Genomic DNA, 72,089 nt, shown 5'->3' with positions numbered 1-72,089 from the left:
CAGGTCGGGGAACCAGACCTTGAGTCTCAGTCTTGCTTTCATCTTGGCCATCCCTTGGTGCCCATTGTGTGCGAGCTGCAGAAGTTTGTCAACCAGTGTTCTCGGGATGACAATCTGGTGACCCCTTAGCAGGAGGCCATCCTTGGCTACCGAGAGCTCATGGCGCGCCTTCCAGAGGGCCTGCAGGTCTTTCTGAGCCCCTTCGTTCCTTCGGGAGTTGTCCTGAAGGACCTCTCGCCATTCTCCATTTTCCATGGCAAGCTTGATCCTTGTGAATGTCTCGTCAATGTTGGAGTCTTCGGAGATGTCCTGGCGGGATAAGGCAACGGGCAGCGCCGCCTCGACCGCGAGATGTATCGCTTCAATACCCTCTGCCACTTCCACTGTGTCTTTTGGCCTCCGCGCACCTGGATGGCGGGACAGGTAGTCTGCCGGGTTGTCAGGGCCTGGTCGATACAGCATTTTGACACTGTACTCCATTAACGACAGCATCCATCTCTCTATTCTCGGCGGTGGTTTGGATGATGTTCCGGACAAGATCGGGATGAGAGGCTTGTGGTCGGTTACCACCACGACCGGTTTTCCCAAAATATATATCCGGAAGTGCTTGCACCCCCATAGGATGGCCAGAGCTTCCCGCTCGATCTGAGAGTACCGTCTCTACGTCTCTGTTAGCGCTTTGCTGGCATATGCGATGGGCCTCATGGTTCCTTGATTGTCAGCCTGCATGAGGACAGCCCCCACTCCTACGGGACTGGCATCAACTACAATTTCGGACTCCCGATCCGGATTGAAGTATGCCATCGTTTCTTGTTCTGATAGGGCATTTTTGATGTTGTCGAAAGCCCTCTGTTCTTTCTCCCCCCAGTTCCAGGCGATGTCATTTCTGGCTAGCGCTCTCAGGGGTTCCACAGGGAGGCTAGATCGCGGATGAAGCGACCACAATATGTCACCATACCCAGGAAGCTTCTGATTTCAGATGGTGAGGTTGGCGGGGTAGCTTCCCGAATATCCTTCACTTTTTCGGGATAAGGTGATATGCCCCCCGCGTGGAAGACAAACTCAAAAAATTCCAGCCTGTCTCTCAGGAACTCACACTTCTCTTTGTGCAGTGTCAACCCTAGGTCGCGCAGCCTCGCCAGTGTGTTTTCCTTGCGCTTTAGGTGTTAAGCCTCGGAATGGGCAAAGACTAGAATGTCATCCGACATGTTTATCACTCCCTTGAGTCCGGACAGGGCTCCCCTGATGGTATTCTGGAAGACCTCTGCCGCGGAAGAGATACCAAAACTGAGTCTTTTATATTGGTATAACCCCTCGTGAGTCGTAAACGTTGTGATGTATCTTGACTCGGGGTGGAGCTCCAACTGATGGTACTCGGACCTCAAATCCAATTTTGAGAACACTTTCGCCCCTTGAAGCTCCCCAATGATGTCGTCCAGGGTGGGTGCTATGTGGCGCTCTCTTTTGATCGCTAGGTTGGGAAGCCTCATGTCCACGCAGATGCGTACCGCACCCAGTTGTTTGGGCTTTGGGGCTACCACGATCGGGGAGACTCACGGGGTGGGGCCCTCTACCTTTTCAATGATGTCCTTGTCTATTAGGGATTGCAGCTCGTGTTCCACCTGTGCCCTCAGATGGAAAGGGACGCAGCAGTGTTTGAGAGCCGTTGGTCTCACAGACCCATCGATGTGGAGGCGTATGGGGTCGCGTATGGGGTCAGCCTTTAGTTTCCCTATCCCTCGGAATATATCGTTTCAAAACGACTCACCAGATTTTCCAAGTCAGTGTGATAGACTGCAAATGAGAAGTGTACAATGTCCAATGCCTCAGCCGCAGCACAACTCAGAAGGGAATGCGGGCTCACAATATTGGCACGAGCGAGCGCTGCTCTGCCCCCCCGGGCTATCACCTCCTCTTGACGTCCACCTTGACTTTCCTGGGTTAGTGCGGCCAATTGCAAAAGCCTCACCTTCGTTCCTCCCATGCGTGGCTGCATCCATTTTCGCACCCCTCGCGTAAGCCAGCTCATAGGCCCTTCCTGTGTCCAGAATCTGCTGTAGGGTCAAACCAGGTTCCCTCAATACCTGCCTCCTCAGTTTACCAGAGCTGCAGCCCTGCAACAACTGGTTCCGAACCATCTCCTCTTCATTACCCCATCTACAGGAACTTGCTAGAACTCTGAGTCGTGCACAAAATTGATCCAATGACTCTTCCTCTCGTTGTCTTTCCGCACTCATGACGAACCTATCAAAGTCTACATTTGCCATTGGCAGAAAATGATCTCGGTGCGCCAGCTTCACTACAGCATATGTCGCAACCGGAATGTTCAGAGAGTCATATATCTTGTGCACCTAGGCCCCTGCCGAGTACACCATGATTGCAATTCTTTCTTCGTCTTCCGTGATCCCCGAGGCCTTGAAGAACATCTCCAAACTCTTCACCCACAGGAGCCATTTGGGCCCCAACTTGGAAGGTGGTCCCGTGGTATCAAATACGGGCATGGGGACTAGTGTGCTGTTCACCCTGCGAGGAATGGGGGCAGGAGCGCCATCCTCTTCTTCTTCCTCCCCCATTTCCCTGCGTGGTACTCACAGAAATACGTTGAACTGCTTTGAGACAGGGCCCCGGGTCACCCTTGGCGCAATATCTTCTCCAGTGCTACTCTTTTCTTCTTTTCTTCTTTTTTTGTTGTTGTTATATTGGCAGAATGCCACAACCTTGTGGCTGCACAGGCTGTGGAGGGTCCAACAATTCACTCTTTCCGGTGCAAATCGCAGGTGGCGCACGAGCACCCTCACGGGCCGCAACCACTGCGTTCTGCGCTCGATCCAAGAGGGCAGCCGGCCACATGTGTGAGCCTGTGCCGACACGGAGCAGCGTTCTCCTCTCTGGACGCTACCAGAGCGGAGGACTGCTCCCGCGTCGTCCTCGTCACCAGTGTGATGGTGTGGGGCGATGGCAGGCCCCACCTGCAGGCACACAAGCACGCACATGGCACTCGCACCAAGAGACACGCCGGAGACGTGTTGCTGCTCTGGCCTCCGGCGCGAACTGCCGGCCGGACCGTCTTTATTCATGCGCGCATGCGCGAGCCTCGTTATGGGCAGCGCATGCGCAGAACCGCGTATTACTTCGCAACATCATCCTTGGCCTCAAGCACAGGGATCATATCTCTCCAGCCCTGAAATCTCTCCACTGGCTCCCAGTTGCTGCAATTATCAAGTTCAAGACCCTTTGCATTGTCCACAAGGCTTTCTGGGCCCGGGGCCGCACTACATCCAACGCTCTCTTCCAAAATATCTTCCTTCTCAAGCCCTTCGCTCAGCTACCTACAACTCTCTAAGGGTTAGACGCTTCTCCAGGAAGAGAGTGGGGGGTAGATATCTCTCCTCTACAGGTGCCTCCCTCTGTAATAGCCTCCCTTCCCCTCTCAAGCTTTAGCAGACCACCTGAAGTTCTCGAAGCAGCTCAAAACTTTCCTCTTCTCCTCTGCTTTCTCTCTCTCCCTCCCCTGCTGACCTACCTGTCTGCTGTACCGACTGGTTGCTTGGCTACCTTCAGAGTCTCACTGAGTCGAGACTCTTTCTTGATCAGTCACCCTTGCACTGCCTCTGGTCCTACCATGCACTTAGGGGCTGTAACTGTAACCCTACAGTCCCTTGTTCTACTTGCACTACCCAGAGCGGTGCTGCCCTGACAGCACTTACTCAGAGCATTGCTGCCCTGTTTTTTTCCTCCCCTCTCCCTTGCACTTCCCCCGCTCCTTTCCCCTTGCGCTTCTCGTTATCGCACTTGCACGATCTGAATGACACAAGGCCTAGTAAGATTGTTTGTCTTGTCCTCCCTCTATCTTCCATCCCTTGTCTTGTCGCGCCTAGAAGCACTTGTGTGCAGGTGCGTTATAAATGACTTATATCATATCATTTGATCACAGATGCCCAGAAAAATATACAATGCTGCAGTAAGAAACGGCTGACTGGCAGCACCCAAATGGCAGTCTAGCCAGGTAATTCACTTAGCAGGACTGCTTTATCATAAATTCCCCATTAAAAAAAGTCATACCAAACTGAGGAATGACTAGACTGGCTGCACCAAAATGCCTCTCTAGCCACTAATACCACATATCATGCCTGTTTAGTCTGGACATGGACAGCCATTATAATTTGTTGTATAATCATGCCCCCCCACACATCCCCTCTCATTCCCACCCCAACCTCCAAAATCAGCTCCTTGGCCCAGAATTTCCTCCACGTCCCTCTTCCTTGCCCCAGAGCTTACGGTTGAGGCTCCTTGCCTTATAGGTAAGTACTGGGATGAGGAAGAGTGGGACTAGAAGTAATGAAGATTACAGGTAGCTAAATCAAGCATTACGTCCATGTACCTCTACCTCATCCCAGTACTTGTGTATGAGGCAGAGTGCCTTATAGACAAGTACTGTCTCATACACACTGGGACAAGGAAGAATGGGGCTAGGAGTAATGAAGATTACCAATAAGTAATCCAGGCATTAAACACAAGTATTGGTGCAACACCATTGAGTTGACTGGGATTCAGCACTCCCCCCCCCTGAAATGTTGGGCTATGTTGACCAGACCTGGCTGACCTTCAGAGCAGTTGCCAGACAGAAAAGGACACAGATGTTAAACGGCACCTGGGTTTCTCTGTTAACAAGAACCCACCAATTACTAACATAAAGCAATTCACTGTTAGTACCTGCATTCAAATGCCAAATTTTTTGGGCAATTGAAATCGTGATGTGGGTTTAATACTTGCATGCCAGGGGAGTGATTGGAAGGGTAGAGAGGGAACAGGAGACCACTCATTCTCACAGCAGTCGATAAGTGGGTGCTTTAAACCTTATAGGAGAGAGTTAACTGCTTGTAACATTGAAGCTGCACTAGAATAGTCTCATAAAAATGCATAAAGAAATTAGATGACCCAAACAAATAAGTTTGCCCCTCCCCCACCACCCATGAAGTTGGCAGCCCTCCCAACATTTGAAGGGTTAGCCCCCGAAATGTAGGTTTTGTTGCGCCCCTGAACGCAAGCACACACACCATTCACCATATACACACACGCACACCCAGCCATCCATACATTTAAGTGTTCATTCTTTCACCATACAGGCACACCCAGGCAGCCACGCATAAAATTACTTGTGCACCCTTTCACCATACAAGTACACACACCCAGGCACCCACCCATACATTTAAGTGTGCACCCTTTCACCATACACTCACACAGGCAGCCACCTATACATTTAAGTGTGCACCCTTTCACCATACAGGCACACCCAGGCAGCCACCCGTATATTAAAGTGTGCAACCTTTCACCATACACTCGCACAGGCAGCCACCTATACATTTAAGTGTGAACCCTTTCAACATACACTCACACACGCACACATCATGGGGTTGAGGGGGGCCCTAACACTTAAAAAAGAAATTGACCCTCATTACAACTATGCCGGACTGTAAACAACGGTGCTGGTAAGCTCACCTCCACTGTTGTTTCGGGGCCGGCATATTACAGCTCTGCGGGTGGTTGCCATCCTGCCCGGCAGGTCAGACCTGCCGGGCAGAACGGCATCCACCCGCATAGTTTTTACGGAAGCACTGGCACCGTTATTAACAGTGCCAGTGCTTCTATGGTCCCCATTCCCATAGAGTCCGATAGGACTTTATGGAAATGGGGACTTACCGTTTGCCGGCGCCTGACTTCCCAGACTGCCGGGGTTGTAATCTCCCGGTGTTACCGGGAAGTCGGGCGCCGGTAAATCATTACGGGTCTGGCGGCAACCTGCTAGTAGCAATGGCACGGTTGCCGCCAAACCCGTAATGAGGCCCATCGTTTCTTTTTGAAGTCACTCTGACTTCATAAAGAAATTATTTCTGTTACAGAAACTATTTCTTTATAAATGCAGAGGGAATTCAAAGAGAAAAAAAAAGATGCTTTTTTTTTTGCAAAAAAAATATTTTTTTATCTACAAGTGGGGGTCCCTCCCAGGACATGTGCTGGCGGGGGCCCCCGCATCGCAGGTGCTGCGGGGGCCCCTGTTACGCCAGTGATTCTATATTGTCTATACATCTTTTCTCTTGTCATCTCTTCTGAGGTGTGTCACTTTCTTCATGTGACTTCACCAATCTCTTCTTTCGTCCGTCTTCACGTGCCCTTCAGTGATCTTTTCCAAAAGGCTGTCAGTTCTTAGTGGATAAATAAAGAAAGGTTTTCTCAATGGTTACTCTGCTTCAAAGGCTGTTCGTGTAATAGGCATCATTACAGGTGTCTTGCTTTTCACTATTTCCGGTGCCCGACATATAGGCAATTTAGGGACGGGACGTCCGATAGAGGCTTTTGGCTCCTCCTTTACAACACCATCAGACATATTCATATGATTGAGAGATAGAATGTTTATTAAGTTTATTTTTTGGGAATGGGGAATAACTGAATCGTATTCTCTACTGAACAGGAGAGTGCCTTTTTTCTCCACGTGCTTTACTAATTGATTAAGCCTGTAGTCACCATTTCAAGGTCACTAGCGATTTGACTGAAATTCTTCTCTGAGTATCTGTTCAATGTCTGTATGAAACTCTTGTCAGTTTCCACCAGGATGTCTAATACCTCTTCTCATGCCAAGCTCAAAATCAGGCCGTTCTGGCTGCAAAAAGTAAACTTTCTTTTTCAAATAGTCTCTACCCAGCTCTCTCCTCGGCATCACTCACAGCCCCTTCCACAATTGGAATGTACTTGGTTCAAACAGTCTCTGTCTGTGTCACTTCCCTGTATCACTTAGAGTTTTCTGTAGAGGACCACCTATGTGACAGCCGTCTTGGTGAGGGTGCACCCTTTTTGTCTGATAACTGGTTGGGTAGCATCACCAAGACAATTAAGGCCCACTTGCTGTGCTCTAGGGTTATTAGAAGCATGTTCCTCAGCATTTCCTAGGAGTGTAGTTGGCCCATAGAGTGGTTAAGTGCTGTCTGTTGTGCTGGCTCACCGCAATGACTTGGGGTGCTGAAAGTATTACCTCCTGGTTCTATTTATATTTCCTCTAGACTGATCTAAAGCTCACTTGTGCTTACCAGTCTAACTCTAGACTTCACCTATTGCCCTTGAGCTGGCTGTCTTCTAACCGTCTTCATGCTTTGCTACATCATTTTTCCTTCTCCCTCTTTTCCCTGACAACAAATAGGGTTATGCCATGTCTTCCCTCCTGCTGGGTCAGGCATGTGGTAAGGTATTGCAGCTGAGTTTACTTAGCTTTACCATTCAGGGATTGTCTGGTTTGCCTGGGCCTCCAGCGCTCAGTTTTATCTACTCTAACTCTGCTGCTACCTCTCTCAACATTGACCCAGCATATAAATGACCGGTCTGCTATTTTGGATGTGACAGAATTGGTCATGTGTGCTTCCACACATGCACTATGCTCCAAGCTAGAGATGTCAGGTGCCGCATCCGCTCAGTGTTCCATTGATTCTTCACCATTTGCGTGGCAAGCATGTTATACAAGACAAATACTGTAGCTCCAGGTTAATTAGGACTAGTAATGCCAATACATTATGTTGAGTCTGATTCTTTAAAGGGACATTGGTGTAAGCATAAGCGATGTGATGGTTCCCTTGGAGTGTTGTCAATGTTGTGGAGACAAGGGGACACTTCACAGACCACCCTCAGAAAAAACATCCCCTATCAGATGGTGGGGTGTGCCTCCTCAGTTGCCCCCCCACATACATAGTGTGTGAACTCACTGTAGTCATATATCTGCAGCCCTATGGCCCTGAGAGTTCTAACTAATCGCCATATACTAGTAGCAGGATCTGGCATTTTCCCTCGTGTGGTATGTCGGAATTGGAAGTTTTTCATCTTTTTTGCAATGCAACAATACAGAGATTCTAATAAAAGAGACGGCAGATATCACAACAGCCTTGATGATTCAGAAAGTACCTAAAATGTACCTAATTATCCTAAACTAGTAAGGCCTGTGGAATGGCCATATCATAGAATATATTCCATGATTTAGAGTGATTAACAATAACAAGTGGTAGGAGATCTTTCCATTACAAGTAATGGGACCTCAACTGGTGACTAGGGCCCATTTGAACTTGTTCCAGTTCTCAGGTAAGGAAACCCTGCTTTAATTAGTTACATCTCATGTGTTACCTGGAGTACCTATGCTCCAGGCAGCAACTAACGTCAAGGCCACAGAGCCTTATGAGCTCATGTATTTGTTTCAACCAATCATATCTTCTAAAATCTCTTTCTGCGCAGCTGCCTCTGCTAGGGCTGCTGTTCCTCTCTGCCCATGGCACATGTATGCCCAGGTGCTTATGAGAAATAAACCACTGCTGGCTGTGATAGTTACCCGCTTTTGTGCTCTCTGCACAACCTTCCCAAGATTTTATTTATTTTATTTCCTTTATTGTCACACAGCCTGCTGTCTCAAGCACCGGATCTCATTCAGACATTTGTTTTCCTGCTCGTTACCACAGTATCAATTTAGTAGTGACTCAATGTTCATTTTGTTCCTGTTAATTCATGCCATTTCACCACTCTCATCTACAAGGTTGATCTCAATGCTATCTATCAACAAGGGAAGCATTCACTCTGTATGAGCGTGGAAAGTGTTCTCAAGGCTATTTGCGATAGCGGTACCGACAGTCAAGAAAATAGAAGTACTAAGGCTTACTAAAATTAATGTAATCCACATGTTGGAATCAGCCAATTGAGTCCGCTTGAAATTTCTATACTAGAGAGAGGGTTCTCTTTCGTACCTATGCATAATCCATCCAAAATGAATACGGAGATTGAACTGCGCAGCCTGTTCCGCAAAATTAGACTGAGAGACTTTTTTGGTAAGAACGACAAAGAACACAGTGACGAAGGCTCCACTACCCCATTCAGGAACAAGTCTAATTTTACGCCTAGTCGGAATATGGTGACAGATGAAATGGTGATCTTTGAAAAAGCTGTCCTTAGGGACTTCAATCTATTATATAAACGAATCACTGAGCATCCACATACACCTAGTTTCAATTTTTCTCACAAGGAATGGGAATGCCTGAGAAAACTAAAAGAAGACTCGTCCATTGTGATTAAGCAAGCAGATAAGGGGGGTGGCATCGTTGTACTAGATGCCACCCAGTATGATTCAGAAGTGATGCGCCAACTTAATAACCCTATGGTGTACCATAAATTGAGTGGGGATCCCACAGAAGGAATTAGCAAAGAAATCAATGCCATCTGCACTACAGCACACGAGGCCAACATTATCAGCGAAAAGGAATTTTTATTCCTTACGCACAAGGGAACTAGAGTCCCCTTATTCTACATACTACCTAAAATACACAAAGACCTTTTAAATCCTACGTGGCGTCCCATAGTCTCACTTTGCAGCTCCATACTAGAACCATTGGGACAATTCCTTGACTATTTCTTGAAACCCCTGGCATCCAATACTGCGACTTATGTAGCAGATACCACAGATGCTATCAAACATCTCGAAAATTTACCTTTTAATCCAGAAAATGAGATGTTAATTACTCTGGATGTAGAGTCTCTGTACTCTAACATACCACAAGATGAATCCCTGATTGTTATTAAACATTTTTTGGACACCCGCACTGAGACTCAATATATACCTAGCGAATTTTTGATCCAACTTTTAGAACTGGCACTTACCAAAAATTATTTCAGATTCAAGAACTCCTATTATGTACAGGTGAAGGGTACTGCAATGGGGGCATCCTTTGCCCCCAACTATGCTATCCTCTACATGTGGCAATTCGAGAAATCGCTCATATTACATGAGTCCAATCCATTTTTTGCAGCCATACGTCTATATAAAAGATACATAGACGATATTATCATGGTTTGGGATACCACCAAAGGGGATCATACCATCTTTCTCCCCTCGATTAATTCTCTTAATCCACATCTTAAATTTACTATGACCTCTAGCAACATTTCCCTTCCGTTTCTGGACTTGACAGTCAATACTGATGGTGAGCACATTTTTGTGGACCTATTCCGTAAAGCTACAGACCGCAATTCTATTTTGCGGTTTGATAGCTTTCATCCGAAATCACTCAGAGATAGTATCCCCTACGGGCAATTTCTGAGAGCAAGACGGAATTGTACCAAAGTTAGTGATTACTCTACTCAGGCTGATATCATCACTACCAGATTAAAAGCTAGAGGATATCCGGATCATCTACTTAGACAGGCTCGTAAGAGAGCTAGATATCAGCATCGAGATATATTGCTCACCAAACAGAATAAACCAGATATCACTAATCAACGCATTGTATGCGTAACCACTTTTAATTCTTATCATAAGGAGATCAAAAAAATGATTTATAAACACTGGCACCTTCTACAACTCAATAATCCAGAATTGGAACGACCTTTGTTTTCCTTCAAAAAAGGAAAAAATCTTAAAAACTGGCTTTCACAGGCAGATCGAGTTAAACCTACCTCTCGACAACCCACACTACCTATACAATGGGGTTTCCAACCCATTACGGGACATTTCCCATGTGGGTTCTGTAATGCTTGTAAATCCACTACAGCATGCTCCAAAATATGCATTAATGGTAAAGTCTGGTCCCTTAAGCAACACACGACATGCAACTCTTCCAATGTGATTTATGTTATAGTCTGCCCTTGTAATAAATCCTACATAGGTAAGACAGCAAGACCCGTCAAAACTAGAATTTCGGAGCATAAATCTAGAATTCGGACGAATACCCATAATGCTCCACTAGTGGCCCATTTTCTAGAATTGAGCCACAACTTTGATGACTTTAAGTGGTGGGCACTGGAACGAGTTTTGGGAACTGATCGTCTCAACACTGCTACTAGATTGGCACAGAGGGAACAATGGTGGATGTATCAGACAGACAGCTATCACACTGGACTCAACCATCAAGAAGAATGGCTCCAGTGTGTATTTTGAGAACTATGTTTTACCTGTTCACCACCAACTTCAAACAACCTCCCCCCCCCCTTTTTTGCATTGTTTTCATCTGTACCCAGAGGACGGTTATTCACCGCTTAATATTGGGCGATGTACTGGTGTTTATATATTCATACATTACACGTATTAGACAGGGATGCTGCAATAGTTTAGAGAGCTTCATTATTCGTGTTTTTATTAGCCTTCTGCAATGCAGCATCATTGTGTAACGCTCACCTGATTCCCGTAGAGGCGCCGGTCTTGACTGGGCGTATACCGTATCTTCAAAGGTGATGTGTACCACACGGCTGGCTCTTTGGGCTGGACCTCTGTGCACTGTATGTCTGACTCGAAGGGTAAGATGTCTGCAGATAGAAAATATGGGATTAATGAACTGGGTTATTAAATGTCTCTCTCTTCTTCCCTTTCTCTTCTCCTGTAGAACCCCGAAGGTTAACGCTCTCACCTTAGGTAAGTGAACGCCGTGCTCTCCATCTGCCTCGGGGCAGGGTGCTGTAACCAGTTTCTTCACTGGATAAGGAGAGCAGGCCTCTTGACTTCAGAGGACTGCTGTCCGTCGTTTACTGCACGAACGGTAAGTTTCGAGTACTTCTAATGTCTTTAAAGTCTTTAGTAATGATGTCTCTAACTGTCTTTTTATTTTGCAGGTACAAGTTCGGAGCGGCTGCAGGGTGCCGGAATACCCACTGGGTTAGATGTGGAAAGGAGTAATGGCACGTGAGTATTAAAGTTCCCCAATGTCTTTAAACGCACCTTGTTTTGTCTTTCAGATGTGGGATGCAGCGCCGAAGGCCTCCGGAGCGTGCAAAGAGTTGGTAAGCTTTTGTCTTTCAGATGCCGGAATGCAGTGTGAAGACCTCCGGAGGGCACGAAGAGTAGGTAAGCCTTTGTCTTGCAGATGTCGGAATGCAGCGCGAGGCGTTGGTGACAGCCGATGGACCAGGTTAGTGAAGAGCTGCACTGAAGACCGTAATGCTAACCTGTTCTTTCTTGTCCTTATAGGTGTTGCTGAAGACTGGATTCAGGATGGTAAGCCTTTTTCCTTAGGCCTAGGATCAGATGCAGAAGACACGATGAGCGTTCTGCTGCAGAGGGTGCAGAATAACGCAAAGCAAGATTCATCCATCGGGTGTGGTTTAAATAGCCTCCTGTAGTGCTTAGGTGTCTCCTTCCACAGCCACGCCTAGGTAAGAAAAGAGTTCCTGCTTTCCAGAAGAGTTCCAGTGTTCTGAACCTAGGGAGTGGCTCCTGCCCCACCCAACAGGAAAAGTAGTTCCAAACAGAAGAGGATCAGAGGCTCAACTGGCAGGCAAGTAAGCAGCATGGTCTGCTGCAGGTAAGTCCACCCAAGTATTATGAGCCCGGCGCTTCCAGCGCTGGGACTGGGCATATTTATGAGCCTGGTGCCACTGGCGCCAGGACTGGGTCCAAAAGGTCCCAATTGGGACTGGTTGGCACTCGGAACCTGGGTTATGGATCTGCTTCCAAGGGAGTTGGGAAAACCCTGACCTTTTGGAAGCAGAGATCATGACAGTACCCCCCCTCAAGGCCCCTCCCAAACCGGGCTTCTCCGGGGGTTTTGTCTTGTCAGGAAATGTTCGGTGAAATCTTTTGATTAGGTGAGGAGCGTGGACATATTCAGCAGGTTCCCAGGATCTCTCTTGGGGGCCGTAGCCTTTCCAGTCAATTAGGTAAAATAGTTTAGATTTGGAGATCTTGGAGTCCAGAATGCTTTTGACTTCAAACTCGAGTTCTCCATCAACTAGGATAGGTTTTGGAGATTTAGTTAGTCGGGTTTGAGGTTGCACGGGTTTTAATAGAGAGACGTGGAAGACCGGATGTATCTTCATGTGCGGGGGCAAGTCCAACTTGACCGCTACTGGGTTTACTATGGTAGTGATGGAATAGGGACCAAGGTATCTTGAGTTGAATGTGCGTGGCCCTTTTAGAGGTAGATATTTGGTGGATAATCAGACTTGATCCCCTACTTGATATTGAGGGGCTTCCTTCCGATGTTGATCTGCTCCTTTCTTGTATTGTTCTTTAGCCCTTTGAAGGTGAGAAACAGCTTCCTTAAAGGCTTGGGTGATTGTAGAATGCAGGTAGTCTACTGCTGGTGTTTCAAGATCTTGGAGAGGATCCAACTCCGAGGTTCGAGGGTGACTGCCGTACAAAAGAAAAAACGGGGTTTTCCCAGTTCCCGAATGGACAGAGTTATTGTAGGCATATTCGGCTATCCAAAGGATGTCTTTCCAAGTTTTTTCAGTTTGTTGCAGCATGCAGCGTAAATACTGTTCCAGAGTTTGATTGGTCCTCTCGGTTTGTCCGTCGGTCTGAGGGTGGTGACTGGTCGATAGTCTCACATCAATTTGAGCCGACCGACAGCAACTTCGCCAAAAATGAGAAATAAATTGACTACCTCGATCCGAAATTAGAACCGAAGGAAAACCGTGCAGTCGGACTATGTTTTCGAGAAACTCTCGGGCCAGAGTTGCTGCTGTTGGCAAGCCTTTGAGCGGAATGAAATGCGCCATCTTGGAGAATAAGTCCACGATTACTAGAATCGTATTGTATCCGGAGCATGGAGGTAGATCGGTGATGAAGTCCATAGAAAGCGTATGCCAAGGGCGAGGTGGGATGTCAATAGGGCGTAAGAGGCCTGCTGGTCTTTCCTTTTGACTCTTGTTTTGGGCGCATACTCCACAGGACATTATAAAGTCTCTGATATCTTTTTTCCAAGACGGCCACCAGAAGTAGCGCTTGATCTTTTCTGAGGTCTTGGCTATACCGGGATGTCCTTCCATTAAAGAATCGTGATAACAAGAGATTACTTTTTTCTGTAAATCTGTGCTGGGTAGGTATAATCGTTCTTGGAAATACAAAAAGTTGTCCTTTACTGCAAAGTCCTTTCCCTGCAGATGCCAATTCTGTATGTCTGCTGGAGCTACAAGTTGCCTGGCTTTATCCTTAACTTCCTCTATGGATTGTGTGGCGATTACACCCAGAATTCTTTGTTCGGGAATGATTGGTACAGGTTTAGGGTTGATCAAGTGTTCTTCCACTCCCATCCGAGAAAGGGCATCAGCTTTACCGTTTTTTGTACCAGGTCGATAGGTAATTATGAAGTCAAACTCGGCAAAGAATAATGCCCAACAGAGTTGTCTAGAGGATTGGGCTTTTGCGGTTTTCAATTATTGCAGGTTTCGGTGATCCGTAATCACAGTCACGGTGTGTCGGGCCCCCAGCAGATAATGCCGCCAAGCCTTAAAGGCAGACTTGATAGCCAGAAGTTCCTTGTCAGTAATCGTGTAATTGATTTCAGGAGGCGAAAATTTGCGGGACCAAAATGCCACGGGATGCAACTGATTGGTTATCAGGTCCTTTTGTGATAGAACTGCCCCCATGGCAAGGCTTGAAGCATCAGTTTCCACGATGTAGGGGAGTTCGGGGCGAGGGTGTTTTAAGATTGGTGCAGAGATCAATTTAGTCTTTAAATCCTGGAAAGCTTGTTCCGCCTCGGTAGACCATTCAAAACGTTTGTTTTTCTTTAACAAGGCAGTGATGGGCTGTACTATTCGAGAGAATTCGGGGATAAACCTGCGGTAAAAGTTAGCGAAGCCTAACATGCTTTGCACACCTTTTACGGAGGATGGTGATGGCCATTTGAGAACTGCATCGACCTTCTTTGAATCCATACGCACTCCGCCAGGTGATAATATGAATCCCAAGAATTCAACTTCAGTCACGTTGAAAACACATTTTTCCAACTTAGCGAAAAGTTTGTGTTGACGCAATCTTTCGAGGACCATTTTCACGTGTTTCCGATGTTCAGATTCCGATGAAGAATAAACGAGGATGTCGTCAATGTAAACAACAACACACACATCTATGAGCTCTCTGAGGACATCGTTCATAAAATATTGAAAGGCGGCCGGGGCATTGCAAAGTCCGAAGGGCATGACCTGATATTCAAATAGCCCATACTTGGTGCGGAAGGCCGTCTTCCATTCATCGCCCTCTTTTACTCGTACCAAGTGGTAAGCTCCTCTAAGATCCAGCTTTGTATATATGCATGCTTTTCTGACTTGGTCCAGGAGTTCAGGGATCAAAGGTAACGGATATCTATTCTTAACGGTGATCTGGTTCAGGGAGCGATAATCTATACAAGTTCTAAGGTCTCCTTCCTTTTTTGGAATGAAGAACAAAGCTGAAGAAGCAGGGGACTTGGAAGGACGAATAAACCCATTTGCCAGGTATTGATCCAGGTATTGTCGAAGGTGAAGGTTCTCAGGCTCGGTGAGGGCATAAATTCTACTACAAGGAGGAGTAGATCCAGGTATCATGTCTATCTGGCAGTCATAAGACCTATGAGGAGGTAGAGAGTTAGCCTGATCCTTCCGGAAAACATCTTGGTATTCTAGGTATTCGGGAGGTAACTGGGGAGTCTCTGAAGAAATTGCTGCCAGTGCAACACCAGGTGGAGGGTGACAAGTAGAGACACATTCTGGAAACTGGACCGTTCTTGCTCGTCAATCGATCAGAGGATTGTGTTTCTCTAACCAAGGTATTCCTAGAATAATCTGAAACTGAGGGGCCTTGATCACATCGAACACGATCTTCTCATGGTGTCCATCTTGACTTACTAGCGTCACTTCTTGAGTGGTATGCGTTACTGGCCCGGAGGCTATCTCCGTACCATCCACCGTAGTAATGACGTCCTTTACAGCCTTGGGACAAAGAGTTAGATTCATCCTCAAAACCATTTCATGATCCACATAATTGCCGATGGCACCGCTGTCGACGTAAGCTTCAATTGCATGTAATCGATCCGGATTATCAGGGCTAATGAGGACCATAGGTATCACGAAATGCGAGGTCACGGAACTGGTTTTCAAGCTCGGCAAGAGGACCTCTATTCTTGTCGGGCGAGGTCGTTTCCCTGCTCAGAGTTTGTAACTTTGGTAACTGCAGCTCCTACTGCCTTCTTGGCAGGTTTCACCGGACAGTCTCGAAGAAAGTGCCCTGAGTTTCCGCAATAGAGGCATAATTGCAACTGTTTTCTCCTTTCCCGCTCCTTTTGTGTTAGAGGACCTTTCAGACCCCCTAGTTCCCCGGAGTCTACTCCTTTGGAAGGAGTTGGAGGTTTGGAAAATACTCGAGCATCAAACTTGGAACGATCGGCCTTCCTGTTCTGCAGTCTATGATCTATTTGAACGACTAAGTCTATATAGTCCGAACAATCTTGTGGGGGATTCACTACTTGGGCTAACACATCTTTGAGCTCTCCACGTAGACCTCTATAAAACAGCGTAATCCTTTTGTCCTCAGGCCATTGAGTTTCCATTATCAGTCTGTTGAAAGATGCAATATAAGCCAAAAGGTCTTGATTACCTTGTCGCAACGAAAGAAGCTCATTGTCCAAGGCCTGCCCCTGTGAATGTCTTGTGAACAGTTTTTCCATACTGAGCTGAAAAGCTTGAAAATCATGGAGGACCGGATCATCTTGATTTACTAAAGGGATCGACCAGTCTGCCGCATTGCCACTAAGGTACGAAAGCACGAAAGCTACTTTAGCTTGATCAGTTGGAAAGGCTGCTGGCCGGCATAAGAAATGCAACCGGCACTGATTGATAAATACTGCAAACCTCTTTGGGTCACCAGAAAATCGTTCGGGCGGAGCCAGAGGTACATTCCCAGGTAGGTTGATCTGCACTGGATTCATAGAGGATGTAGAAGGAAGATTTCCCCCAGATGCGGGTAACGGGGTCTGTCCGGCTTGTGACTGTAGCAATTGTCTAGCGAGATCATCTGTTCGCTCCTTGGAAATAATCAGTTCCCTTCTTAGAGCATTCGTTTCCTGACGGGCTGCATGCACTTCTGCCCTTAGTTCCCCAAGTAACTGGGCTAGTTGGTCGGTATCCGAGGTTTCCATAGCGCCTGGACGGGAGTTTTGTGGTAGGCTTTGCGTTCTGTAACGCTCACCTGATTCCCGTAGAGGCGCCGGTCTTGACTGGGCGTATACCGTATCTTCAAAGGTGATGTGTACCACACGGCTGGCTCTTTGGGCTGGACCTCTGTGCACTGTATGTCTGACTCGAAGGGTAAAATGTCTGCAGATAGAAAATATGGGATTAATGAACTGGGTTATTAAATGTCTCTCTCTTCTTCCCTTTCTCCTCTCCTGTAGAACCCCGAAGGTTAACGCTCTCACCTTAGGTAAGTGAACGCCGTGCTCTCCATCTGCCTCGGGGCCGGGTGCTGTAACCATTTTCTTCACTGGATAAGGAGAGCAGGCCTCTTGACTTCAGAGGACTGCTGTCCGTCGTTTACTGCACGAACGGTAAGTTTCGAGCACTTCTAATGTCTTTAAAGTCTTTAGTAATGATGTCTCTTGTTTTGCAGGGTTCCGGCGATGGTGGATGACGGGCTGAAGTGAGTTGAAGATGGAGACCGTGTGATGAATAGAAGCGCCTGGAAGCACGTAAGTAAGCGCTTGTTGCCTGCTTCACGATGCGCTCTAACTGTCTTTTTATTTTGCAGGTACAAGTTCGGAGCGGCTGCAGGGTGCCGGAATACCCACTGGGTTAGATGTGGAAAGGAGTAATGGCACGTGAGTATTAAAGTTCCCCAATGTCTTTAAACGCACCTTGTTTTGTCTTTCAGATGCGGGATGCAGCGCCGAAGGCCTCCGGAGCGTGCGAAGAGTTGGTAAGCTTTTGTCTTTCAGATGCCGGAATGCAGTGTGAAGACCTCCGGAGCGCACGAAGAGTAGGTAAGCCTTTGTCTTGCAGATGTCGGAATGCAGCGCGAGGCGTTGGTGACAGCCGATGGACCAGGTTAGTGAAGAGCTGTCACTGAAGACCGTAATGCTAACCTGTTCTTTCTTGTCTTTATAGGTGTTGCTGAAGACTGGATTCAGGATGGTAAGCCTTTTTCCTTAGGCCCAGGATCAGATGCAGAAGACACGATGAGCGTTCTGCTGCAGAGGATGCAGAATAACGCAAAGCAAGATTCATCCATCGGGTGTGGTTTAAATAGCCTCCTGTAGTGCTTAGGTGTCTCCTTCCACAGCCACGCCTAGGTAAGAAAAGAGTTCCTGCTTTCCAGAAGAGTTCCAGTGTTCTGAACCTAGGGAGTGGCTCCTGCCCCACCCAACAGGAAAAGTAGTTCCAAACAGAAGAGGATCAGAGGCTCAACTGGCAGGCAAGTAAGCAGCATGGTCTGCTGCAGGTAAGTCCACCCAAGCATTATGAGCCCGGCGCTTCCAGCGCTGGGACTGGGCATATTTATGAGCCTGGTGCCACTGGCGCCAGGACTGGGTCCAAAAGGTCCCAATTGGGACTGGTTGGCACTCGGAACCTGGGTTATGGATCTGCTTCCAAGGGAGTTGGGAAAACCCTGACCTTTTGGAAGCAGAGATCATGACACATTGCTGTGAATTTGATGGCTTCTTTCAAAACATTGGCACGTTATCGAAGGCCCCTGTTTCATACCATTACTTTTGTGTGTGCTGCACCTGTGGAGGTGATATACCTATGAAGTACTGTTGCTTGCCTAATTGTGGTGTCAGCGTTTTTTCTTTTTTCTTCTCTCTTTTGTTCTTTTTGTTCCTCGGCATTGCTTCCGGTGATTTGGGGGCCTCTCTGCAATATTGGCATGATATTAGAGGTCTCTGTTTTCAGGTAGCATAAATATGCGCTTTGACCCTTTAAGTTCACTAGACTTTGGAATCTAGGTCACGTGACAACTCGCGTTAGTCACGTGGCACGATGAGGCATTACTTTAGTCAGCCAAGACTCCTCCTCGAACTCGGAAGCAGCTGATTTGAGCTGCACCTCGATACGGCTTCCATTCTACACACGGAGCCGGCGATAGCTTGAGGAACCCGGCTCTATTACGGCGACAGCCCCATGACCGCCGTGGATTACGTCTTGTATGCCGACGCGGTAAGATTAGTTGTTTTCGTTTCGCTGGTTCATTTGCCAACCTTTTCGGACTTCTCGGATTGTTCTCTAGCGATAATTAGTGGAGGAAGAGGCAAGGGAGTGGACGGTTGTCTTTCCCTTCTCTTTTTCACTTTCACTTTTTCTCTCCTGACTCCCCCACTATATAATGGCCACTGGAGACACAGGAGATTGAGTAGGGGTTTTAGCGTCCAGAAATCTCCCCTAGAGTAGATTTGTATTACTTGATGGGAACGATACTTAGAGGCTCTTTCGGCACTTTATCAATTATGTTTATCAATAATGCCGTCGAGACTGAGGGCCTGACTTTAGGAAGGAATGATATGCTTGAGCGCATGCGATCTTCTTATGGCCCTCTTCTTCTTGCTTTTTCATTCTTCTTTTTTTAACCCTTTCCTATTTTATTTCTTTTCCCCTTTTTTCTATGCAGGATCTGGTCCGCACAAGACTACCAGCCGATGGGATATTCTCTCTCCCCATCTAACCAGAATTACTGTGCACCCTGACACGACTCTAGGGGTGTACCACCAAGAGAAATAAAATGTCTTTCTTTACTTTGATGGTTACTTTTCGAATACATTTAATAGGAATTCTTCCCTTCGCAGGTATGGAAATGATACTTGTTTAGTTATTGCATTGCCGGGATGCCTCTCACTCTGCATTTTAGCTTTATGGCCATCGGGATGATAGTGGATTCACAGATTGACCCTGGTTTCCCTCTCCCCATTCTGCCTTGTTGGATTACAATATTTCGTTAGTATATTCACGGCTTTGACATAGGGACTATATGCCCCCTTGCCATTTTCCCACTAATTCATTTGGGATTCCCCTCGTCTGACTTACGAATGGATTATGGGGCTTAACCTGGACTATTACTAAGGAACCCAGGTTTTTAACTGCGTGGAGGATGCTACATGTGGGGTTGCTAGATCGGTTCAAGGAATGTTTTTAATCGTGTAAAATATTGTTTTATGCATGTTTTTGATTTATATCTGTTTTTTTCTTTCTTCTTCTTTTTCCTCTTTTTTGGTCTTCTATATATCCCCCTTCGATGTATCCCTTCATTTCTGAACATTTTTAAGATGGACTATGTTGAACATCTGGGCGAATTAAGGAAGAACCATTGGAAGAAGATTGGACACATCAAATAATTTCAATGATACCTTTAGTATTACATGGCCCTAGATGGCTCTTGAATATTTAAATGTAGAGAATTTGTATGTTTAGATTTTAGAATTTATTATCTAATCTGCCCTGTCCTGAGGAAGACGATTGTCAAGCTTTCTCTCTCCTGCTATGGTGAGAGACTGACAGCTTAGACACTGTTACTTTATCGTTGAAACTACCTTTGTTCAGATACCAGTACAGCCCACGATACGTTTGGGAGCTGTACTAGGTACCGGTTGTTGACTACTTTGGTCAGATTGGAGACAAGCACAGATTTTGTTGTTGCCTGTTTTCTACAAAGAAATGTTGGGCTTGATTAAGGTATAACCTTTTCCACTCCGCAGGAAATATTGATTATTGTTGACCTGCGTGTCTTGTGTGAATATAGATCGAGTACCAATTGAGGATTTTTTGCTGTCTATGGATGTTATGTATTTTTGAATTAAGTTATGCACAATGCACTTATACTTACATCCTAGGATGTGTAGTAAAATAATATGCACTTCAACTGGATACGTCCAGCATTAATTATGTGTTTTTATGCTGTTTTTACTTGTACGATAATTGAATATGTGTTTATTAAAGATTGTTTGAATACTTCTCCATGTTCCTTGACCTGATCTATCCCCTTATTTAGCTTCCTCACCATGGGCAGTATATTCCACTGATTTATTCTATGGTTCTGTTTGCATGAACCCTCTCTCCCCCTTTGTGGGTTTGTTCTGTTTTGGTTCTCCCCTGGGTTCATGGTGCTGGGGACGCCTATTCTGGATTACAGGAATCAGCCAATTTGGCAATCTTGGTAGCATGCAACAGTCTATCCATTGCGGTGAAAAGCATACATGTCCAATTTGCTGACTTAAAGACATTTTCCTTGCTCTCATGCATTGCTTGTAGCACTTGAAGTGCGCTCTTTGAGTCTTATCATTTTTGCCCCTCAGGCAAGAGGCAGCAAGAGTTAGGACATTATAGTTGACCAACTAAAACTCACGTTGTACTTCAGATATGCTTGGACTACTAACACTGCAGGCCAGAATACATCTCCCAGTAAATATCAGCAATGTAAATCTTACGTCAGTCTGTAATATCTCTTTTGGGTGGACACAGTTATCATTAGCAATGAACATTTGTGTAACATTCAGCACCAAACCTGTGTCCATTCCTTGCCAGCTAATCCAGCCCTTGACAGTTTTTTAGGTCATGGAGTTTCTGTCAGCCACAGTGTCCAGTGATTTCTAATCCTGACATTTCATTTCAGTTCTGGGATGATCACCCCAAATTGACTGGACCCCCCAGCCCGGGACTTGTAGATCCCAGATGTTTTGAGGGATCACCCAGTCCCATTTACAGCTTGCTGAGATGTCTGGTTCATTCAGTATGTTGGGGCCCACGTTGCTTCGACAGGCCCATAAGCACTGAAGCAGAATCTCACCATCTCAAAGTCACGTTGTCAGGGTTCCATGTAATATTGTCCCCACAAAAATATCACCATGCAAAAATATTGCGAGAAATGGCTGTTTTTTGTGGGGACATTATTGCATGGAACATGCGGGGGACACCCCCGCAACCCCCAAACCCTTTTTGTTTCTTTTTTTTTTTTGGCTGCCCCTCTTCCCATATATATGGTCACCCATATAAAATCGCCACGACCTTTTCCTGGCGATATTATGTATGGCGACCATATATATGGGGATAATATTACCTGATACCGTTGTCAGTTGGAGAACTTCCATGTGAAGGCCGTATTGCTGATGGGATTTTGGAATCTTCTCCTAACACCATAGGTCAGGACTGGTGCTTATCATCATCTGCAACCTTTGTCTCTCCATATGTTTTGGGCTGCAACTCCCATGAGCCCTGGCCAGCAAATTCCAAGGTAATGGATTATGGGAGTCTTAGTCCAAAACGTCTGGAGAGCCACATGCTACAGACCCCTATGCTAATACAAGGGAAAAGGTATAGACTGGACAGGTGCTGAGCAGTATGAGTGGGCAATGAGTTGTGTAGACTGCCAGAGACTGGTGGATGGTATTTTTCACAATCTTACCATTTGATTGTCCCGATATATGTCACTGAACCAAACAATGGTCTGTGTAAAGGTAGCTAACAATAGGACTGACTCTGCTTTCTGTCATTGCCTACTTTCTAACTCATTTCTTTTGGAAATGGCAACCTGTTCCTCTATACATAGAAGTACACTATATAAATAGAATTTGGATATTTCTATTTTTGGGTTATTGTGTTTGTGCAGGTAGGTGATACGATGTAAAGATATACTTGTAAAAATGCATAAACCCCAACTATCATCCTTATAAGAAAAAAAATAAGCCTACAAGCTGATTTTCCCACCAGTTAGTCACTGACAAGTGTTACGTTTAAAGCAGTCTTGGACTAATTTAGAACATGTGTTTGCAGCCAGCAGGTGCTAAGTCATCATCGCGTGACTAATTTAAATGTGTTTTTGCAGCATGCAACTGCTATATAATCTTTGCACTTTTTGTTAAAGTAATTCAAATCGATTCTGCCACCTGTAGTTAATAAGAATTAGTGCCATGTTGCATCTGCAATCCAGGGACCTGTGCTACCAGTGCCTGACACGATTTTGCATTGTTGCTTGTGTATGCTCTTAATTTAAAGTACAAAAAGTGATGGATGAAAGTTTGAATCAATCATAACCACTGGGAATTCCTCTGGGCAGTCCTATCACTCCATAGTTGGATATTTCCCATCTGTGAAAGGTACAGTGAGCCAAAGTGTGGCTGTGGGTTCTCGAGTGGGTTCCTTCCCAAAGAGCAGGTCAATGGGCCATGTTCGTTCTCGCAGAGTGGACAATTTTTTGATTATTTAAGGGATTTAGGATTAGTCACCCTAAATTTCCTAGTGTCATCCAGACGTGGTCCCCTTGTTCACTGTGCTCAGAGAAGCACAGCTCCACCTTACTGATGGGGCCCAACAAGGCTGAAACACATGTATGGGTTTGCTGTTGGTACTCTTGTTCAGAAGGGAATTGCCATAGCATTTCGGTGCTGGACTGCCCAGGTGGGCGGGACAAAGAGTGATATGCAAATGGATATTTCCCATCTGTGAAAGGTACAGTGAGCTAAAGTGTGGCTGCAGACTCTCGAGTGGGAACCTTCCCAAAGAACAGGTCAATGGGCCGTGTTCGTTCTCGCAGAGGGGCGCCTATGGACAATTTTTTCACTCCATAGTTGGGTTTGACCTACAGAAAAAAGAGTAGACATTTGCAACTGAGTCTATTCCTGCCCACAAGAGATCTGTAATCCCAATCTGCCAACCCATGTCCCTCTGGCACAGGTATTAGTGCCTTGCTTGCACTCCTAAGGAATCAACCCACACCTCACTGATGACGCTCCACAAGACTAAAACATATCTGCAACCACTTGAGTAGTCCTATCCAGAGAGGATCCTCTTGCTGGATTGTGTGTGCGTGTGTGTGCACTCGCATGTGTATGTTTGTCTCTGTACCAGGTGCAAGCCCCACTCCTAGATCTTGCCCGGAGTCCTAGGATCAAGTGTGTGAGAGATGCATGAGCTGAGTGAACCAGTGTTCCAGAAATGCACTGGATTTCCTGATGCACGGATGTGCCAGAGGCTTTACCATCACGCTCTTGACCGGACACCAAACTTAACTGCAACATTCCTGAAGCGAATAAACATGGTCCCTTTCATACTCAGCTGCTTGGTTCCTGTGACCACAATTCGTTTGATTTGTATTAGGAATAAAACATTTCACTGAGCTAACAAAATGTCAGGGGATATTTGGAAAAACTTAAATCCTTTGAGAAAGAAGTGGAAGGAGGTGGAGGTGTGGAAAGAGCTGAGGCAGTAGCAGAGGAAAGGAAGGTAGGTGGCTCCAAAGTAGATCAAGGAGGAAGGGGGATATCTGGGATTGGAGAAGGAGGCACTCAATGAGTAGAGGAAGGGGCATAGTTTGGAAGAGGAAAATACCAAGATGGAAAGAGTGCTGAAGAGGAGTAGAGAATACAGAAGAGGTTTGAATAGGGAAACAGCAAGACAACTGAGAACTAGCAGTGAATGTTAAAACATGAGAACAAGCAGAGAAAGAGAAGAACGGAAGGGAGGGGTAGGAATCAAGGTATGTGAAAACGGTGGAAGGAGAGAGTGGATAAATCAGTGACCACATCACTGAAAGTAGAGGAGCGGTGGGGGGTCAGGGGAACAGCTCCTTAGCTGGAAGAGAAGAGTAGCAGAGTGCTAGGCAGAGGGCAATCTAAAGCTCACTAATGGTGCAGGGCCAGTAAGTTAGTAAGACAGCCTCTGATTAATTTTTGAGTCGGAGGAGAAACTTGCTTGTGGGGAGCCAAGGAGGATAACCAACAAATAGCATATGCGTTAGTGCTGAGGCCTACGGATAGGTCCAAAGGCCCCACTGAACAGTTTGTTGGCAAGGAAGAAAGTGAGACTGGCTTGGGTTACAGGTTCAGTTCCCTGGGACAGGTAAAGCACTCTGGCACCTCACCAAGCACCTTGTGATACACCTAGGCAGTCTGACCTCTGGGAGACTTTGGAGACCTTCCTACTTCACAACCTTAAACTGCAGCAGCAAGAGTGTTTGCTTATCCTAGAAGATGCTAACTAACCTGGGCAACCAAGAAAAAGAGACTGTTTCAGAGAAGGGTTTCCTTCTTCAGCAAGCCACGAGAAGAACTGCCTTATGAACTTCTGTTTGTCTTCAATCTCAGTCTGGCCAGAGCCAGAGGAGAGATAAAACTCAAGGGCCCTCATTACGACCCTGGCGGAAAGTAACTGACCTGACCGCCATAGCGTAAATAGCGTTTCCGCCATTGCACGATGGAGTAAAGTGCGGCTAATTCTGACCCATCGGGCACGAGCATTACGCCATGGCGGAAGTGCAAAGTCCGCGATGGCGGAAATGTCCCCAAAACGCCCCTCACCGCCGTCGTACGGCGCCCTAGGTGCAATTCCGCCATCCATCATAGCAGTCACCGTAATGAGCGGTAATCGCAAAATACGGTGACCGCAAATATATGGAAACGGAAGTAAAAACATGGGGCCGGAACGGGAAACAGCACGCCGTACACCTATAAAATCAGAATCCCAACACAACCATTAAAAATCCGACCCTGAGACACATCCCAACCCGTTAGCCACCCTAGTTAAAACAATAAAAATGGGAAAAGTTGCTAAAAAAGCGTGCGACCGCAAGCGGCAGGTCCACTTCTCCCATGAGGAACTCACCGTGCTCACAGAGACCCTCCAGGAGAATGCTGCCGTCGTCTTCTCGACGCAAATGACCAGGACGGCACTTGCGAACAAGAAGGCCATATGGGCCCTGGTGGCACAGCGGGTAAGTGCGGTGGGGACCGCACCCCGCAACCCACAGCAATGCAGAAAGCGATGGGACGACTTGCGGATACGCGTACGGAGCATACTATCAGCCAACCGTAACATTGCCACAGCTACCGGGGGAGGATCGGAATCACCCATCAAGTTGACCCCCTGGGAAGAAATCTGTGCCTCCACCATTGGAATGGAGAGTATAGAGGGAGTCAGAGGGATGGAGAAAGGAGTGCAGACATCCGAAGAATCAGGTAGGTGGGCCAAATAAAACAATGCTAAATCCACAATGTCCAAACATGTGAAGTACCATGTGTCCACATAGTGCAACAGAAACACATGTCCAGGAGAACGTCCACATACATTGGCCTGATAGCGCACTTTAAAAGTCACATTAAATACATAAATAATTAAAAATCCTAAAAACACCCTCTACACGTGCAGCATGCAAACCCTAACTGCAGGCTGCAAAACAACTGCATCCTCAATCCACACAAAAATGAAACCACCTCCAAGGCCCTGACCCAAATCACCCTCAGGTACCACCCCAATGCATGTGATACATTGCCATTCCAATTTCCACAGACCCATAAATAACGCTCGCCCTCCTTCACTCCACCACAGGGTCCGATTCAAACGACGAGCTTCAGGACACCCCTACCAGCACACCTGCAAAGAGGGCCAAGACCAACGGCCAAAGACCCTCCACCTCAGCTGCACGGATCAAGACACGGCAGCAGCACAAATCAAGTGGCAGCACACAGGAGGGGACTTCAACAGGCACCCCAGCAGCCAGCATGCCCACAACAGCAGCACCACAGGTCCCCCCAATGGATGCCACAGAAGGCACTGCTTCTGGTGGCAGCAGCACCATAGGTGACACTGCATTAATGCCAGCATGCTCCGACACAGAAAACGGTGCTGTCGATGTAGGACCCATCCATGACCTGTCTCAATCCCCCTGTTTATTTCATCCCGTACAACATGAGGATACCACGCAGGGGCACCCACAAGACGACGACTGGCCATCCCCCACAAGCCCTGTGGCAAGGCAACATGAGGTGATCAGCCCCTCTGTGACACCACCGCAAATGGCCATGGCCCAGTAGAGGCAACAGTCCCTCGACCAGGTGATCGTGCAACAGCAGCAACTGGCCACGCTCCTCAAGGAGCATGCTGATGAATGCGGGGGTTCTAAGGCAGCCATAGAAACATCTACTGAGACACTTAGGGCACAAATGGAGCGAAGTACAGAGACACTAAGGGTACAAATGGAGAGAAGTACAGAGACACTAAGGGTACAAATGGAGAGAAGCACCGAGAGCCTGAGGGGGGAACTGCATGCGACGTCCAAAGACCTATATGGTGAACTTGCCGCTGTGCGCCGTGTGCTCACTGAGCTCTCACAAACCCTTAGGGACATGCATGGACGTGAGCAGGCAGAGACATCATCCGTTGCAAGTTCCGTCCAGGGCAGCCCCCAACGTAGATCTGGGAGGAGCCTGCGCTCCACAGGCAGGGGTGCCCCTGATACCCGGAGAGGGGGCTTGCAATAGCGTCTGCCCACTGACAATGAGCATCTTTGGACACTGGTGTTCGGGGGGGAGGTAGGAGGGTGGAGGGGGGGAGTTGGGCTTTCTTGGGTGGCGGGTCGATGGGGTGTGTAATATAATTTCACATATGCCATAAACATTTCATAATCATCCAATGAGATGTGTGGACATTGATCTTAGTGTACGAGGCCTTTATAGGCGTACAGTCCACATTGTGCATGTTCCAGACACACACAGTGCCACAAGTCCCGTGTCCATGTATCAGCCACCAGGCGTGAGTGCTAGAAGCATGAATCTATGATATCCTGACGAATTTCACGGGCCTCCTGTGCCTCGCGGACTCCTTGAGGTGCTGCCACATCCCCACCCTCATCATGACCATCTTCAGGTGCTTTCAGTTCTGCGTCAGGGGGCATGGGCACATTTCTACGTACGCACATGTTGTGTAGCATGACACATGCCATGAACATCTTTGCAACCTTCTCATGGCGGTACAGGAGTGCCCCGCCAGACCTGCTGAGGCAGCGGAAACGAGCCTTCAGTAGGCCGAATGCCTGTTCTATGACTACACGGGTACGTGAGTGGGCATGGTTGTAGTCCTCCTCATGCTGGTTCTGTGGGTTCCGGAGTGGTGTAAGGAGCCATCTCTTCAGTGGATACCCGGCATCACCTGTATGTGGACAATAAAGGATGTTTGTGGAATGACATTGCTACGTACGCATCCACCCCCCCCTTCCTGCCAGGTCATTGCCGCATCACATACCCCACATTATCATGCATGAAATGAGACTCACCGAGTAGCCAGGATCTGTTCCCTGCGTGTCGCTCCATGTAGCGTGGTATTGTAGAGTTCCTCAAGACCATAGAATCATGGGTTGATCCAGGAAATCGGGCACAACAATGTGTAAAGATCCTGTTGGAGTCACACACCATTTGTACATTAAGAGAATGATATTGTTTCCGGTTGCGGTACTGGACCTCCATGGCATGTGGGACAACCAATTCCACATGGGTGCAGTCGATGGCACCAATGCAACCCGGTATGCCGGCAAGTGCATGGAATCCCACTTTTGTGTTTGTAATCTCCTGCTCCGAGCGTGGTAAAGAGATGTAGTCGTCTGCGTGCTTCAGGAGGGCATCGAGCACTTGCAATAGTGTCCGTGACAACAGTGGCTGTGAAATGCCATGCAACTGTCCGACTGTGTGCTGGTAGGTGCCTGTGGCCAGGAAGTGGAGTACAGACACCACCTTCAGTAGGGGTGGGATGGCGGTTGGGCTATCTATCATGCTGACAAGGTCAGCGTGTGTCATGTTCACAATGGCGGTTATGGTGTCCCGGTCCAAACGGTAGAGGGTGTGGATCTGCTCAGCAGTGAGGTTGAACCCTGCCCTGCCTTGCCCTCCTCCTCCTCCTGCGTCTCCTCTGTGCGGCCGGTTGTTGTAGTAGTTGGTGTTCGTCTTCTTCTTGAAGTTGGAGTACTTGCAGTGCTATCAGGTCCCCCAGGGCCAACATCGCTAGTCCTGCCGGTAGCATTTTGGAGTGGGTGTGGTTGTGGGAGGGGGTTGGGTGTGCAAAGTATGTGTTTTCAGGCTGTATAGCCTCCACCTGTGGTGATTCATTCCACCTGTGCCAGCTGCAATCCCCTTTGGGCGAGCACGTCCCGCACACAACGCTGCAATGTGACGCATGGCATCTTGCTATTACAATCATGTATTTAATCCCGATGGCAGTGAAATATTGGTTTATATGTTCATTCAGCTATGGTCCCATTGTTTCACATACTATCTTTGCAGTCACGAACAAACTTGTGAAGGGTCAGTGGAATGTAGTACTCGATTAACGGTGGACCCTCATGCAGCACTGTACCGAGGTTCACCGACGGGCGGGGCGTCCCATTTGTGAGTGAAGCCAGTTGCCATTTTCACACACTGCCGCACTACATGGATGAATTTGTGATTTCAAGCGGTCACAGATGCCTTTTCGACGTGATGTTGCAAATGAGGAATTCGAAGGACAGCGCTTTCGGTTTTCAGCTAGCGGCGAGGAGACGCCCACAGGTCTAACTGCAAATATAACGTTCTATTGTTTAATGTCCTTGGGACAGGGGCCATGGCGAGAATGCAATGATTGATATGAATAGTATGGGATGCGCAATAGCGTAGTGGACGATATGGTAGGACGTTCCCAAATACATGTTACTTCACAACACTAGAATTCCGGGCTGGAGCACAGTGGATTTTGCAGACTGCATTACGCACAGACTCAATGGAAATTTCAAATGTTATGTGAGTGAATAATCAGGCGTTTTTATACCGGGATGAGGGAATGATGTATGGATGCATGGACAGATGATTTAATTGAGAGTTTGCCATGTACATGGCTTTTTGGAATCTATCCCCTTCCCCTGCGCTATGTGATGCAGAGCTGCCATAGTGGGACCATCGTCTATCTGCCCTTGTTGAACCCTCCCTGTCTCGACGCGCCTTCAAACACTTGTGTCTATGCACGTTACTAATCCCATCTAATGGATTCTGTTTTAACAGACGCATGCACACAAACACTCGTTTGTAATAGTGTTTTCACCTCGATTTATATAGTTATGATTCGCAAGTGATTTTTGGGTGGAAATAATCCTTTTGAGTGGGCTAGCATGCATATGGCTGTAGATTTAGTGTGATCATTGAAGTGAGTAATACAAATGTAGTTCTGATGCCCATACTATTCTTTTTCATTTCATTTGGGTGACAGGTATCTCCTCCCCTTTTGCCGCTGCCATCTGTATGCCACTCCTGCAGATGGCTTTTACTCCCGACACCTGCTGCTTCGAGTTAATCAGTGGAGCACCATTACGATCTTATGGGACGATCGCCAATGGGCCACATGCCCTCACGCAGTACTAGTGGCTAGGAGCAACATATCAACCTTTCAGCTGGACTAGTGCCTACCTGATGGGACGGCCCTGCGGTTCTAGGCGCTTCCATGTTGCCTTTTTGAACGTGAATGTAGCCCCTGTGTACCATGAAGGAACAGGGCGTCACACAAGAAGAAGCTGGTCATTTATTGCGGATGCAGCCCACAGTAATGGAAAATATTTTGGAGTTTATGACCTAATAGCTGTATGGGCTTGGTGAATTTGATGTGCATTTAAATTTTATTCAGATATTAACCGTGTAGCGTTATTCTTTGCAAGTAATGTAGCATATTCCTATTTGTGGAGCGATGTATTGTGAGAAGATCTGCATTGGGTTTCGGCTTCTGAGTATAGTTGCGTGGTACTGTACTGGCCGAGTTTGCCTACGAAGCCCAGTAAGGTCAGGGATAGGGGCTGCCATTATGACTGTTTTAATGATGTCATGCTCAGGGGCGGGGGATTAGCTTTTGTGTAACAGATGCCGGTCAGCCAGGTGGATTGGTGGGATGATGTGATTATCAGGAAATGGCTGGTCACAGGTGCCTGTGTTTGCGTGCGTTTCTTGGAGGGAGACTGAGGTCATGTCCATTGGAATAGCTTCTGTATTCGTGCCATCTGTGCCCTGCAGCTCCCATTGGCCCCTCTTGAGATGAGCCTGGCTGCTCAGTCACTCTGCCAACTTGTGTGGTACATGCTTATGCTGATGGTTGGTTTGTTTACTGGCAAGAGTACAGGGCTGGTGCAGTCTCCCTCAGGATACTGCTTTGAATGTTGCCTTACACTGGTGTCAAGCGATGGGGGCCTGTTGTTGTTTTGTCTCATATTTCAGTTCATATTGCTGTACTTGAACCTTCACATGCCTGTGCTGCATCAGTACGGCAATGGTGACATGCCAAATATGGATGGCCACTCACATGGCACTTGGAGCCCCTACATTCATTTGTTCGTTGGCATGCATGGGTGACTTGTACATTTCACTGGTTGCATTGTGTAACTTCATTGCACCTACGAGGAGTTGTGCAATGTGGGCAGGGAGTGGTGTACAGGCACTCAGTAGGGCCATTTACGGTTGGTTCACGATGCCGTAATTCTCACCATGGCGGAATGGTACTTTCCGCCATGCTTGATGGCGTTAAGTATATGTCCGCTAGGGTCAGAATTCGCGTACCGTTGCGCCATGGTGGTAATTACGGTTTTGCATGGCGCGCGTGCGCGTACTTGGTGCAGTTAGCGTTGGCGTTCACTACGGTGTCGCTAATGGCATCGTACTTTACGGTGACGGGTCATGATCGCACCGAGCGGTATTCGATGGCGGTATTACATTTCCGCCATCGTTTTTCGATTTCCGCCAGGGTCGTAATGAGGGCCAAGGAAAGTATTGCTGGATGGGGGAAGTACCACGTAGTATAGGCGCCTGGCAGGCTCCTTAATGCCAACATTCAACAGTAGCCAGGGGAGAGAACCTGGGAGGGACTTTCTTCTATCAAACCGCTAAGTAAACCAAGTCCTAATGGAATCCCATACTATAGGTTGGTTAGACACACGAATCCCTAAACCTGCTAATTTGTAATTCCTTTTTCTAATCCACTAGAAAAGCCAACTACCATATCTGCCCCATTTGTGGTGAACTCACCAAACCAATTTCTAAGCTTAAAATGTTAGCTGGCTTGTCTGGGTGTGTTTTTCCAAATGTCCTTGTGACATTGCATTTTCCCAGGTTATTGCCCCATAAATCGCCGCAGGGACCACTTTTGATTTATAATTGAGGAGTGTGGAGAGGTCAGCCATTTCCCAAATTTCGAGTGCTGCTTGAACAATGCATTTGCAGTGTGTCATTGACAGCTCAATGTACCTGCTGCATCCAGATGCCTGTCTAGGTAGATGCAAAAGGGAACTTCTTGTAAGCAATTTCTGTATTAGGAACGTATTCCTAAAAGGTTAATGTGTGCCCAATTTCAGGATGTTTGTCTTGGCAGTATTAATAAGGAGTCTCTGTTAAAACAGTTGAGCTTGAACTCAGCCAGTCGTTTCAACAGGGATCTACCTCTCAGTCCATGCTATTATAACTGTGTTGTCTTCATAGAGGAGCACTGGCCAGGGTTGTCTGTTAATAATTGGCAGATCTGTGCTGAGTTCCTATAGTGCAGGGATACCCCCGTTCACAAAGAGACTGAATAGTGCTGGTGCCAACATTCAGCCATGTTGCATTCCTCTGCTGATACGAAGGGAGCAAGTCGCATCCCTGTTAGAGCCATACTTAAAGAAGGCCATGTTCTATGTGTAGAGTGCCTTCATAGCATTTATGATCTATTCCTGCATCAACCCCAGTCACCATGAATACCTTCCTCGGCCATAATCTTCTAATTGAGTCAAATGTAGCCCTCAAATTGATAAAGGCAAGGAACAAAAGGCCTTTTTGAGTGCCACTTAGATCAAAAAAAGAACACTCTGTAACTATGATGTATTGTGCCTTGTTGTGACCAGCCATGAGCAATAGAGAGGAGGCTTCATACGCATATTTCTTTTTCCAGCATAAAGGCAGTAGTGTCTTTCGCACGGCATCTAACAGGAAGATAGGGTAGCAATTATATGGAACGTTCCTCTCTTCTTTCATATGAATTGGGACCCCTAAGCAGGCAGGTTTTTGGAATCACCGCACTTATTTTCCGAGTCTATGATTCTGTGTATAGTAGTTACCCAAATCTGTTTTCTGTTTTTTACAGATCAACAGGAATTCTGTCTGGGATCAGGGTCTTTAATGAATGGTACGATTTTATGGACACCTGGATTTCCCTAGATTTAATAGAGCGGGGAAGATCTACAGGCCGATTCATGGAATTAATGTGCGCTGAAATTTTCGGCGCATGCGTGTGAAAGCATGCGAAAGCGTGAGAATCGCAGTGCCAGTGCAAAAATCGCAGCGAAAGCCACGCACAGCGATTCATGGAAGTCCGTGCATGTGTAAATCCCAGGATGTGCGCCAAAATTCTGCGTGGCGCACACGTCTCCAAACAGCGTGTGCTACGCGCACAGCGAAATCGCACTTAGCGCGGCACACACAACAAAGGTAGGAGGAACAGAGGGCGTGACACGCAGAATGGGGAACAACGTGTGAAAATGTGGGCGTCACGGGAGAAGTACAGGAGGCAAATGCGCGGAACGCCCACACGCACGTTCAAAACACATATTCATGGATTTGAACGGGGCTAACGCGTGTGCCAAAAAAGACGTGCTAATCCTGAAACACGTACGCCAGCAGGAAGCAGGCGTACGTGGACCCACACAGCATAAAAGTGCGCACAAACAACAAACAAGCTCAGATGCCAGGATGAATATACCGCTCCTAGCAGCAGTGGTCGTGGGGTACTGCAGGAGGAGGAGGATAGTCAGGCCCAGAATTTTCACACCCAGAACCAGCCTTTTTGGGATGCCTGATGACCAGGTGTATGGGAGGTACAGGTTTCCACCTCACATAATACTCAACCTGGTGAGTGAGTGGGAGGATGGCCTCACATCACCCACCCTGTGCTCCCAAGCACTTAGCCCCCTGGAGAAGGTCCTCAATGTACTGCACTTCTTGGCCACTGGATCATTTCAGCGGACAAGTGCTATAGTGGGGGGGGTCTCACAGGCCATGCAGTCATGCTGCCTACACCAGGTCTTGGCCATCATGACTGCACGCCCATCAGTCCGCAGGCACATATACCTGCCCAGAACACATGCAGAAAGGCAGGCTGCCGTCCAGGATTTCTACGGGGTGGCACAATTCCCCAAAGTCCTAGGTGCCCTTGATTGCACCCATGTGGCTCTACGTCCCCCCAGGGCATCAGAGCACATCTATAGAAACCGCAAGCACTGGCATTCCATCAACGTCCAGGTAGTATGTGATGCCAAGGGAATCATCACCTCAGTATATGCCAACTATCCAGGGTCCACCCACGACAGTTCTATTTACAGAATGTGAACCCTAAACCGGGACCTAGAAGCTGGGCGACATGGCGATACATGGCTGCTCGGTGAGTATAAATGCCACAGCACATGCATGCATGTCAGATACTGAGTAATGTCACAACCCCACTAATGATACCCATCACCACCTCCCCAGGGGACAGTGCCTACTCTCTGAGCACCCACATGATGACGCCAATTCGGAACCCCACCACACCACCGGAGGTAAGATACAACACAGCCCACATTGCAACCCGGGGCATAGTGGAGCGCACATTCGGAGTGCTCAAGTCACGCTTTCGCTCCCTTGACCGTTCTGGCGGGCAGCTGTTATACGCTCCCCCAGTAGTGTGCAGGATCATAGTGGCAGCATGTGTCCTGCACAATGTTGTAACATGCCGGGGCCTGCTCGTGAACATGGTGGTGCCTCCACATCCCCAACCACATGCACGGCCGCTGCGCATGGGAGGGGAAAGGGCACGGGGTGAGGCAGCCCGTACGCAGCTGGTGGCTAATTACTTCACCTAAAATCACACCCCTGTGGAGTGCACACAGCCCTGGCACATACCATCTGACAATCAATGATGATGACATAAGGGACAGTCAACTGTCACAACCATACCAGCCTGAGATTGGTCACCTGGAAGTGTTACATTGTGTACATCCCTACCTACACAACACCACCAATGCTGTGTCATCAAAAGACACACTTCTATGCTGCTAAATACATTACCCCCTTTCAAAATACAACATGACAACAGTGCCAACCCCTCCCCAGCACCGCCACCCAACACACCATGGCATGTCATGCTATGTGAGAGCAAACAAAGCAATCCCCAAAACATGACACAAGTGTCACAAAGTACAGTGTCCCTAATGGAAACTGGCCACACACAATATGCTCCCAGTAATGTAGAGCTAACAACACACATGACCAAATACTTACCAACAATACAATGCAGCTACACAACCTCAAACATAGCATAAACATGACAGTACAAAGTTAAAGTAGTGGTAGTCTTACAACCTGATTATGCCAGCACATCGACCACTTCCAACTGTACAGTGCTGCTGCCACGCAAATATGTAAGTGCACTGCTTACAACATGAACTCCATCTCCAAAGTAGACGGCCTTGTGAAGACATGAGGAATGAACCTGCAAATTAGGAGGAAGACATGGATGCACAAGCACCTATCAATACACCATGCAGTGTACAATACAACAACAATATCCACTAGGAATGTATACACAGTATTGACTACAGACTGCCCACACAGCTCATGGGAGTCCAACGTCGCTTTGTAAGTCACTGTCACTTGGGCACACCCTTTGCAAGCCCATGGAAACGGGAAGCAGGAGGGTTGTGTGTCTCATGAACCCAAGCATCTAACCCAAACTCAGGACAAGCCTGCATGTGCCCAGGGGGAATACAGTGGATGCCCACGGGAGCCACACAAGGCAACACACTGTAAAAAAAAATCAAAAATCAAAAATGGCCATGTGGGGGCCGGGGGGGGGAGGCAACCCAGGAGGTCCGAGGACAGGGTGCGCACCAACAGCCACCTGTGTGGATGTTGGGAAAAAAAACACCTCCATGGGCTCAAGGCCTGCACGGCTATGCCAATGTGGGAGAACTGCTGCTGTCGCTCTCATCACCCTCTGCTGCTGCCACAGGAGGTGGTGGTGCTATGGGAGGCAGCCCACGCAAAGCCCTGGTATGGTCCTCCATGGCAGCAAGCATGCGGGTGTGGAAGCTCTCGTTCTGGAGGATTATAGTGCGAAGATCCCCATGCACCACCTGACGTGATGCCCGGATCTCCTCCCGAGTTGCCTGCATCTCAGCTGAGAGCGAACGTGTGAGCCACTCCAGCTGCTGTTCTGTCCTCAAGTTAGTGGAAGCCTCAAGGTCAACAAGAGTCTCCCTGAGGTGATGGAGTTCTACCCTCAGGGCTTCCCTGTGGCCCTGGGACTCTATTTATATCGATTGGCGTAGAGTCTCCAGTGCCGCCCGTCTGTCCCTGTTGGACGCCAACATGTCCTCCCTGTGTGATTGGCAAATGGAGTCTGTTGCCTGCTGTAGATGCTCCATCTGCCTTTCAGGGGGGACAATGGAAGTGGCCACCCTCTCCATTGCTTGAGCCATCATCTCAACTGATGCTGCCTGTTGGGTTGCCATACCGTACTTGGATTGTTCCCATGCGGTATTGCCTGGTGGCGTACGGCCACCGCGTCGGCGGGCACCACACCTGTTTGAGGCAATCTGATCTGCGCCTTGCTGTGCCGGCACTGCCTGAGGCTGCAGGACTGCATTCCCCCTCTGATCTGCTGGCCCAGGAACAGGATCAGATGTTGTGGAGTGTAGCCCTGCATCCGTAACCGCCAAAGGCGGACTTACCAACACTGACATCCCCATAGAGGGTTCTACCCCTGGTGCAGGTGGGTTGGACAGAACAGAATCCCTGCCAGAAACACTTACCTGCGACGCCACATAGGTCTCATCATCTGAATCAACACCTGAATAGAGGTCTGGGGAGGTGCACCCAGAGACACCCCTGGACAGAATGGTCTGCAGCAAGATTGGGTTCTCACCCACCACCACACCACGTCCCCCACTGGTGCCCGGTCGTGCCTGAGATCCCTCCTGGGTCTGCACCATCTCCTCAACCTCAACAGCATCGAGTGCGTCATCCCCTGCAAAAACATGAAAGACAAAAAATGGAAACAGGCATTAGCACCATAGCACACAAATAGGCCTGACAAGCTACAGAACCAGTACATGATTTACACATGTCCAACATGACTATAACCCTCCCATGCATGCACTGTCACTGAGTTGGAAGAGGAGGCAAAAGGCAGACACTGATGACACCAAGATGGAAGAGCAACACATTTGCTGCATGCTGGGTAGCACTGCCATCACACATTGGCCTGTGAGTGGCATGTCCAATACACATACATGACACATGCCATCACACAGATGGCATGTACCATAGCCATGGTACATTCCACAAGTACATCCATATGTCAGTGAATGAATACTGTCAGCCATCCATGTGAGATGGACATGATGAGATTAAAAATGCTACATAGTGTGACAAAATAGGCATGTGCCACACACTGCAACACATCCAGTGTACAAAAATACAGTGATTGCAGGCCGATGTACACATCAATGGTTGTGCACTTCAACATTACAGGAAACAACTATCATGTTCCACATTCAAACAGGCCCCAAAAATGTATGTGATCAGGCCAATACTCAATCAGCCTGAATGGTCAAATCATTCACCTAACAAGGTAACACATGTGGGTCAATGTGGGGTTCATCAATGACAGAAGCATGTCACAAATGTTACAATAGGGCTGAGGAATGCGTAGCAAAAGTGGGAGAATTGAAACAATGAGCCTGAACGAACACTGAAAAATACAAACAATGTTGTTGCAAGATGCCACTTCAAGGGCAACTGCCGCAATGTTGCGCTAAATTACTACTGTGGGCAGAAGGGATACTCTCACACCCAAATCCAAGGCCGCTGAATGTTTTGGATGAAGCACATGGGTGACCCATACCACTCAGGCACACACACCCTCACCTGGCACTCAATCAGAACCCGTCACCCAAACAACATACACATGCATTACACACACATGCATGGGCACTCACCGGACAATGCATCATAATCAGGTAGTTCTCCCACACCTTGGATCTGTTCCTCTGTGATGAAGGCCCCAGCAACAGACTCATGTTCAGTGAGTTTGTTGTCCTCTTGTGGAGACCCACCACCAGTCACCAGAGTAGCGGCATGATTTGAGGCCAGCTTGTTCTTTGCTCTACGTTTCAGGTCATTCCAACGCTTGTAGCAATCATCAGCTGTGCGCCTCACAAATCCAAGGGCACTTATGCAGTCCGTGATGGTCTGCCAGTGTGCCCTACATTGACCAGGTGTGGTCTTGCACCCTGCAGTCACCACCATTTCGCGGCTATGTGCTGACACATAGGCCACAAGTGCATCCAGTTCCGGATCATTAAAGCAAGGCTTCCTTGAGGTACCGAAGTGTGTAGCCGTGTCTGGGGTCTTAGCCTGTCGTGCCAGAGCACCCTTCTTCCTCTTCTTTAAAGGTGGAGCAGAGCCAGAGTGGCTTACGTTGCTCTGGTCAGTAGGGGCAGAATCACCGGTGGACTGGGTAGTAGGAGTATGGGAATGCACAATGACCATAGGTCTTGATGCAGGCATTGGTTGCAGGGTAATGTTGGCAGGGGGAACGTCAGTTTGATGGACCTGGACTGACACTGTCCTGGCTGGGAGAGTCAGAGCTGGGGCGGATGGAGCTGTAGCTGTCCCTGCAGCCTCCCCACCCTGCATACTTGGGGCAGCAGATGACATAGCCGCCCCAGATCCACGTGGCTTGGTGACAACAACTTGCACCACTACACGTGGCCTAGACTTGCTGACCTGGAAGTCAGCCAGGCAGTCATCCTGTGCCAGGTCAGGTGCCACAATGGCCTGGTCCAACAGGGGCTGAGCTGGGATGGTGTCAGCCATGTTTCCCTCAACCATGGGGGGGCATGGGTGTCCCTGATTGTTCCTCCACACATGGGGGTAATAGGGCACCCTGCAAATCCCGGCGACATCCCCTACCGCACCCACCACGCCCACCTTTTGAAGGTCAGCCACCTTTGCCTCCCTTACTGCTTGGTCGCCTTCCAACCATGGCACTGATGTTGTTGTGCGTATGGGAGTAGCAGTAAACTATTGTCCTGGGCAATTGGGGGTCAAAGGGGTAGGATACCAGATGGAATTCGTACCCCAGTGCTCTAACAAGGCTGTCTGTGACCCCTGGGGGAAGATGACAGGTCACGCAACGCACAGGCAGCCCAAAATAAAAAATTAACGTGCACGCAACCCCTCGTAGACCACGTGCGTGAAAAAATGAACCCGCACTACGCTGCGGCACCCAGAAACACAAAACTAAGCGTACGCGTTAGACACGTAACCTACAATGACCTCTGAAGGGGAACGCGACACACGGGGCAAGCACAGTTGCTAAGTATGTGCGGAACTCACCGTCTGCCTGGAAAAAGAGCGTGAAAAATAGGCGCGTGTGCGCGTTGGCAACACCCCCGCCAAAAGAAGAATTGTACGCTGTCTGAGGAGACAGGACAAAAGGAGAAGTGAACTCTGTTTGAGGAAACAGGCCCAACAAAAATTCAGAAAAGAGCTGTCAGAGGTAACAGGGAGTACGAACTAGAAACGCTGTGAAGTAATTGCGTGTGAACCGACAAGAAGTACAAATTTCACCCACTTGCTCTCCACGAAAAGCACGTACAAGGAAATGGCGTCCTACACGTAGCTTTTAAACCGGCCCACATGTACACGTTAGATACACGTGTCCGCGGGCGCTTTACTCCAATTACACGCGATGACACTCAGACGTGCAGTTTTTCCATGTGTGCTCTGTCATCACGTGCTATGAGGGAAACTCCCGCGTGAGTAATGTAACTTATGCGCTTACGCGCTAAGGGCCTTTGGTCCAATGAAATCACGTGCGTGTGCTAACGCGCTTATGCGCTAAGGCCCTTTCCTCGAATTACACGCTGACATGCAATTTTTTCATGTGCCAAATCACTCCGTATGAAGCTGGCCACGCGAAAACACACGAAAGACCACGCTCCTGCCAAGAAGGCCGAATTACTGCCCCCCAGAGCCCCGAGCACGCTCCCACCTGCCATCTGCTGCTGCCTGACTTCCTGCTGCCCACGTGCCCTGCCATTTGCTGCCTGCACGTCAGCCAGGGGTGTAGTTGCTGTGACCACCCCTGCTGGAACCGAAGACTCCTGACTGGGATTCCATCGCTCCACAGCCCAGCCGCAGGACCCAGTTGCCCACCCACTCCTGCCTCTGGGGTTGCCATGTCCAGCACAACACCATCTGGCAGCACTGGCAACCCCCAGCCAGAGAGGCAGAGGGCCACCAGCTTCACTGCCACCGAGGTTGCTGTCCTGGTGGAGCAAGTCCTGGGGCAGTATGATGCCCTCTTTGGAAGTTCGGGCGCCGACAATGAAGGACGGACCAGGATCTGGATGGACATCGTGACTGCCATCAACGCGGAGGGGGTGGCAGTCCGCGATTTACATCATGTCAAGAAGCGCTGGGAGGACTTCAGGTCCAGGACCCTCAACAAGGCCCGGCACCTCGCTAAGGCAGCGGATGCCAAGGGGCGCCGGGGCCAGCTGTCGAACCATCAAATGAGGGTCCTGGAACACATATGCCCAGCGCTCTACGTCCAGATCCTTGAGAGGCAGACCCGTCTGGAGTGAAGCGGTAAGTGTACATGCATGTTGATAGTACGCTGTGCGTGTCGTGGTGTGCCAGTAGTGTGCAGGTTGCACATGTGTTTATTTAGGGCCATGTAGGGATGTGTATGAACATGGGCGTGAGGCTGCCACATGTGAGTCCTCTCAGCTGTGAGACACATTGATGGTGTATGTGTTGGTAAGCATGCTGGGCAAATGCAGGTGTGGGAGCACACATGTTTGAATTTCTGTGTATGTACATTGGCATGGTTGTGGCATGGATGGTGGTTCATAATGCATGTATCTACACTGTGTACATGTGCATGTATGTGTATCTGACAAGTGTGCAACTGTGATGCAACATGGATGCACGTGACACTGATATGTAGAAGAATGAATACCAGATGTGACATGTATGGCGATCTCATCACTGCAACAGTTGGAGGAGATGTAGACATGCATGTAAGTGTGGTGGCGTGTGCGCATGTCTAGTGCACTCCTTGTGTTTCATGTGATGTCAGGCTCACCTTTGGCTGTTCATGCTGTTGTATGTGTATGGATGGTGCTGCCTGGTGTAATATTGCTGTTGAAATGTTCATGTGTGTGAGTTAAAATGACATGTGTCTCATGGAGTGTGATGCAGTGTCTGACAATAAACATTGCCACTCATGTGCAACTGTCATGTGTGTATCAGTCCATTGTACAGTGCCCTGATGCCTGTGTTTTATCTCTCCCTGTCTGCAGCGTCAACTGAAGAAGAGGGCGGAGAGGGTGCTGTGGAGCACAGCGGCAGGGATCGTCCCGCCAGCCGGAGACACAAGGCTTGTCTCCCCTCCCAGATTGTCATCTCGTCGTGGAGTGAGGAGTCTGGTGCCGCGTCCCAGGCCGCAGCTGCCGAGGGTAAGTCCAAGAGGCAGAGGTTGGAGGTGGACTCCTCGGCAGCAGAAGGGGCAGCTGAGACCCCACAGGGTCCGACGGAGGAAGATGGCATGGAGTCATCCAGGTTGGTGGGGGGTTTGGAGGAGGAGGAGGCCGTGGAAGGGACACACACAGGGTCTGGAGGTGGGGATTCCACTGGTGCTAGTGGTGCAGTGCAGGACCAGGGACAGGAGGCAGCACAGGCTGCCGCGGAGGTGCCTGTGTGCAATCCTGTCCCTGATCCTGTCACTGCATCATCTGGCACCAGCAGGGATGCCTACGTCCAGACCCGTTTTCAGGGAGGGGATGAGCGTACAACAACTGGCCTTCCTCTCCCTGCGGACGTGGCTATCCGGGACCATGTTGAGCCTGTCCTGGCCGGGATAGCGTTGCGTCAACGGGGCATGCGAGGTGACGTGCAGTTTTTTCGTGAAGAGACTGCACGTCATCTCGGGTGCCTCTTTGACCGTGTTGACCTGCTGGGACAGGTCACCAGTGCTGGATTCCTCCGTGTGCTGGACCTCCTTGCGACCCCCTCCTTACCTGAACCCCCTACGTGCCAGTCGTACTCCATGCCATCTTCCCACCCATGTATCACCTGGGTACCCTGTGGAGCTGCCTCTGACCCTGCGGCCAGGCTGGTGGAGGACACATCCCTGCCACAGTTGGGAGTCGGACGTCCAGCAGGGGTGGCCACCTCAACAACTGCACCCCAGCAGGGGGAGGATAGGCAGGCAGCAAGAGCCAGGGCACATGCAGAGGCACAGCAGTAGCAGCAACAAGGTGGGAGCCATCATGGCTTGGGGCCTTCGACATTGGAGGGGCAGGCATCGGCCAGAGGGCAGGAGGACCCAGGACTAGAAGTGTCTTCCGTGTGGCAGCGGTTAGGCCATGCTATAGATGCGGAGCGACAGCGGGCAGAAGAGGCACGGCTCACGATGGTCAGGGCGGAGAACACCATGCGGAGGGCCCTGAGGCGGGCCGAGTGCCTCGAGGCAATTCGCAGGGAGTTGGAGGAGAACATGTCGTCGTCCCTGTGAACCCTCGGGGCCATGGGAGAGGACCGCCTCCAGGACATTGAGCAGGAGTTCGATGATGCCCTGGCCCGGGACATCCAAAAGTGAGCCGTCGGACTAGCCCACTGCCCTTGTAAATAGTTTTTAGAGTTAGGTTTCCTTTTTGTTTTCCTTTTATTTGTGGTCAATGGACAATGCCACACAAATTTATAGTTATATTTTTAGGTAGTTTGTTAGGTAGGTTTCATTTGTTTGGTTGGGATCATGGACCCTTTACATCCTTGGACAATGGATTGTATATAGTTTCATCATGTATTCATTTTTTTTTTTTTTGCATTATGGACATGGAGCAATGGATTTATTTTTTCCGGACAATGGATTGTAAATAGTTGGACAATGGATTGATTTCTCTTTTTTTTTATAATGAACATGAAGCAATGGAGATTTTCTTTTACATTTCGTTTGGATTTGCGTTGTTGGATGGTGACTTTGGACTGTTTTTCATTCTAATTTTTTTGGATTGGTTATCATTTTCATTCAATCATCTTTTTCACATGCTTTTCATTTAATGTTTCATATTTTTGTATGCTTTCATTTCATTTTTGATTTTATGTACATAATACATTTTCATTTTTTAGTTCCATGTGTGGGATTCGCTCATTGGGTTGATGCATGTGAAAATGTGGGTTTACACAAGCAATGCCAACCAGTGTATGTGTGTGACGGACATGTGTTAATGTACATAGTTGCCTTTTGGTTTGTGTCATGAGATTGGCATTTCACTGCTGGGGGGTGGGGGTGCAGGGGGACATGAGTGGGAGCCTGCTGGCAGGTGCCCCTCAGTGCTGGGCGGTGGGGGTGCAGGGGGACATGAGTGGGGCCCTGCTGGCAGGTGCCCCTCAGTGCTGGGGGGTGGGAGTGCAGGGGGACATGAGTGGGACATGAGTGGGGGCCTGCTGGCAGGTGCCCCTCAGTGCTGGGGGGTGGGGTGCAAGGGGACATGAGTGGGGGCTGCTGGCAGATACTCCTCGGTGCTGGGTGGTGGGGGTGCAGGGGGACATGAGTGGGACATGAGTGGGGGCCTGCTGGCAGGTGCCCCTCAGTGCTAGGGGGTTGGGGTGCAAGGGGACATGAGTGGGGGCCTGCTGGCAGGTGCCCCCCAGTGCTGGGGGTTGGGGGTGCAGGGGGACATGTGTGGGACATGAGTGGGGGCCTGCTGGGAGGTGCCCCTCAGTGCTGGGGGGTATGGGTGCAAGGGGACATGAGTGGGGGCCTGCTGGCAGGTGCCCCACAGTGCTGGGGTGTGGGGGTACAGGGGGACATGAGTGGGGGCCTGCTGGCAGGTGCCCCTCAGTGATGGGGGGTGGGGGTGCAGGGGGACATGAGTGGGACATGAGTGGGGGCCTGCTGGCAGGTGCCCCTCAGTGCTGGGGGGTGGGGGTGCAAGGGAACAGGAGTGGGGGCCTGCTGGCAGGTGCCCCTCAGTTCTGGGGGTGGGGGTGCAGGGGGACATGAGTGGGACATGAGTGGGGGCCTGCTGGCAGGTGCCCCTCAGTGCTGAGGCGGTGGGGGTGGAAGGGGACATGAGTGGGGGCCTGCTGGCAGGTGACCCTCAGTGCTGGGGGGTGGGGGTGTAGGGGGACATGAGTGGGACATGAGTGGGGGCCTGCTGGCAGGTGCCCCTCAGTGCTGGGGGGTGGGGGTGCAAGGGGACATCAGTGGGGGCCTGCTGGCAGGTGCCCGTCAGTGCTGGGGGGTGGGGGTGCATGGGGACATGAGTGGGGGCCTGGTGGCAGGTGCCCCACAGTGCTGGGGGGTGGGGGTGCAGGGGGACATGAGTGGGGTCTGCTGGCAGGTGGCCCTCAGTGCTGGGGAGTGGGGGCGCAAGAGGACATGAGTGGGGGCCTGCTGGCAGGTGCCCCACAGTGCTGGGGAGTAGGGTTGCAGGGGGACATGAGTGGAGGCCTGCTGGCAGGTGCCCCTCAGTGCTGGGGGTGGGGGTGCAGGGGGACATGAGTGGGACATGAGTGGGGGCCTGCTGGCAGGTTCCCCACAGTGCTGGGGGGTGGGGGTGCAGGGGGACATGAGTGGGGGCCTGCTGGCAGGTGCCCCTCAGTGCTGGGGGGTGGGGGTGCAGGGGGACATGAGCGGAACATGAGTGGGGGCCTGCTGGCAGGTGCCCCACAGTGATGGGGGGTTGGGGTGCAGGGAGACATGAGTGGGGGCCTGCTGGCAGGTGCCCCTCAGTGCTGGGGGGTGGGGGTGCAAGGGGAAATGAGTGGGGGCCTGCTGGCAGGTGCCCCTCAGTGCTGGGGGGTGGGGGTGCAAGGGGACATGAGTGGGGGCCTGCTGGCAGGTGCCCCACAGTGCTGGGGGGTGGGGGTGCAGGGGCCATGAGTGGGGGCCTGCTGGCAGGTGCCCCTCAGTGCTGGGGGGTGGGGGTGCAGGGGGACATGAGTGGGGGCCTGCTGACAGGTGCCCCTCAGTGCTGGGGTGTGGGGGTTCAAGGGGACATGAGTGGGGGCCTGCTGGCAGGTGCCCCACAGTGCTGGGGGGTGGGGGTGCAGGGGACATGAGTGGGGGCGAGCTGGCAGGTGCCCCTCAGTGCTGGGGGGATGGGGTGCAAGGGGACATGAGTGGGGGCCTGCTGGCAGGTGCCCCTCAGTGCTGGGGGGTGGGGTGCAGGGGGACATGAGTGGGACAGGAGTGGGGGCCTGCTGGCAGGTGCCCCACAGTGCTGGGGGGTGGGGGTGCAGGGGGACATGAGTGGGGTCCTGCTGGCAGGTGCCCCTCAGTGCTGGGGGGTGGGGGTGCAAGGGGACATGAGTTGGTGATCAGTAGTGCAAGGTGACATGTGGCTTGGCTGGGGGGCATGCCCATGGTGAATGGGCTGCCTGCAGGACATGACCAGGGGTGCAGGGTAGTCCCCTGTGGTGTGGGCTGCCTGCAGGGGCCGTGGAGGGTGTAGAGGGAACACCTGGGAGGACCCACACTGCCAATTCATGTGTAGGACTCCCCGCGCACCCCCGAAATTCACGTACCCCGCTCTGACAGCAAAATCATGTGTGAAACTTCCCGCGCACCACAGGAATACACGTACCCGGCTCCAATCGCGTGTGAGACTTCCCGCGAACCCCAGTAATGCACGTACCCCACTTGCACAGGGCCAATCGCGTGTGAAACTTTCTGCGCACCCCCGAAATACACGTACCCTGCTCCAATCGCGTGTGAATCTTCCCGCCAACCCCAGTAATACACATACCCCACTCGCACAGGGCCAATCACGTGTGAAACGTCCCACGCACCCCTGAAATACACGTACCCTGCTCCAATCGCGTGTGAAACTTCCCGCGAACCCCAGAAATACACATACCCCACTCGCACAGGGCCTATCGCGTGTGAAACTTCCCGCGCACCCCCGAAATACATGTACCCTGCTCCAATCGCGTGTGAAACTTCCCGCAAACCCCAGTAATACACGTACCCCACTCGCACAGGGCCTATCGCGTGTGAAACTTCCTGCGAACCCCAGTAATACACGTACCCCACTCGCACAGGAACTATCGCGTGTGAAACTTCCCGCGAACCCCAGTAATACACGTTCCCCGCTTGCCGTGCTGGTACAGGGTTAGCACAGCCCTTTGCGCTGGATTGGGGATTTTGATGGCTTTTCCGTGCACGAGGGGCGTTCTTGGGGGCGTAACTGGCGCTGCTGCAAGGTCGCTGCGCCACTGTACACCACGGCTGGTTTTGGTAGCTAAAATCCATGAATACGCTGTGCGCCGAAATGGATTTTAGCGCACGCGGCTGGCGCAGAGATTCTCATGTGCACACTGTGCGCCAGCCGCATGCGCCACTTGTGCGCGAATTTCTATGAATTACCCCGCTAATTCGCATCTAGCTGCAGTAACTAAGTCCAGCAGACCATCCAGGCCAATGTTCATGTATGAGTAGTAGAAATTACAGAACCAGGTTTCTCATTGATTCTTTAGCAATACACTTTCAGAAGCCCTTCTTGTTCGTAGGTTCTACAAACCCCTGGAGCTGAAGTCACTTCACATATATATATATATATATATATATATATATATATATAATACATATAATTTGCTTTTCAACGAAATGAGTGATTATAATCTACCTTGACCTTCTCAAGTTTATATGTAGAATGTGTTAAGTGGTTTTTGACTATCTTCCACAGGAGTCTCTTGGCAATGCTACATTTTGTATGAGGTGCACAGACTGTTCTGTCCTTTAATGTAGGATTCACTCTTGTAAAGAATTCTGGTTTAACATTTTAACCAAATGATTTATAGACTAGAATCACCTCAGTTGGTGTTGACTGGACTCACGATATCACTTGAAGTTCTTGCATGCCATATTTCAAAATAGTTGGTGCTTGGGAAATTGTTTTTTCTGTAATGTTCCAGCCACTGATTTCAATGGAACCCCCAGAATGTGTGTCTATGTTTTGGTACCATGGCTGATTTTTGTTTGAGGGAGGCCTTTTAGTTCAACTCACTTGTTTCGAGGGCCATGGTCAGTCTCTCAACTGCCAGTAAAAGGAGAGTTTTTCTCCCGTTTACTTTTCCTGTATTTTTACTTTGTAACACAAACCACCTTCAGTGGAGTGTGACAGGGACACTTTGTATCCCTTTTTCTTTTTGTCTGGCAACACATTTAATTTCTTTATGACGAACCGTATAGTGATAAGGCCATTTTCAGCACCATATGCTCGACATGGCAGCTCCTCATGTTTTAAGACCTGTTCTTTGGTCATCTTGCTTTTTAGCCATATTCAGGTCTGACACCCTCAAATAAGAGCATGCACTTTGATGGGATCCAGCCTTAAATTCCCAGACAGTGCTCTGGGACTAGAGGAAAGGACCACTCAACGGCTCAGTTGCATGATGAAGTCATCAACAACCGTTGCAGTTCAGGGGGTGTAGGGCAGTAAATGCTGAGAACCCTCCAGGATATGATCTGTGAGATCCTGGCTGGTGATTAAAAAAATGGCATCTTCGAACGCTCTGTAATTGTGATGATGTCTTGTGCAATGGTTCCTGCTGAAACGTGGCTTCAGTGAGCAAGGACATGGTATGCTGTGTTGAGTTGCCATGGTCGTTGATGACATATTCTATTTACATAGATGAAGCAAGGTACTGTGGTTACAACATGTTTCACAGAGTCTCAGCGACCTTGGGGTAAAGCTGGTACGGGGAATGCAAATATCGTTTAAAAAAATGCTGTTTATGTCAACCTTTTAGAGGTGGAGTCAAGTACCCCCACCCAAAGCTCCTCCCCCATGTTACCTATATGTTGAGAACCAGAGTGTGAGGCACGTGCAGTACCTGTAAAGATACCTATACCAAGGAGAATCCTGAAAGTATTATTCCCATTGAGAAAGCCATACATGCACACACAACAGTATGATGGCCATTTGAATGTAATCTTGCAGGAAGTGGGAAAACTGAGCAAAAGGGAAGACTGGTGACGTCATGAAGAGCCGAGCTGATGCACCCAGAAGAGATGCACAGACTAGAGAACATAAATATTCTATAGGCTCTAGAAGAGAAGGTGTTAAAGATGAGCAACATTTCGTGCTCCAGATGAATATGCTCATGCTACAGAAACAATGAAGAAGTTATCAAGTCATTTTATAATTGTACAGATGCAGTAACTCAAGTCGACAAAGTATTCTTAAAGGCTAACTATGTAGTGAATAGATTGAGGCAATGCGCCAATGTATATAAATAGGAAATGTAAGGACTATGGATGATTCCACAATGCACTTTAGCAGAGCTGAAGACAGAAAGGCTTTTTCAGTATGTTACAGTTAGAAATCGAAAACTTAACCATGGAGGTGAATCAAAGAAAGGCTTGGTTGGCCCAAGATCAGGAAGTCAAGGCCATCGTGGGCCTGAATGTGCGTACAACAGTTACAGAATGTGTGAAAAGAACAAACTCCTGTCTTAGATGAGGAGCAAGAACATTAAAGACGTCAGATGTTCATCGTTTAATAGTATTTTAAATGCAGTAAGACTCGAAAACATGGTCTGCAGTCACATGGTCAGATGGAAATAGACACTATGACGAGCTGTATCGAAATCAAGAAGACAAAGTATGCCTATACTCCCTCGTATTCTCCAGAGCAAGGAACATTTCAATGGCCAAGTTCAAAGCCTTAATTGACTAGCAGACTGCAAGTGTGATGATTGATGACAGGCTAATTGGTGGGAAGCTATTGTTATGACCAACCCACCAGCACCTGGGTGCAAGGCTGCGTGCTTGAGTGTCTGGAATATTACAGAGGGATACAAAGGTGCCAAACAATTAGAGAGGGCCATGTAATAGAGAGCCCTATATTTTGTATAACCAATGGGATGTAGTGTATTTGCTGATGTTCATAGTGACCTGCACTAGAGGAGGGCTTAGTTGCCCCACCTGATGTTAGATACCCAATCACCTTCTCTGACATGTATGGAACCCATACCTAGATGTTCCTTGTAAGCCTATCACTTTCCCAAGTAGGTTCTTGTAGTTTGCCACGCAGATTGATGTCAATGATGACAAGGTTTTAGTACATAACCTGCTTTTTTTAATGTAATGCTTTGAGTGAGAAGATTGAGCGACTTTGTTGATGTTAGTGGTAACTCCGTATTTTAGATAATAGATAATAAAACAGACGTGCTTTGCCAACTTCCTGAGTCAATTTGATTATTGATGTTTGAGTATATTCTGCATCCCTATCTGTCTCTAAGTATTGCTGCCTCGTCTCAAAGGGCTGGATCGTCTACCCCAGTTTAACTGATTAGCCGGAGTTCAGGATAATGCCGTCCTTTCAACATGGTGGAAGAAAGTTTGACATCATAGTGTTTTTTGTTGTTTTTCTCGCAATGTGCACCAGCATTAAAAGCTTCTGTAGTGTGGATCAGTATCTTTGTTTTGTTGGCAGTGGATTTGCCATCATGCAAAGAGCTGCTCATTCTCTTAAAGATGCGTTGCTGAAGACAGGAAAAGGGTTTCCAACAGGTCTTTCAGGATCTCTTTTATTAGTGGCAGGCTGGGCTGCTACGACACAAGGAGATGCTGATCGTTTTTTATGGAGATGTTGTGTGTGAGGTATGAGAAAGGGCTTCTAACAAATATTTAGCATTTTCAGCAGGAGATTAATTGTATTGGTTGCTCACTAACGCATTTGGGATGTAATAGGGCACTTGTTAGAGGAAATGTCAGCGCTTAAATTGCAGAGACAACAAAGACCTATAGAAAGTTTATTAATGCCATTCAGTGAACTAAAGTGAATGTGCTGTGCTTGAACTTGCTGTATCCTAATAATAACGTTTTGAGGATTTTGCAGCACTTACGTTGCGCAAAGCAACACAGACTTTTAGTGTTGATGTCTTTGCAAACGTATTCATGTTAGAATTAACTTTTTTGAGGTTGTGTAGAATGCTAGTTTCAAAATGCAATATGGACTGTTTTGGATGTTGACAGTCAATGTTTTGTTACAGTGGGTACTCACTGTTTCTAGTGTTTATTCAATTGACACCTTGTGTTTTTTTACATGTTTGTTATGGCAAGTGTGGGAGGGACGCCCTCCTGTATGACTGGTGTGGGAGGGACCCCTCCTGCAGAGTAATTGTGTGGTCAGTGTTCTGTCCTCTTGTGGGTATGAACATGCCTAGTATCCAGGCCCAGTTGCGACTGACCAGATTTTTAGTTTTCACTTTTGGTGACAGTGGACACGGTTTTGGTCCCCCCTTCTGTTGTTCCAGTGGGGTAGGTTGCACCCTTTAGATGTGAGTGATGTGACATCTTGTTGTCTTTTTGGATTTCCAGTGAAGTAGGGTAACCCATGTGAGCTTCTACCAATTCTATTTTCAAATGATACAGCAGTGACAGAATATTCTTTCAATCATCGCTGTAGTGAGCCTTATCTGGTGTAGGTGACAACTTTTCATCTGTTATTGTCACTGTGCATTTGGTTGCTGTGGGGTTTTGTTTTGGGACTTTGAGTTCAAGGGATCTTGTGAGTTTGGTCAACTCGCAAGGACATGGTTGTGGCACCACGGTTGTGTGGGGGAACACTGTAGATGGTCTACACAGAGTATGGTGCTTTGTCACTGAGTGCATACTGGGTGTCAGTGGCAGTGTGTGTTGCCCAGTGAGTGTGATGTTTCTTTGTGCATCCAGCAACTGTTGGTAGTCAGCAGCAGAAGGAGTAGTGTCTTTTTTGATGGTCTGGATTTTGTGTTGGCAGCAGTTGTGCCCACTCTGGGGCGGTCAGTTCTCCAAGTTGGCAGCTTTGAGGCTCCTCTATGGCAGGGGGGAGCAGAAGGAGTCAAGTTCCATGTGTTGGTTCAGTTGGTAGCATTGTGGTGTGGGTCCTACCCGTGTTCATTAGTTACGGCCTATTGGATACTTGGTTTGAGTGAGCCAGGCTGACACAGTGTGAGTGTTGCCTCCCGTGTGTGTTGACGACCATTACTTTTTGTGTTGTTGGAAGAGAAGGAGGTGTTAGGATCTGGTATTATGGGTCACCTTTCTTTGTGTGTGAGGTCATCAGTGGAATGTTGTATAAGTGCTGGAATGTCAGTATGCTTGAGATCCTGAGTGTTCCACCTCTGGCAGTTACCATGATGTAGCCTGGGTGGTGGGAGCCCATTCCCTAAGCTCCCTTCCTATCTCCAGTGTAATGTACCTGATGTTACCTGAACATGAAGACTGATAATAAAGGAGCTTAGAGAAACTACCTGCTCCCTCAAGTGTACCTTCAATCATAACAATCCCACATTGTGCAAATGCTGTAATATATTAGTGATTGCATAGAATATGCTATATAACCTGTCCTCTAAGGGCTGTCCCGGGAAGAGCTCTGTGTGCCGACTGCCTGGACAATTATCCTGCTGTATTTTCCTATTTATCAGTTGGTAACTCTGTATGCTGTGTATTTACTATCTAATACAAGATGCTTGTTTTACCTATTATTAATCAGTGTCTGTGTCCCATCTCCTTATTTGCTGCAAACTGCTGGGAGGTCGAGAGGGCCCTTGGGAAGGGGCCCCGATCATGGCTACCACAAAGGGCATGTGTGTATGAACCAACTCATCCTTGTATTCGTCCTAGAGACTGCGTCAAAAGAGATTCCTTTGGGTCACTTCAGGCCACTTGCCATAAACCGCTAGCTGACGAAACCGTCTAATGCTCAAGATCAAATCCTGTGAACCCCGCATGATATCCACCAGCTGGTTATGTGCCTTAGAGACACAATTGGGTGATGGAAATGTCTATAAAAGGCCTTCTCAAATTCCTGGGAATCATTTAAGATGGGACTATTAGACAATACATAAGGTGCCACCCATGCCAAAGCGCTTCCCATGGGGTTACTCAGATTATAACCTATTTTTGCTTTATCATGCACAAAATGGGCTGGCCGGAACATGAACTGTATTTCACTTGGATTGCAAAATTTGGTTTATTTTCTTAGGTCTCCATCAAACTTCATAGAAGTGGTATGGGCCACTGCATGTTCAGAAGCTAGACTGAAGCATTGTGGGCTAATGCTGCCCTTAATGTGGTATTCTCTTACATGAGAGTAGTCACCTCTAAGTGTAACACCAGCATTTCCTCCTCAGAGTTCCTGTATGGCGTCCATATCCGGACCGGGTGTGAGGCATTTCAATCTGTCGAGTACCTTGTCCCTTGATCAGGAGGTCTGTGGTGCTCTGTTGGTTGGATGCGCTCCACTTGGGCACATTATAAGGGCAGCAGGAGGAGCCAACCCCCTTCCACCGTGACTCCCCAGACATTAGGCTTACCTCCCAGAATTACACGATGTGCAGACAGTGAAGACACTGAGTCGGGAAGTATAGACCACAGATACCCTAAGAGCCAGGAAAGGTATCAAGAGATGGAGCAGGATGGCAGGGTCAAGAAGCCCAGCACAGGCAAAAGAAGGAATGGCAAAACAAGGAACCCCAGCGAGGCAGGGGGCTGTGGAAGGCACAGACTGGAAAAAGAGACAAGCAAAGGACAAGAAGAATAAGGAGGCCTGGATACCTTAAGAGGAACAGGCAGAAGGTGGGCAGCAAGAACACAAGGAGAACCAGAGGGTCAGGATGCACAGAGCAGAGAATAGAGTTACTGCAGGTAAGAAATGTTGAGATGCACCGGGATGCAGTAGCATCTTCTTTTTTTGGTGTGCCACGGCTACCCAAAGTGTACGCTGTGGCATGTTGTCATGGAAACAGGCTGTGATGCTACGGCATCATGCAGCGTAACCTGGAAGAAAGGTGAACGGGCCCGAGTAATGGCAACAACCATGATGGACTTCGGCTAAGTGCTGGTCGCCGATACAGTGTCTGTACTCACGAGGCTCGGTAGAGCATTCAGCGCCAACCACAAGGGATACAGCACCAACATTGCTACAGGCACCAGTCTGAAGGAAGTGAGGTGCAGCACCTGAGATACACTCCTTGAACATCTAAGGGAGATATTATTTTCATCAACCAGCATGCCTTCCTCGAATACTTTTTAAATGAGGAAATCCCTGTAGTGGAGTTGGGGCTGGTCATTTATATGGCTAGCATGTGCCCGACTGACTTTTTAAGGTCTTTACATTTAAAAAAGGCTTCCTGTAAAGTGTCATTGAGGACTTTATTAAAATGTGTTCAGTAGTTGAGCCCTCACACCTGCTGGTGGCACTAGCTGGCCCACGCTACAAAGAAATCCTTCCTGCATCAAAGGTTTTACCACTACCTTGTGTTAGGGCTTACATCCCCACAGTCAGGTCTTAAAGGAAGGCTCACAATCTTGAAAGTATTAGGTGACCATTCTCATGGCATTGTCTTGTTGCCCTGCATTTACCTGATGCAACGTGAGTCCAATTCTACTGCAATAATATCATTGTCCATGTACTCTAAACTGGCAGTGTGATTTTCAATTATCCACAACATTAGACAGTGAGCTGTTACAATTCACTAACATAGTTTAAATTCCACTTAATAATTAAACTGTAATACAGGCTTATAGTGTGTGCAGAGTACAAAGCATGCACCCCCACCTACCTATCAATATCCCTGTCTATTTTAACATTAGCACCTGCTGCTATGGCCCTCATCGGCCGCCAAAGGCCCGGATCCAAGTTATTGGCCAAGCAAAGAGAGGGCCTTAACGCCAGGCCCCAGAGTCATCAATGGCTGTTCAAGCCCTCTGCAGTGGGTATTATTGCTATTAGTACCCCAGGTTCAACACCCCATGCACTCATAGTACATATGTCCCAGAAAACACAAGGTGCATAGTGAGTGGGTAGTTCAGGAAATGCCTGCTGTTGGAATACAAGAGGTACTCTGAGCAAAGCCTTTCTTAGATTTCCATGGCAAGAGGTGGCAAAAGCCTGCATTAGGTGGGGAGCCACAGAGGAACAGACCGTGGCATGGGGAAAGTAATGTTTCAGGTAAGGAGGAGGCAGTGTGGGAGATATGGGTGTACTGGGTTAGCTGGGGCAAGGGAGGAGTGTGGTGGAGGTATAGAGTGGTATGACCCAAAACAACCACTGCCTACTTCGTAAAGGAAAACAAAGGTCTCAGACGGTCCCATAGGTCTCAGACAGTCCCATAGACCTGACTTGACATGGAGCTCCTCACACCCCAAGAAATATAGGTTATACAATGTAAAACCGCACATTATCATACAAAGGTTACAATGTAATCCCACATCCCTCTTTGGATACCACCTATATGACAAGTTAATACCCCCTACAGTCCATGGACCATTTGGCCACACCTTATCAAAGCCCATTCCCCAATCCATGTGGCTACTACATGGTCACTATTGAATCCTAGTACATGATTTGCTAACAGGTATATTGATACACTAATAAATCTTAACCATCAAGTGATGTGCACCCTTCTGACCCAGGCACCTTCAAAGAAAGACTGGTGAGGTCAACTCTGCTTTGATAAGATTATGGGCCTTCTCATTAAACCAGACGCCGTGACACACACAAGCTGCACCTCTGACCTTGGACTAAATTTACTGGCATCACCTCTGCTCCTCTTATCCCAAATCACGGTACGTTCCAGACACGGCTCCCCTTATCCCCTGCAGCCCCCAGGTGCCCAGTAATGACATTACCAGGGCACCACCATTGAACATGAATTTCAGGGATTTATTTGCTTTGGTTATGTGTCTGATTGTAATTAAAATTGTATGACTTCTCCTTGGCTGATGGCAGTAGTGCTCTACATCTTTGCCTGGCCTGTTGGCATACCAAAATCCATGCTCTGTTCTCATGAATTTGCCCTTCAAAGGGCACATCCCTACCTATGCTCCCCACGTCTAAAATGCCATTCCCAACACCTTTCAGCTCTTCAGCTGGATACTAATAGCATTCACCTGCACAGGACGGTTGCTTCTGACCTCGGCTTCTCTCCTGGGTTATGGAAAGGGGATTTTTCTTGGGACTGAGCTAAAGAGAGCCACAGTTCCACATCAGGGCCTTCATTCTGTTCATCGTGTGCTAGGACTTGAAATCCAAAATGGCGTCACTCTGTCTTGCCATATCGATCCGCTAACCACACTTTTACCACAATACCTTTTTGACTCCATCTTCCACCTACTTCAGCTCCCTTCTTTCAGCTCACTCAAAATGTCACTTTGTGTGCTATTCCTAAACACAGGGCCTATAACACACTGCCCTATCTATAACCTCTGCAACCGCAACATTAATACATTTGTTGCTATATGATATATCTATTAAGTGTAAGAACTAATTACAAGTGATACATGCTCCTTCTGCCGCGCAACATTCAACCAGCTCACACTTTGTCACTTACTGATAGGTTTTTTTCAGCCTAAACCTTTTGCCTGGCTGGGATGCTGTATGTGTATACCAACATAAACCCCAACATTTCCCATTTAGTTAATACTCTATTAACCAACCTAGCTGCTTCCCTTCTACTATAGTCATCATCTTTGGGTACCCATGTCCTACACACATGGAACAAACTTCCACCCCTTTGGGTATATTCTTCTGGAGTGCACGTCATAAAACAACAACCCGACCTCCTGCACATCAACCCAATGCTCTAGATAGTTCTCAGGGTCAGGGGGAGGTGAGGTCAATGTACAGGGGGATCCAAAATCCGGTCTACCCTCACCATTCCTGGCTTTACAACACCATCCCACTCATCAGTATGGGTGTGCACATGTCTTGTGGGGGGAGGAGGTCTACCCACTGTGATAGACACTGTCATAGTCATCTCAAAATCATCTGACACGAGCAAAAAAATCACGAGCAGAAAACCCACGATAGGAACCAGTAACTTTAATGCTATTTCCAACCACGGCGGGCCCACAGGAACATCAAATCAAACCAGTCATCAGCATTTACTGCTGCATCCTTCTCGATGGCAAACCTCAAGTTGTGAAGGTCCCCTTTATCTGTATCATTTGGGGGATTGAACGTGCAACAAGATGGACAATTTTCTTGCACACGCCGCCCTCCATAGCCGTGTGCAAATCCAGAACACATCTTTAATGAATCATTAAGAGTCTTATAGCCTGTAATTCAGTCTTAATAGAATGAAGGCACTGCTCTTTTTGGTTCGCTAATTGAAGCATCTTCCACTTGGTGATCTGCAGCCACTCGGAATTGACTGAAGACTGGATACCTGGCACTAGGAGGGAGGGGAAAATTTTCTCTGTCCTAGTGAACAGACACACCTGGCCTGGGATCGCCTTCCGGTTGTCAGATGAGTCTTGCGACGAGAAATTGGTGGTTAGGCCTTGGTGAGCAGCGTGCATGTTTGTGGAATGGGGCTTAGTTGCTCCTGGGGGCGGCATCTTTATAACTGTCAGATGGGAGTCAGGAACTATCAAGACCGCTGAGTATCTGTACTTTTGCTGGCTTCTCACTTTACTAAATCCATGTCAGCTTTGGCACATAATTCCCCATATCTTACCACAGTTCTGATTGACACATGCCACTGCATCCTCCAAACACCTCAGTAAGCACCCTGCTGCACCGCTCACTACTCCTGTCACCCATCTATCGTTGGAAAAGAACACATCTTGCATTTTCGACAGTGGTCTTATTTTACAATGGGCTTGTTCTTTGTTCTTGGCACACTCTTTGTCATCTCTGTCCATTATGACCACTTGGACCGTGTGCCCTTTTGAGCGACTTTGTGCTCTGCTCAGGGCCAGATGTATTAAGCAAGATGTATTAAGCATTGGACTATAAGAGGTGTCATTTTTTGTGGTATATACGACTTGGGTGTACCCGTTGAGTGAGGTATCAAAGAGCATACATAGCAGCTCTCATTTCATCTTGTCCTCCCCACTTTGCACATGCAATTATTCCACATTTTTTCTGTCTCTGGGTTGTGCACATCTGCCATGGTATCTAAAATTACTCCTTCATTCCTATTGTACTCTATCTCTGTCTCATTCTCTCTCCTGGTCAGTTTCATCCCCAAATTCTGTACATCTGTGCCATTGTCATACCACCCATTATATGTCCCAACCATATAAAATAAACACAGAGAGAAAATATAGAAAAAAACAACAGTAAGATAACATATGCAATATATCATGATATGGTATGATATTTTATTTCTATTGCGCTCATACACAAGTGTTTCAGAGCGGGACAAGGCAAGGGAAGGGAACAGGGGAGAACAAAACAACGATTTTACTAGGCCCAGTGACATTGAGAATGCACAAGTGCATGGAAGAGAGGGAAGGGAGAAGTGCATAGAAGGGGGGAGAAAAGGAGAGAGTGGAGGAAGGAGAAAACAGATAAATAATAATAAATTAATAAATAAATAAAAAGGCAACAAACAGTGGTAGTGCAGCCAACAAGTGGCAAGTACTGGGTATAAGGCAGCAGACTGGGTAGGTCTGATAAGTGCAAGAAGAAAGAGGGCTCCAGTGCAAGGGGTGGCCCGGAGGCAGTGCAGGGGCCGGGGGGTGGCAGGGTGGGTGGGTACCTGGGCCCGGAGAACAGAGGGTAGCCAGGTGCACGGTGCCGAGGGAGAACAGAACGCTGTTCCAGATGGAGGACCCAGCCGAAGACAGAGATCAACGACCAGCTCATTTCTTTGGAAAATGACTGACTCTGAGGGAGTTAGAGGTAGAGGAGCGGAAAGCTCGAGAGGGGAGGTATTTGTGGAGGGATAGCTGAAGGTATGTTGGACTCCGGCCCCAGAAAGCCTTGTGAACAATGCAGAGGGTTTTGAATTTAATCCTTGCATCCACTGGGAGCCAATGGAGAGATTTCAGAGCTGGAGAGATACAATCCCAGAGCTTGAGGCCAAGGACAAGTCTTGCAGTCCTGTTCTGGATTAGTTGCAGAGGGCGGAGAGTAGAGGCAGGTAGATTTAGAAAGAGGCTGTTGCAATAGTCCAACCTAGAGAGAACCAGAGTTTGGGAGACACTGAGCTTCTGGGAGAAGAAGAGGAAAGGCAGAGTACCTCTGAGGAGGTGCAGTAGGAAAGTGTGGAATCAAAGGTGACCCCGAGGGTCTTAGCTTCGCAGGTGGGTATAGGAGGAGGGGCAAGGGAAGCCGGCCAGAGACTGAGGTGGAAGGATGGTGATGGTGTGCCGATGAGGAGGATCTCAGTCTTGCTGGCATTCAGACAAAGATAGCTGGCGGCACACCAATTCTGAATGGCAGTTAGGCAATCAGAGATGAGAGAGGTAGAGGAGGTGGCCGAGGGCAGCCTGAAAAGGAGTTGAGTGTCGTCCGCATAGCACTGGAAGTTTGAGCAGAAAATGGAAATGCAAAATCTGCAAATGCAGATGCCGAGAGTTGCCAGGTATTGGTTGAAATGCTAGAGCAAAAGGTTTGATCCCTGGGGAACACCACAGGTGGAGAGGAGGATAGATGAAAGGAAGGACCCAAGTTGGACCTGGGCGGGTCGATCAGAGAGGAAAGAGGTCAGCCAGGCAAGAGCCTGATCGGTGATACCCAGGTTATCATGGAAAAGGTTCAGCAGGATGGTATGGTTGACCGTGTTGAAGGCAGGTGAGAGATCAAATAGGATGAGGACAGAGGGAATGCTAGAGTCAAGGTTGGAGAGCAGATCCTCACTGATGTTCAAGAGAGAAGTTTCCATGATTCTGCCAGCTCTGAAGCCAGACTGATGGTCATGGAGACAGCCAACAGAATCGGAATGAAGGTTAAACTGAGAGATGGCCTGCTTTTCCAGGGGTTTGCCCAGAAAGGGAGTAATGGAAATTGGGCGATAGTTGGCCGGACAAGAAGGATCAGCTGTGGGTTTCTTGAGAAGAGGATGCACAAAGGAGTGCTTAAGAGGGGAGGGGAAGCATCCTAAGGCAAAGGAGTGGTTGCAGAAATCGGCAAGGGCCGGAGCGAGGGTGTCAATGTGGTCCTTCATAGTTTTAGAGCAACTGGGATAGTTTTCACGAGGCTTTCATAGATCGGACTTGTCTAGCTACCTCATCAGGGGAGAAAAGAGGAAAGGGAAAGAAGGAGGGTGGGGGGATGACTAAAGGAGGGTCATCAAGTACAGAAGGAGCAGGGTGAGGAGAGGGAGTGGAGGAGAGCGTGGACAAGATGTCCTGGGTTTTTTAGACAAAGTGAGAGGCAAGGGCATTTCAAAGAGCCACTGAGGCCAGAGGAGGGGTAGAGACTGCAGCAGGGTTGGCCAGTTCTTTGCAGATTTTAAAGAGTTCAGCTGAATTGTTAGATGCTGCAGAGACACAGGCTTGAATGTGGACTCTCTTCTTGTTGCCTTTGGAGTAGGCGACAGGCCAGTTTGTCAGAGGATGAGCAGGAATCCCTCCATTTTCTCTCAGCTGCTCTGCACTTACGTTTAAGTATAGCTAGGTCGGAGTCATAACAGGAATTGCACTTCAAGCGGATCCTTATGACAGGGGCAATAGTATCAAGAGTATCAGAAATAGAAGGTTAGAGAAGAGACAGGGCTGTGTCAGGGTGAGTCAGCCAGAGGATGAGAGGGGGAGAGAAGGTGGCAGTCCGATAGCTGGTCCAATAGCACAGCGAGTAGAGCGCTTGCTTTGACATCTGTGCAGAGCTTGCTGACACAAGTTCAAATCCTGGCAGGGCCAAACTCAGCCTTTCATCCTTCCGAGGTCGAAAAACGAGCACCACACACTGTGGGTAATAATAAGCAGCGCTCAGATGCCTGAGGGTTCGTAGCGCCATATAAATGCAAAATTATTATTATTATTATTATTATTATTATTAGTAAAAGCCTCAACTGACAAACGCTTCATAGGCCGGATGTCCAAGAAGGTAGGTGGCAGTGTTGGGGTAGGCTTGGCTTGGGGGGAAGAGAGAGAGAGATGAGAAGAGAGGAGGCAGTGGTCACTCCAGGAAAGAGGAGTGGACAGAGGGAGATAAAGATATCAAGTGTATGCCCTGCAGAGTGTGCTGGGCCAGGGGGGAGTATAGAGAGGGAGTTGAGAGGTCGCAAAAGAGCAAAGATGAGGAACAGGGAGAGTCAAGGGGAATGCTGAGGTCACCAAGGAGGAGGAGTTGAGTGGTTGAGGCCAGGAGGGAGGAGGAGAGGTCAGCCCACTCGGAGAGAAAAGAGGTGATTCGACCAGGGGGCCGGTAGAGAGTAGCAACAGTAAGAGAGTGTCTAGGAGAGATTGAGAGCCTGCATACAAGGCATTCGAAAGAGGAGTAAATCTGAGTGGGAATGATAGGGGCAGGAATCCGCTCAGGAAAGATCAGGACTACATCCACTCCAGGCCCGGTGGATCAGGGTGCGGAGAGGATCTTATAGCCATCAGGGAGGAGAGTGTCAAAGCTTGTGACAGAGCTCGCTTGAACCATGTCTCAGTAAGACCAAGGACATCAAGGTCCAGTTCTTCAAGGAGATGGCAGATGTAAGAGGAGTGTTTGACAGCAGAGCAAGAGTTAAGAGTGGCAAGATGAAGAAGGTTGCCAGCCTTAAAGACATTCTGGGGAGGGGTACAAATCAGAGGTACGCACTCCGGAGGTGGGAAGGGAGCCCGAAGTGGGGCAGAGGAGGATGGATGAGTGGGCAAGGTAGCCAAGGAGTGGGAGGAGGGGGCAGCCGGAGATGATAGGAAGTTGATGAGGCAAGGGAACCGCCTATCGAAGAGGAGGAGATTGGCCTGAGGACCTTGGACCATGACAGTACCATTTTGGTAGACATTAAGTATGAGTCTGGAGGAGTAGAATTAGCAGTCGTGGGAAGTCCATGAGGACTTCCCAGCGACTGCCACCATTAATGGGAGCGGAGGAGACAGGACAGAGCACAGAGATAATATGTGGGGTCCATAGATCCGGCAAGGAGACGACAAAGAGGATGTCAGTGAGGGTCTGTCTGGAAAAGGCGCTGGAGTAGGTATCGTCGATAGGGAGACCTGGGTTGGAGGCCAAGATATCCTTTTTAAACTTCTTCTTACCAGACTTAGTGAGAAGGGACAGATAGTTGATAGAGAAGCAGTTTGAATAGATGGGAGAAACAGAAAGCGCCATGGTGGGAAGAGAGAGAGGGCAGAGGGAGGAGTATGCAAGTGCAGCAGAAATGGAATAGTCATTGGGCTAGCAGGTTACAATCAATGGCCAAAGTTAAATGCAAAATACACCCAAGTTTGACTTTCAAGTTAAATGCAAAATACACACAAGTTTGACTTTCAAGTTAAATGCAAAAAACAACAAGGTTTGACTTTCAAGTTAAATGCAAAATACGCCCAAGTTTGCCTTTCAAGTTAAGTGTAAAAAATATCCCAAGTTTTACTATCAATTAAATGCAAAAAACACCCATGTTTGACTTTCAAGTTAAATGCAAAATACAAATGCAAAACACACCCAAGTTTGACTTTCAAGTTAAATGCAAAATACATCAGATTTTGACTTTCAAAAGGCCAGGTAGTTATGGGAATGATGTGGGAATCAAATGTTAGAGGTGAGTACAGAAATGACATTCACTTGATTGCATAACAGGGAGAGCTAAGAGTACAGGCAGAGAATCGAGTACAGGAGCCAAGAAGGTAAAAAGGGCAATCAAGGGCAATCATGAATATTAAATGACGCTTGAAGTCTTGCACCTGCAGAGGGGTGGGAAAACATAAAAAAATACACAGAAAAATCACTACATTTCATGACGTTTTAGGGATTGATCACTTATAGCATTGTAATCAAACAAGATGCTAAGTGCACTGTTACTTTACTGAATGGGCTCTTCATTTTCCTGAGAAGGTGGAGCGGTACTGGATGCTTTCCTAACACCAGACAAGTGAACCCAGTACTGCAAATCCTTCACATGAACCGTGAACGGGATTGCGTAAACTACGGTGTACAGGCCCTTAAACCTGGTCTCTTGCCACCGCCTCACAAAATTCCTGACATACATCTGGTCCCCGGGATACAACTGTGGCACTGTTAAGCTCACTGGATCCATTGATGGTGTTGCAGCCGTTTCTTCTCTTCTAGGAGCAATCTGTAGAGGTAAATATCCCTGAAACTCCTCCCTCAATACTTCTGCTGTCCTGTGAGCATCTAATGCTGTGTGTGTAGGTGTGAGAGTTGTGTGCCTTCTTCTCTCCATCACTATCTCATGCAGGGACAAGTGGTGGTTCTTACTTGGCTGCGCTCTCAGGCTGAACAGAGCCAGAGGGAGACAATGCAGGCAGTTTAGTACAAAGTTTAGATAATCTTGTCTTCAACAGTCTATTCAATCGCTCCACAATTCTGTTGTCCTGATGGTGGTAAATCGAGCACAACTTGAGTCATATCCCTAGAAGTGATGCAGTTTCCTTAAACAGATCTTTAAAAAGTGGGTCTGACTTTAGAACTTCACATATGCCCCAGCGAGGAAAATCTTTGTGTATTAAAAATGTAGCTGCTGATTTAGCATTTGGTTGTACACAAGGACCAGCCTCAATAAATCAGGAAAATGGGCAAACAACATCAATAAGATAATGGAAATGACTGCACCTGTTAAACATGTCCATATAGTCAATGTGAAGCTCCCGGAAGGGTCCAGTTGGATGGGGCAATGCGACACACAATGTATCCTGTACTATAAAGGTGACAAGTAGTACAATTTGCCACAAATTCATTAACATATTCATGAAAGTTGGGGACAAACCGGTCCGTCTGAACATCAGGTGCATTGTGCTGCTTAGAAATAAGTGCTGGATAATGCAGTTGCTCAAGATTAACCATGAGCAATTCCTGTGGCATTTTTACTTTACCTGTGTTGTTCTGTCTCCATACCAAGGCCATTGGTGAAAGTGAGCACCGCCTTTCGACCCACAGGTGCTTCTCATCCTGGGGTGCCTGACCTTGTAGTTCAATTATTTGCATAAGCGGTACTGCTGTATACAGTATTGCTAACGGCAGCTGTTGAATTTCTATCTCAGGAAATGCGGTGACATCATGTTCTCATAAATACTCTGTTTCTTTGGCGGCCTTGCCTGCTGCATCATTGCAGAGTGAAACAGGGTCTGTATTTTGGGTGTTAATGGTGCATTATACCACTGACACTAGTGTTGGGTGGGACAAGGCATGAATAAATCTTTCCAAAAAGGCTGCATGCTGTACTGGTGTGCCATCTGACCTCTTAAATCCTCTGCTTTTCCATCTAGACATATGCAGAAATGGATTATATGAATACTTGTCATGGGCGCTACTCCCGAGGGGCCAGGACTGGCCCAGCGCCCTCGGAAGCAGACCCGTCTTCCACTACTCCGGACCCAGCAGACCCCTACAGGGGTCCTTTGGACCGTGTCCTGGCGCCTTTGGCGCCAGGCTCATGAAGGGCTTCAGTCCCGGCGCCATAGGCGCCGGGCTCATATTGGTAAACAGTGTAATAATGCTTGGGTGGACTTACCTGAGGCAGACCATGCTGCATATTTACCCAGAACAATCCAGTCTGGTTTAAGTCCCCAGCCATCAGGGCTGGGAGGAACTATTCCCTCCATTCAGGAACTCTTTTCTTACCTGGGTGGAACCGCTGGAAGAACACACACTGGAAGCACTTCTCTGCTATTTAAACCACGCCCGATGGAAAACACGTGCTTCGCGTTATTCTGCAGCAGCAGCAGGACGCTCACCGAGTCGGCTCCTGCATTCCAGGTCCAGAGTCATCTTCAGCTTCCGCGCAGCAACCTGTGGATGAAGAAAGACACAGAACAATACTTACCAGATCCCGGAATCCAGTCACCGGCAAAACCTGCAAAGAATAAACATAAGGTTAGAAAAGTGCAACTCGCTCGCAGCCGCGCCCGCTTACCTGATCCATCTGTGATTGCAACGGAGCTAACCGCGGCCTTCTCTTCGGCAGCTTCTCTGCACCGGAAAGGCAAAGGACATAATTAAAAAGGGGTTCGCGTGAAGGCAGTCGCATTCATCTTAACTTACCAGTTTTTACACGCGCAGAAGCGGCCGCATCAACCGCAGCATCCCGGCACCTGAAAACTAGAAAAAGGACATTATTAGAGATGCCATTAAAAGCGGCCAGCGATCATTATACTTACGTGCATCGGCACGTGCAGTGGCAACGGATATAAAGCCCGCAGCATCCCGGCACCTGAAAACTAGAAAAAGGACATTATTAGAGGTGCCATTAAAAGCGGCCAACGAACATTATACTTACGTGCATCGGCACGTGCAGTGGCAACGGAAAACTACGCCCACAGCATCCCGAGGCCTGAAACAAAGGAAAAGGGACATTATTGAGGTGCCCATCTTTTAAAGCCTAAAGGCTACAGTATACTTACAGGCATCCGCTCGTGCAGTAACGGCGGCATCGCTCTTCGGCATCCCAGCACCAGTGCCACAACTAAGGCCGCAAAAGACTTGAGCCTCAACACTGAACTCATCCAGTGACGTAACTGGAATCCACGCACCCCTGCACCAGACACAGGATGGAGAGCTCAGCATTTATACGCCTAAGGTGAGAGCTCGCCGAGACAAGTAGAAAGCTAGGCTGTGGGAGAAACTGGCGATTGGTGGGAGAAGGAATCCCATCAAACGGTGATTAACCCTTTTTCTTCCACCTGCAGAAAACTTACCCTGCAAGTCAGACATTCGATAAGAGGAAGCCCAGTCCTGAGAGTCGTCCGAGCTCTACACTTCTCAATTGAAGAAACGATAGCAGCCCAGCCGGGATCAGCGCCTCCGTGGGAATCAGGTGAGCGTTACAGAACGCGAAGCCCACCAATAACCTCCTACCCAGGCGCTATGGAAACTTCCGACACAGACCAACTGGCCCAGTTATTAGGGGAATTAAGAGCTGAAGTTCATGCTGCCCGCCAGGAAACGAATGCCCTTAGGAGGGAATTGATAATATCAAAAGAACAAACTGATGATCTCGCCAGACAGTTATTACAGACACAAGCGGGGCAAACCCCGCTACCTAATTCAGGAGGGAGCTATATCCCAGCGGCTTCAGCCAATCCTGTTCAAATCAACCTACCCGGAAATGTGCCATTGGCACCGCCTGAACGCTTCTCTGGTGACCCTAAAAGGTTTGCGGTGTTTATAAATCAATGCCGATTGCACTTTCTTTGTAGACCTGCAGCCTTTCCGACTGACCAGACTAAGGTAGCCTTTGTGCTTTCGTATTTTAGCGGCAGTGCCGCTGATTGGTCGATCCCTCTGGTTACACAGGATGACCCGATCCTTCGTGATTTCCCGACCTTCCAGGCAAATATGGAAAGACTTTTTGCAAGGCATTCCCAGGGGCAGGCCCTGGACAACAAACTCCTTTCCCTACGACAGGGCAATCAAGATCTTTTGGCCTACATTGCATCATTCAATAGGCTAATTGTGGAAACCAGATGGCCTGAGGACAAAAGAATCACGCTTTTTCACAGGGGTTTGCGTGGCGAACTCAAAGACGTCCTTGCCCACGTAGTGAATCCTCCTCAGGATTGTTCAGAGTACATTGATTTGGTGGTCCAATTGGATCACAGATTACAAAACAGAAAGGCGGATCGATCCAGGTTTGAAACACAAGTGTTCCCTAAGCCTCAAAGTCACACCAAAGGAGTTGAAGCCGTCGAACCTATGCAAATTGGGGTTTTAAAGGGTCCCCTAACCCAGAAAGAACGCGACAGGAGACGACAAATGCAACTATGTCTCTATTGTGGAAATTCAGGACATTTTCTTCGAGATTGCCCGGTGAAACCACCTAAGAAGACAGTGGGAGCTTCTGATAAGAGTTCTGAAAAGCCTGAGCCGGGAAACGACCTCGCCCGACAAGTGTAGAGGTCCGCTTGCCGAGCGTAAAAAACAGTTCTTTGACCTCGCACTTCATAATGCCAATGGTCCTCGTAAACCCAGAGCAACCGGATCGTTTACATGCAATTAAGGCATACATTGATAGCGGAGCAGTTGGAAATTATGTGGACCACGAATTGGCTTCCAGGATGAACTTACCTCTTTGTCCAAAGGTGGTTAAAGACGTCATTACCACGGTGGATGGGACGGAAATCGCCTCCGGACCAGTGACCCATACCACTACTGAAGTGACGATACTAGGCCAAGACGGGCATCAGGAGGTAATTGTGTTCGACGTGATCAAGGCTCCTCAATTCCAAGTAATTCTAGGGATTCCTTGGTTGGAGAAACACAATCCTCAGACTGATTGGCGAGCAAAGACGATAAAGTTCCCAGAGTGCACACCAACTTGTTATCCACAACCCAATATTGGCCTAGCGTCAGTAACGGCTGACGGTCCACAATTACCTCTAGAGTATCGAGAGTTCCAAGATGTTTTTCAAACGGAACAGGCTAACACCTTGCCACCCCACAGATCATACGATTGTCAGATAGATTTGCTACCCGGTGCAACTCCCCCTTGCAGTAGGATTTACACCCTTACCGAGCCTGAGAACCTTCATCTGCGACAGTATTTAGACCAGTACCTGGCCAATGGCTTTATCCGTCCGTCGAAGTCCCCTGCATCCTCGGCTCTGTTCTTCGTACCAAAAAAAGAAGGTGACCTCAGAACCTGTATAGATTATCGTGCTCTGAACCAGATAACAGTAAAAAACCGGTACCCCTTACCTCTGATCCCGGAACTCCTTGACCAGGTAAAAAACGCCTGTATTTATACTAAGCTTGATCTCCGGGGAGCTTATCACTTGGTACGGGTCAAGGAAGGAGATGAATGGAAGACGGCCTTTCGCACTAAATATGGGCTATTTGAATACCAAGTGATGCCCTTTGGACTATGCAATGCACCGGCCGCCTTCCAATATTTTATGAATGATGTCCTCAGAGAGCTCATTGATGTCTGCGTTGTCGTCTACATAGATGACATTCTAGTGTACTCATCTTCAGAAGCTGACCATCGAAATCATGTTAGGGCGGTCCTTGAAAAGCTTTGCCAACATAAACTTTTTGCCAAGCTTGAAAAATGTGTTTTTCATGTCACTGAGGTCGAATTTTTGGGATTTATTCTGACACCCAAAGGAGCCCACATGGACTCGAGAAAAGTAGACGCTATCCTCAAATGGCCGTCTCCTACTTCCGTTAAAGGCGTTCAAAGCATGCTAGGCTTTGCCAATTTTTACCGTAGATTTATTCCAGAGTTTTCACGAGTGGTACAACCCATCACCGCCCTCTTGTCACGACTCGCTCCCTTCGCTCCCGTTCCCACCACTTGGGGGCATGATTTGGGGTTTATTCCCTACTGGACCTTTCCTCCGAACCTTATGCTACAGTGCTGTGATGAATTGGGAGCGCGAAATCCCTATTTTCCAAGCTACTTCCCTTCTGGATCCATTCCAGGTTTTTGGCAGCCAGCATGCTTCTTTAACCAAATGACTATGCTTCCCAGAATACCTGGCCCACTGCTCCACCTCCACCCTTGCAGGACAAGGTTGGGTGGAGGATAGGCAACAGCTGTGGCTGCAGGTGCAGCAATCAGCACACCTGAGGCGTGTGCTCGTTAAGCAGCTTTAAAAGCCTCAGTCTTACTTCAGTCCAGCGCTGGTCATCGTTTGCAGTGTTCCTGTTGTGACTAGTCCCTTGTTCCTTGTTCCTTGCCTTTGTACCTAGTTCCTGTTTTCTTGTTCCTCCACCCTGAATCCCGGATTCATGCGCTAATTGATTTCTGCTCCCTTGATTCCCTTTTTGTCTTCCTCTGTTTGCAGGCAGCATTTCTCAGTGCTTTCCCCTTTTAGATGCAGCCCAGTTTGTCTGTGTTCTATATTTCTTTGACTCTGTCCTTTGCTGCTGTAAACCCGTATGCCTTAGCCTTCCTCTTAGATTAGCTTCCTATCTTTTCCTTGGAGGGGTAGGGAGAAGTTTGCATTGGTTATTTCGTTTTTCCCTGCTCCTGATCCTTACTTTCTATTGGGATCCATTCCATGTTTTCCATTGCACTTCTGCATTTATTTCCCATTTGATTATTAGGTGTGGTGTGCGGTTGTAGCTAGCTCCTGTGTGAATGCTTATGTTTTCCTCACTAATTTGTAATCACTATTCCAACTTAGGTATTTAGTTTTCCTCCCATTACTGTTCTTGCCTTTCGGGGACCCAGTTTCATCAACAGGATTCGTGGGCTAGCTGACATTCAAGAGGTTTATCTCGTCCTCGTGAGTACAGTTCTTTAGTTCCCTTATTTAATACCATCAAGAGTGTTAGTTCACAGATCCTGTCATTGCTTGCCCTCCACGTGGGTTTAGCGCTGTCAGTACCTGTAACAGCAATTGGGGGTAAGGCGCTTGCCGACTTTCCTCGCGGTCAGGTGCTTACCCCACATCCCTTTTCATATATTGGTTTTGATGTCACACTCTATTTGCACTCCTGGGTTCTAGCATACATGAGTCGTTGTTCCTGTGTGCACATTTCCCTTGCCATATTCGCTGCCTTTGTACTCGCCTGACTAATCCTGGCAGAATGACCAGCCAAAAATTCCCATTGAATATGGCAAGTTTAAGAAAGAAAGGCAGCAAGGCCTCTAACAAGTTTGCACAGAAAGCTTCCCCTACATTTACCTGTGACAATCAAATCACTAGTCCTGACTTAAATGAACTCCTTGTCACGAATGGGCATTTACGTGCAAAGTATTTTTCCCATAGGATGGCACATCCTACATTGCCTGATCCTAGTTCTATCTTTTGTTTTGATCCCGATTCTATGTCAGCGCAAGCCTTAGCCGCGGAAAACAACACACTGTTAGACTTATTATACAAGAGTACCTCTGTTGTTGAACCCCATGATTCCAGTTGTGCTTCACCTCAGATAGAACAGTTTCATGATACAAACATAAAGAATGGAGGGGTTCCTTGCATAACTTCTGTTTTCTACCCTCAGTCTAAAGCATACTCCTTTGCACAGGTACATACTGTAGTCCCTAATGCCAAGAGGTCTAATGTCAATAGTTTGCTTAAGGGAAACACAGACCAAGTTGGTAAGAGAAACTATAAATCACAGAACCTGCAAGCAGTAGAGGACAATGTACAATCGGTGCACGTCCAGATTGCTAGTGCAGGATCCAGCCCTGATGCCACTATGCCTCCCCCTGTGCCTACTGATAGTGATGTACAGTTAATGCAGGGCATGCTAAGAGCTAAGCTTGAGGAGTTAAGACAAGAATTCATTTCTTTACAAGAGGAGAATAAAACCTTGCAGTCTTTACTAAATACACCTCAGACTTTATCTGTTGATGTTGAGGAAGTGAACACTGTTCAGCCCCTGAGTGCAGAGACTTTGGTAAACCATGATATTTGTCAATATGTTAGATCTATTGGGAGTGAAGGTCTTTTGTCTAGCACAGCGCTTAATCTGGGCACAGTTTCTAACAATTGTTCTGCTGTTTGTCAGGGATTGCAGTTAGCTGAAGATTTACAAGCCACTCCTTTACCTAAAATTTCCTGTGTAGCAGTTTGTCATAATTCTGAGCTAGCACACATACAAGCTTCTGATTACCAAACACAATCCACAATGGTGGCATACACAGATTCAGTCACTACAGTAGGCTTAGGCCCTGCTCTTGATACAGCTGCTGAGACTGAAGTAGATGTTAAAGCTGATGTGGAAAACGATGTTACCTCTGGGTTCACTCTTCCTTCTGCCAATTCTGATCAATACGAACAGTCAGAGACAGTACAGATTTCATGTTCTGATGGACTCATTCCACAGTATACAGAACCAAAAAACCGGCAGGCGATTCCTGAACTGTTGATTGATAATCTGCCTCTTTCAGAAGCTAAAACAGAGGAATGGACAATTGACGAAATCCTGATTAACAGAGACTTTACTATGGTGATTCCACTGGTTGATTTTGACTTCTACAAAGAAAGAGACTCTGTGTCACCCACTAAAGAAAGGGACTGCAAGGGTACAGCTCAGTCTTTGGTTACTGGTGCCAAGGAGTCTACTGCCCTAAAGGTGCCCTCCATTCCTGAGCCACCAATGTGTCTGTCAACTTCTGAGACTTCTGTCTGTCCTCCTACAACCATTGACTCTTCTATGATCCAATCCACAGCCCTGCAGTCATCTTTGGCACACGTGTCTTTAACCAATGAACCGATGCCATGTCTGCCATTTACTCAAGAGCCAGTCCCAAAGACCTGGACATGTTTGTATCCAGCAACCGAGATTGCTTCAGCTTGCATGCCTTCAGCCTCAAGGTTTCCCCTGGCCTGCCTGTCTTCAGCTACAGTGACTCATCCTGCAGATCATCCTTCAGCTTTAGAGCCTCCGGTAGTCCATCAAGAGTGCATGTCTTCAGTCCCGGAGTATACTGAGTATTTGCCTTCAGTTCATGAGACGCCTGTATCCTGCTTAGCCTCGCTGCCAATATCAGAGGTATACCTGTCTACACCATCAGATCCTGCTGTATTTTCTTCTGCTCCAGCGATTCCTCCTGATTCCCAACCATTTACTGTCGATGAACGTCTAGCTTGCCTTTCTTTTGCTTCAGGAGGAGCACCAGAATGCCTGCCTTTTCCACAAGACGATTCTCCCAACTGCTTCACTTTAGCATCAGAGCCTCTTAAAAATGCAGCATCAGAGTTTGAGACTTTTGCCAGCTCCCGCTTCAGAGTCATCAAGCTGGACCAAGTGGTGAGTCAGAACCACTCACCTGGGTGTGCACAGGGGGTGGTGCAGACCGGCGTATTACCTACAGGACTTGTGCAACAGAATTCTGCCAAGAAGCACCAGTTGGGTGCTAGTAGCCAAAGGAAGGGAATGACTGCTGCAGTTCAAAATGTGTCTGTTATTGCTCATTCTGCGAGTGTGCCTGAAATACCAAGTACTGCGTCTATCACTCCTATCAGTATGCCAAACGTCCCTGCTGTTGTATCCCACGTGCAACAAGGTGGTTACACGACTGTCACCAGGAGTACCAGCCTTGTACAACCCATTGGACTTTCAGGTCTCCAAGGCGTAGAACATGTGCAGTCAAACCTTAGTCACTTTTCACCACAAGCCTTTTTCCAGATGGATGACAGAAGAAAATCTGAACCTCTACCTCAGCCGCCACCTTCTCTAATGGCTGAACATAAACCTTTCCTGAAGCCAGCAATTTCCTCACCTCCCGCATGTCCACTCTCGGCAGAAAGGCTAACAGGGCTTCTACCATTGTCTAAGGCATGTTGCACCAGCCTGCTTCCCTCCTCAAAGACTTATAAGGGTCCACTCCCAGTGACTGAGCTTCCTGGACCTTCCAACTCTGCTTCAGGTCCTGCAAGTCCTTCATGCCTTTCTTCGAACCATGAGTCTCTTCCTCACCAGAAGCCACCGTTTCCATCAGTACCACCTCCAAAGACAAAGCACTCCTATCATGGAAGTCCATCTGCCTTTGCCCACAGGCCACCATTTCCATCAGTGCCACCTCCAAAGAAAAAGCACTCCCATCATGGAAAGAAGATGTCTCGTGCGGGTGGCGGGCACCCGAAGACGGCCGTAGGAGGGGGTATACTGTCACGACTCGCTCCCTTCGCTCCCGTTCCCACCACTTGGGGGCATGATTTGGGGTTTATTCCCTACTGGACCTTTCCTCCGAACCTTATGCTACAGTGCTGTGATGAATTGGGAGCGCTAAATCCCTATTTTCCAAGCTACTTCCCTTCCGGATCCATTCCAGGTTTTTGGCAGCCAGCATGCTTCTTTAACCAAATGACTATGCTTCCCAGAATGCCTGGCCCACTGCTCCACCTCCACCCTTGCAGGACAAGGTTGGGTGGAGGATAGGCAACAGCTGTGGCTGCAGGTGCAGCAATCAGCACACCTGAGGCGTGTGCTCGTTAAGCAGCTTTAAAAGCCTCAGTCTTACTTCAGTCCAGCGCTGGTCATCGTTTGCAGTGTTCCTGTTGTGACTAGTCCCTTGTTCCTTGTTCCTTGCCTTTGTACCTAGTTCCTAGTTCCTGTTTTCTTGTTCCTCCGCCCTGATTCCCGGATTCATGCGCTAATTGATTTCTGCTCCCTTGATTCCCTTTTTGTCTTCCTCTGTTTGCAGGCAGCATTTCTCAGTGCTTTCCCCTTTTAGATGCAGCCCAGTTTGTCTGTGTTCTATATTTCTTTGACTCTGTCCTTTGCTGCTGTAAACCCGTATGCCTTAGCCTTCCTCTTAGATTAGCTTCCTATCTTTTCCTTGGAGGGGTAGGGAGAAGTTTGCATTGGTTATTTCGTTTTTCCCTGCTCCTGATCCTTACTTTCTATTGGGATCCATTCCATGTTTTCCATTGCACTTCTGCATTTATTTCCCATTTGATTATTAGGTGTGGTGTGCGGTTGTAGCTAGCTCCTGTGTGAATGCTTATGTTTTCCTCACTAATTTGTAATCACTATTCCAACTTAGGTATTTAGTTTTCCTCCCATTGCTGTTCTTGCCTTTCGGGGTCCCAGTTTCATCAACAGGATTCGTGGGCTAGCTGACATTCAAGAGGTTTATCTCGTCCTCGTGAGTACAGTTCTTTAGTTCCCTTATTTAATACCATCAAGAGTGTTAGTTCACAGATCCTGTCATTGCTTGCCCTCCACGTGAGTTTAGCTCTGTCAGTAC

This window comes from Ambystoma mexicanum, chromosome 8 (assembly GCF_040938575.1).
Source record: "Ambystoma mexicanum isolate Mex_15411 chromosome 8, UKY_AmexF1_1, whole genome shotgun sequence".
In the NCBI taxonomy this organism is placed as follows: domain Eukaryota; kingdom Metazoa; phylum Chordata; class Amphibia; order Caudata; family Ambystomatidae; genus Ambystoma; species Ambystoma mexicanum.
This window is presented reverse-complemented; position numbering follows the sequence as displayed.